This window comes from Hordeum vulgare, chromosome 4H (assembly GCF_904849725.1).
Source record: "Hordeum vulgare subsp. vulgare chromosome 4H, MorexV3_pseudomolecules_assembly, whole genome shotgun sequence".
Classification (NCBI taxonomy): domain Eukaryota; kingdom Viridiplantae; phylum Streptophyta; class Magnoliopsida; order Poales; family Poaceae; genus Hordeum; species Hordeum vulgare.
In genome coordinates, this window is record NC_058521.1 from 439,534,323 (window position 1) to 439,606,411 (window position 72,089).

Here is a 72,089-nt window from a genome sequence, read left to right on the forward strand (position 1 = left end):
GTGTGTTGCACATCTAAGTCATCAGTTTTGCATAAGTGTTAGGATGTGTGCATGTTTTTACAAAATATTTAAAGATTCTAGAATATTTATCTCACACCGCAACTTGAAAAACTTTTCTCATCCAAGGACTTGGTGAAGATATTAGCTAGTTGATCATTAGTCTTCACATGGTCGATGATGATATTGCCCTTGAGGACATGGTCCCGAAGGAAATGATGATGAATCTGGATGTGCTTAGTATTCGAGTGTTGTACTGGGTTGTATGCAATCTTGATTGCACTCTCATTGTCGCAGTAGAGAGGCACGTTCTTCATGTTGATGACGTAGTCCATGAGGGTTTGCTTCATCCATAGGAATTGAGCACAGCATGATCCAGTAGCAATGTACTCAGCTTCGGCAGAAGAGAGAGAAACAAAGTTATGCTTCTTTGAGGACCAGCAGACTAATGATCTTTCGAGGAAATGACAAGTGCCAGAAGTTGACTTGTGATCCACATGGTCACCATCATAGTTAGAATCAGAATATCCCACAAGATGAAGATTTGAGCCCTTGGGGTACCATAATCCTAGTGTTGGTGTGTAAGCTAAGTATTGAAGACTATGCTTCACAGCCTTATGGTGTGATTCCTTCGATTTTGCTTGAAAACGTGCACACATGCAAACACTAAGCATTATATCTGGCCTAGATGCACATAAATACAGTAAAGAGCCAATCATTGAGGGATATACATGTTGATCGAATTCTTTACCATTTTTGTCAGTGCAGAGGTGGCCGTTGGTAGGCATGGGAGTCTTGAGGCCTTTGCATTCATGCATGTCGAATTTCCTCAAAACATCCTTGAAGTATTTCTCCTGTGATATGAAGATGCCATTGCGCTGTTGACGAATTTGAAGACCTAAGAAGAATTTCAGCTCCCCATCATAGACATCTGATATTCTTCACTCATCATGTAAGCAAATTCATCAGTGTAACGTTTGTCAGTACAGCCAAATATGATGTCATCGGCATATATCTGGCACACAAATAGTTCATTATCATAGGATTTTGTGAAAAGAGTTGGATCGAGTGAACCAGGTTTGAACCCTTTCTTCATGAGTAATTCCTTCAATGTATCGTACCACGCCCGAGGGGCTTGCTTGAGACCATAAAGTGCCTTTTTGAGTCCGAAGACTTTGTCTAGATTCTTTGGATCCTCAAAACCTGGGGGCTGAGCAACATATACTTCTTCCTCAAGCTTACCATTGAGGAATGCACTTTTCACATCCATTTGATATAAGGTAATGTTATGATGATTAGCATAAGCAAGTAGTATTCGAATAGCTTCAAGTCTAGCAACAGGTGCAAAAGTTTCATCGAACTCAATTCCTTCAACCTATGTGTAGCCTTGGGCTACAAGTCGTGCCTTATTCCTCACCACTTGACCATCCTCATCTTGCTTATTTCGGAAAATCCACTTGGTGCCGATGATAATGTGCTTGCGAGGATCTGGTCATTTGATGAGATCACATACGTCATTCAGCTTGAATTGAAGAAGTTCGTCTTGCATGGCTTGAATCCACTCAGGTTCCATGAAAGCCTCAGCAACTTTTGAAGGTTATGTGATAGACACAAAATAAGAATGCCCACAAAAGATAACTAAGTGTGAAGCTTTTGAGCGAGTGAGAGGACCTGGCGCGTTGATGTCATCGAGGATTTTGTCAAGTTCTACTTCATCTGCAATCCTCGGGTGAGCTGGTTGAGGATTTCGTATCGGTTGAGGAATTTGTTCTGGAGCAATTTCCTCAGGAGCATCTTCTTGATTTTCATCAGTGCTGGGAATGATTTCTTCAGCAATTTCCTCAGTAGGAACAATGTCTTCAGTAGCTTTGAGCTTTATTGCTTCCTAGGAGACAGCTTATCTGGATAAGGAGGCAATTGCTCTCTTTGCGAGCCATTAGTTTCATCGAACCGCACATCTACAATTTCAAAAACCTTGTTGTGTTAGGTGTTGAAGACTCTGTAGGTGTGCGAGTCCTTTCCGTAACCAAGCATAAAACCCTCATGTGCCTTAGGTGCAAACTTTGAGCTATGGTGAGGATCTCTAATCCAGCATTTTGCACCGAAGACTTTGAAATAACTTACATTGGGTTTCTTGTCAGTGAGGAGTTCATATGAGGTTTTCTTGAGGAATTTGTGAAGATATACCCTGTTGATGATATGGCAAGCAATGTTGATTGCTTCAGGCCAGAAACGACGAGGAGTATGATATTCTTCAAGCATGGTCCGTGCCATTTCAACCAGAGTCATGTTCTTTCTTTCGACGACGCCATTCTCCTCAGGAGTATAAGGAGCAGACAATTCGTGAGTAATACCAAGTTCATCAAGATAATCATCAAGACCTGTGTTTTTTAATTTTGTTCCATTATCACTCCTGATGTGTTTGATCTTGACGCTGAAGTTCGTCGAGGCCCTTGAGGAAAATCTTTTGAAGACTTCCTGCACTTCAGTTTTATACAGAATGATGTGCACCCAAGTGTATCTGGAATAATCATCAACTATGACAAAGCCATATAAAGATGCAGCATTTGTTAGAGTGGCATAATGAGTAGGTCCAAATAGATCCATGTGAAGCAATTCAAATGGACGAGTCGTGTTCATGATGTTGGGGAACGTCGCATGGGAAACAAAAAATTTCCTACGCGCACGAAGACCTATCATGGTGATGTCCATCTACGAGAGGGGATTTCCGATCTACGTATCCTTGTAGATTGCACAGCAGAAGCGTTAGTGAATGCGATTGATGTAGTGGAACGTCCTCACGTCCCTCGATCCGCCCCGCGAACCATCCCACGAACCGTCCCGTGATCCGTCCCACGATTCGCTCCGATCTAGTGCCGAACGGATGGCACCTCCGCGTTCAGCACACGTACAGCTCGACGATGATCTCGGCCTTCTTGATCCAGCAAGAGAGACGGAGAGGTAGATGAGTTCTCCGGCAGCATGACGGCACTCCGGAGGTTGGTGGTGATCTAATCTCAACAGGGCTCCGCCTGAGCTCCACAGAAACGCGATCTAGAGGTAAAACCGTGGAGGTATGTGGTCGGCCTGCCTTGAAAAGTTGTCTCAAATCAGCCCTAATAGCTCCATATATATAGGAGGAGGGGAGGGGAGGCTTGCCTTGAGGCTCAAGGAGCCCCAAGGGCTGCGCCACCAAGGGAGGAGGAGTCCTCCTCCAATCCTAGTCCAACTAGGATTGGAAGGTGGAGTCCTTCTCTCTTTTCCCACCTTTCCTTTTTTTTCCTATCTCTTCCTTTGGTTTTTCTTTCTCTTGCGCAAGACAGCCTTGTGCTGACCCCACCTACTTGGTGCACCACCCCCAAGGTCCTTGGGCCCTACCGGGTGGGTGGTCCCCCCTCCCGGTGAAGATCCGGAACCCATTCGTCATTCCCGGTACATTACCGGTAATGCCCGAAAACCTTCCGGTAACCAAATGAAGTCGTCATATATATCAATCTTCGTTTCCGGACCATTCCGGAAACCCTCGCGACGTCCGTGATCTCATCCGAGACTCCGAACAACATTCGGTAACCAACCATATAACTCAAATACGCATAAAACAACGTCGAACCTTAAGTGTGCAGACCCTGTGGGTTCGAGAACTATGTAGACATGACCCGAGTGACTCCTCGTTCAATATCCAATAGCGGGACCTGGATGCCCATATTGGATCCCACATATTCTACGAAGATCTTATCATTTGAACCTCAGTGCGAAGGATTCATATAATCTCGTATGTCATTCCCTTTGTCCTTCGGTATGTTACTTGCCCGAGATTCGATCGTCGGTATCCGCATACCTATTTCAATCTCGTTTACCGGCAAGTCTCTTTACTCGTTCCGTAATACAAGATCCCGCGACTTACACTAAGTCACATTGCTTGCAAGGCTTGTGTGTGATGTTGTATTACCGAGTGGGCCCCGAGATACCTCTCTGTCACACGGAGTGACAAATCCCAGTCTCGATCCATACTAACTCAACGAACACCTTTGGAGATACCTGTAGAGCATCTTTATAGTCACCCAGTTACGTTGCGACGTTTGATACACACAAAGCATTCCTCCGGTGTCAGTGAGTTATATGATCTCATGGTCATAGGAACAAATACTTGACATGCAGAAAACAGTAGCAACAAAATGACACGATCAACATGCTACATCTATTAGTTTCGGTGTAGTCCATCACATGATTCTCCTAATGATGTGATCCCGTTATCAAGTGACAACACTTGCCTATGGTCAGGAAACCTTGACCAGCTTTGATCAACGAGCTAGTCAACTAGAGGCTTACTAGGGACAGTGTTTTGTTTATGTATCCACACATGCACTGTGTTTCCAATCAATACAATTATAGCATGGATAATAAACGATTATCATGAACAAAGAATTATAATAACAACTCATTATTACTGCCTCTAGGGCATATTTCCAACAGTCTCCCACTTGCACTAGAGTCAATAATCTAGTTCACATCACCATGTGATTCCAACGAATCCAACACCCATATAGTTATGGGGTCTGATCACGTCTTGCTCGTGAGAGAGGTTTTAGTCAACGGTTCTGGAACTTTCAGATCCGTGTGTTCTTTACAAATCTTTATGTCATCTTATAGATGCTGCTACTACGTGCTATTCGGAAATGCTCCAAATATCTACTCTACTATACGAATCCGTTTCACTACTCATAGTTATTCGGATTAGTGTCAAAACTTGCATCGACGTAACCCTTTACGACGAACTATTTAACCACATCCATAATCGAGAAAAATTCCTTAGTCCATTTAGTTACTAAGGATAACTTTGACCGCTGATCAGTGATTCAATCCTGGATCACTCTGTGTAGCTCTTAACAGACTTGCTGCAAGGCACATATCAGGTGTTGTACTCAGCATGGCATACTTTAGAGTCTAGGGCTAAGGCATAGAAGACGACCTTTCTCTATTCTCTTTATTCTGCCGTGATCGGTTTTTGAGTCTTACTTAAATTCACACCTTACAACGCAACCAAGAACTTCTTCTTTGCTGATCTATTTTGAACTCCTTCAAAAACTTGTCAAGGCATGCATCTTGTTGAAACTTCTATTAAGCGCTTTCGATCTATCTCCATAGATCTTTGATGCTCAACGTTCAAGTAGCGCAATCCAGGTATTCCTTTGAAAACTCCTTTCAAACAACCTTGTATGCTTTACAGAAATTCTACATTACTTCTGATCCACAATATGTCAACCACATATACTTATCAGAAATTCTATAGTGCTCCCACTCACTTATTTGGAAATACAAGTTTCTCATAAACCTTGTACAAACCCAAAATCTTTGATCATCTCATCAAAGTGTATATTCCAACTCCGAGATGCTTGCACCAGTCCATTGAAGGATCGCTGGAGCTTGCATACTTGCTTGTATCTTTAATATCGACAAAACCTTCTGGTTGTATCACATACAATGTTTGCTCAAGGAAACCGTCGAGGAAACAATGTTTTGACATCCTATGTGCAATATTTCAAAAATAATGCAACAACTACTAACATAATTCTAACAGACTTTTAGCATCTCTACGAGTGAGAAAGTCTCACCATAGTCAACTGTTTGATCATGTCGGAAACATCTTTGTGACAAGTCGAGCTTTTCTTAATAGTGACTTATCACCATCATCGTCTGTCTTCCTTTTAAAGATGCATCTTTATTCAATAGTCTTACTACCATCAAGTAGTTCTTCCAAAGTCTACACTTTGTTTTCATGGATCCTCTCTCGGATTTCATGGCTTCCAGCCATTTGTCGGAATCCGAGGCCACCATTGCTTTCTTCATAACTCATAGGTTCACTGTTGCTCAACAACATGACCTCCAAGACAGGGTTACCGTACCACTGTGCAGTAGTACGCGATCTTGTCAACCTACGAGGCTTGTAGTAACTTGATCTGATGCTCAATGATCACCATCATCAGCTTTCACTTCAATTGGTGTAGGCGCCACAGGAACAACTTCCTGCGCCCTGCTACACACTGGTTGAAGTGATGGTTCAATAACCTCATCAAGTTCTACCACCCTCCCACTCAATTCTTTCGAGAGAAACCTTTCCTCGAGAAAGGATCCGTTCCTAGAAACAAACACTTTGCTTTCGGATCTGAGATAGGAGATGCACCCAACTGTTTTGGATATCCTATGAAGATGCATTTATCCGCTTTGGGTTCGAGCTTATCAAACTGAAACTTTTTCACATAAGTGTCGAAGCCCCAAACTTTCAAGAAACGACAGTTTAGATTTCTCTAAACCTCAGTCTATACTGTGTCATCTCAACGGAAATACGCGGTGCCCTATTTAAAGTGAATGCGGTTGTCTCTAATGCATAACCCATAAATGATAGTGGTAATTCGATAAGAGACATCACAGCATGCACCATACCAAATAGTGTGTGGCTATGACGTTCAGACACATCATCACACTATGATGTTTCAGGTGGCATGAACTGCAAAACAATTTCCACATTGTCTTAACTACGTACCAAAACTCGTAACTCAGATATTCATTTCTATGATCATATCGTAGACAGTTTATCCTCTTGTTACGACGAACTTCACTCCTGAAACAGAATTGAACCTTTCAATATTTCAGACTTGTGATTCATTAAGTAAATACTCTTGTATCTGCTCAAATCGTCATTGAAGTAAGAACATAATGATATCCACTGCGTGCCTCAGCACCTATTGGACAGCATACATCAAAATGTATCACTTCCAACAAGTTACTTGTCTGGTTTTCATCTCAATGAAAACAAGGCCTTGCTCATGTGGTTATGATTTGCATGTCACTAGTGATTCAAAATCAAGTGAGTATAAAGATCCATCAGCATGGAGCCTCTTCATGCAATTTATACCAACATGACTCAAGCGGGAATGCCCCAAGTAAGTGGTACTATCATCATTACCTCGTATTTTTTGGCACCAATATCATGAACATGTGTGACACTACGATCGAGATTCAATAAACCATTGAAGGTGATTATTCAAGCAAATAGAGTAACCATTATTCTCTTTAAATGAATAATCGTATCGCAATAAACACGATCCAATCATGTTCATGCTTAACGCAAGCACCAAATAACAATTATTTCGGTTTAACACCAATCCCGATGGTAGAGGGAGCGTGCGACGTTTTGATCATATCAATCTTGGAAACACTTCCAACACGTATCGTCACCTCGCCTTTAGCTAGTCTCTGTTTATGCTGTAGCTATCATTTCGTGTTACTAATCACTTAGCAACCGAACCGGTATCCAATACCCTCATGCTACTAGGAGTACTAGTAAAGTACACATCAACATCATGTATATCAAATATACTTCTTTCGACTTTTGCCAGCCTTCTTATCTACCAAGTATCTAGAGTTGCTCTGCCTTAGTGACTGTTCCCCTCATTACAGAAGCACTTAGTCTCGGGTTTGGGTTTAATCTTGGGTCTCTTCATTAGTGCAGCAACTGTTTTTCCGCTTCACGAAGTATCCCTTCTAGCCCTTGCCTTTCTTGAAACTTAGTGGTTTTACAAACCATCAACTATTGATGCTCCTTCTTGATTTCTACTTTTGCAGTGTGAAACATCGTGAGTCGCTCAAGGATCATTGTATCTATCCTTGATATGTCATAGTTCATCACGAAGCTCTCACAGCTTGGTGGCAGTGACTTTGGAGAACTATCACTATCTCATCTAGAAGATTAACTCCCACTTGATTCAAGCGATTGTCGTACTCAGACAATCTGAGCACACGCTCAACGATTGAGCTTTTCTCCTTTACTTTGTGGACAAAGAATCTTGTTGGAGGTCTCGTACCTCTTAACAAGGGCACAAGCATGAAATCACAATTTCATCTCTTTAGAACATCTCTTATGTTCCGTGACGTTTTGAAACGTCTTCGGCGCCTTGCTTCTAAGCCATTAAGTATTTTGTACTGAACTATCGTGTAGTCGTCAGAAACTTGTATGTCGGATGTTCACAACATCTACAGACGACGCTCGAGGTGCAGCACACCGAGTGCTGCATTAAGGACATAAGCCTTCTGCGCAGCAACGAGGACAATCCTTGGTTTTACAGACTCAGTGTGCAAAGTTTACTACTATCAACTTTCAACTAAATTTTCTCTAGGAACATATAAAAACAGTAGAGCTATAGCGCAAGCTACATCGTAATTCGCAAATACCATTAGACTATGTTCATGACAATTAGTTCAATTAATCATATTACTTAAGAACTCCCACTCAAAAAGTACATCTCTCTAGTCATTTGAGTGGTACATGATCCAAATCCACTATCTCAAGTCCGATCATCACGTGAGTCGAGAATAGTTTCAGTGGTAAGCATCTCTATGCTAATCATATGAACTATACGATTAATGCTCGACCTTTCGGTCTCATGTGTTTCGAGGCCATGTCTGCACATGCTAGGCTCATCAAGCTTAACCCGAGTGTTCTGCGTGTGCAACTGTTTTGCACCCGTTGTATGTGAACGTTGAGTCTATCACACCCGATCATCATGTGGTGTCTCGAAACGAAGAACTGTCGCAACGGTGCATAGTCGGGGAGAACACAATTTCGTCTTGAAATTTTAGTGAGAGATCACCTCATAATGCTACCGTCATTCTAAGCAAGATAAGGTGCATAAAGGATTAACATCACATGCAATTCGTAAGTGACATGATATGGCCATCATCATGTGCTTCTTGATCTCCATCACCAAAGCACCGGCACGATCTTCTTGTCACCGCGTCACACCATGATCTCCATCATCATGATCTCCATCAACGTGTCGCCATCGGGGTTGTCGTGCTACTCATGCTATTACTACTAAAGCTACATCCTAGCAAAATAGTAAACGCATCTGCAAGCACAGACGTTAGTTTAAAGACAACCCTATGACTCCTGCCGGTTGCCGTACCATCGACGTGCAAGTCGATATTAACTATTACAACATGATCATCTCATACATCCAATATATCACATCACATCGTTGGCCATATCACAGCACAAGCATACCCTGCAAAAACAAGTTAGACGTCCTCTAATTTGTTGTTGCATGTTTTACGTGGTGAGCATGGGTATCTAGTAGGATTGCATCTTACTTACGCAAACACCACAACGGAGATATATGAATTGCTATTTAACCTCATCCAAGGACCTCCTCGGTCAAATCCAATTCAACTAAAGTTGGAGAAACCGACACTCGCCGGTCATCTTTGAGCAACGGAGTTACTCGTGGCGATGAAACCAGTCTCTCGTAAGCGTACGAGTAATGTCGGTCCGAGCCGCTTCGATCCAACAATACCGCGGAATCAAGAAAAGACTAAGGAGGGCAGCAAAACGCACATCACCGCCCACAAAAAAATTTGTGTTCTACTGGAGATTACATCTACGCATGAACCTAGCTCATGATGCCACTGTTGGGGAACGTCGCATGGGAAACAAAAATTTCCTACGCGCACGAAGACCTATCATGGTGTTGTCCATCTACGAGAGGGGATTTCCGATCTACGTACCCTTGTAGATCGCACAGCAGAAGCGTTAGTGAACGCGGTTGATGTAGTGGAACGTCCTCACGTCCCGCGATCCGCCCCGCGAACCGTCCCACGAACCGTCCTGCGATCCGTCCCACGATCCGCTCCTTTCTAGTGCCGAACGGACGGCACCTCCGCGTTCAGCACACGTACAGCTCGACGACGATCTCGGCCTTCTTGATCCAGCAAGAGAGACGGAGAGGTAGATGAGTTCTCCGGAAGCGTGACGGCGCTCCGGAGGTTGGTGGTGATCTAATATCAGCAGGGCTCCGCCTGAGCTCCGCAGAAACGCGATCTAGAGGTAAAACCGTGGAGGTATGTGGTCGGCCTGCCTTGAAAAGTTGTCTCAAATCAGACCTAATAGCTCCATATATATAGGAGGAGGGGAGGGGAGGCTTGCCTTGAGGCTCAAGGAGCCCCAAGGGCTGCGCCACCAAGGGAGGAGGAGTCCTCCTCCAATCCTAGGCCAACTAGGATTGGAAGGTGGAGTCCTTCTCTCTTTTCCCACCTTTCCTTTTTTTTCCTTTCTCTTCCTTTGGTTTTTCTTTCTCTTGCGCAAGACAGCCTTGTGCTGAGCCCACCTACTTGGTGCGCCACCCCCAAGGTCCTTGGGCCCACCCGGGTGGGTGGTCCCCCCTCCCGGTGAAGATCCAGAACCCATTCGTCATTCCCGGTACATTACCGGTAATGCCCGAAAACCTTCCGGTAACCAAATGAAGTCATCCTATATATCGATCTTCGTTTCTGGACCATTCCGGAAACCCTCGTGACGTCCGTGATCTCATCCGGGACTCCGAACAACATTCTGTAACCAACCATATAACTCAAATACGCATAAAACAACGTCGAACCTTAAGTGTGCAGACCCTGCGGGTTCGAGAACTATGTAGACATGACCCGAGTGACTCCTCGTTCAATATCCAATAGCGGGACCTGGATGCCCATATTGGATCCCACATATTCTACGAAGATCTTATCGTTTGAACCTCAGTGCCAAGGATTCATATAATCCCGTATGTCATTCCCTTTGTCCTTCGGTATGTTACTTGCCCGAGATTCGATCGTCGGTATCCGCATACCTATTTCAATCTCGTTTACCGGCAAGTCTCTTTACTCGTTCCATAATACAAGATCCCGCAACTTACACTAAGTCACATTGCTTGCAAGGCTTGTGTATGATGTTGTATTACCGAGTGGGCCCCGAGATACCTCTCCGTCACACGGAGTGACAAATCCCAGTCTCGATCCATACTAACTCAACGAACACCTTCGGAGATACCTGTAGAGCATCTTTATAGTCACCCAGTTATGTTGCGACGTTTGATGCACACAAAGCATTCCTCCGGTGTCAATGAGTTATATGATCTCATGGTCATAGGAACAAATACTTGACATGCAGAAAACAGAAGCAACAAAATGACACGATCAACATGCTACGTCTATTAGTTTGGGTCTACTCCATCACATGATTCTCCTAATGATGTGATCCCGTTATCAAGTGACAACACTTGCCTATGGTCAGGAAACCTTGACCATCTTTGATCAACGAGCTAGTCAACTAGAGGCTTACTAGGGACAGTGTTTTGTCTATGTATCCACACATGCACTGTGTTTCCAATCAATACAATTATAGCATTGATAATAAACGATTATCATGAACAAAGGAATATAATAACAACTAATTATTACTGCCTCTAGGGCATATTTCCAACACATGATAGTCTTCAAGGGGTGTTTGGATCTGGTCATTTTTCCAGACTCACAAGCACCGCAGAGGTGGTCCTTGAGGAATTTGACTGATTCGATGCCAATGACATGCTTCTTCTTTGCCAGCGTGTGCAAATTTCTCATGCCTGCATGACCAAGTCTTCGATGCCATAGCCACCCTTCTGAGGTTTTTGCTAGTAAGCATGTGGCTGGTTGAGGACCTGTAGATAAATCAAAAATGTACAAATCCCCTCTTCTAACACCTTCGAATACATTGGATCTGTCAGATTCCATGATGACAACACATCTATATTTTCCAAAGATAACAACCATGTCAAGATCACAAAGCATTGATACTGACATGAGGTTAAACCCAAGGGATTCAACAAGCATCACTTTGTCCATGCACCTATCCTTGGAAATAGCCACTTTGCCAAGTCCCAATACCTTGCTTTTACCTTTGTCAGCATCAGTGATTTGCTTCAGGGGTGATGGAGTCAGTGGCATATTCACTAGCAAGCTTTTGTCACCAGTCATGTGGTGTGTGCAACCACTATCAAGAACCCATTCAGTACTCTTGGGTTTGTCATCCTGCAGATGAATTAGTATAGCTTACCATCTCATATGATTCAGACTTGAAGAATATGATATCAATTTCATCAGATAGGAATTTCATCATAAACAGTAATTATGAGGACGTGTGAAATGTTTTTCATTTCATCAATGTTAGCTTGCGTCCTATCAAGTATTTTCTTCAGGTCTCCAGCAAATTTTCCAAATGATGATTTTCATCTGGAGACCTGTCCTGCGGAAGTGATTAGTTCGATTTCTTCACCACCCACATCTGAAGGGGTGGTAAAGAATTCATCATCCTGCGAGCACCATATGAGAAAGGGGGCATTGAAGCTAATGCACTTCTCTTCACAGTAGGGCGGTTAGAGTACTCAAATGAATAGGCAGAGAAATTCTTTGAGGATTTATGAACATAATGATTTGAAGAGTAATACTCATATTCATGTCCCTTGTAATTTCCGTGCATATTAGAAGCATTAGCATGGGTATGAGCATAGTTTTGACCAGTTAAGGATTTTGATCCTCTTGAAGACTTTGGTCCTCCTAAGGAATTTGATATGGGGTTCAGATTCTTCATTGGTGGTCTCATGAGGACATTCACCTGAAGATTTTCAAGGCAACTTTTGGGGACCCAGATTTTCCTCAGGAGTGGTCCATTCCTGCAGTTAGTTCCAACATATTGAGCAAATACTTCACCAGATTGAATTTTGAATAGTTTATAGTTGGAGTAAAATGACTCATCTGAGGAATAGGATAATTCACATGCAAAGCATGCTAGATTGGATGGATCAAGAGGAGGCCCTTTAGCAACAACCCATGAGATTTTGGGATACTGCTCAGGTTTCCAGTATGATCCATTAGCATTCAATTTCCTCTCAAAGGCAATTCCTTCTTTCCTCGGGTTCCTGTTCAGAATCTACTTTTTGAACACATCGCAAAGGGTTTGGTGCCCTTTGAGACTTTTGTACATGCCTGTCACATACAATTCCTTCAGCCCTGCATTTTCATCGGTGACATTTGTGGTTTCCTCAAGTGAGCAATTTGATACCACATGAGCAGTTGAAGAATTTGTAGCAATAGAAGCATTTGGTGATTCTGGTGAAGAATTAGCAATTTCACGTTCGATGCATTTAAGACATGGAGGAATGAATTCAACCTGAGTGGCACTGATCTGTTGAGCGAGTAATGAATCCTTTTCCATACGAAGATCATCATGAGAAATCCTCAGCTTCTCAAGATCATGTTTGCTTTGAAGAAATTGATAGGGAAGTTTCTCATGATCAACGAGGAGTTTTCCATGACGATCTTGAAGATTATCAAATCTAGACCGAAGACTTTTCATATCTTCAGTGAGGATTTGGGTAAGATTCATTTCATCATTCAATAGGTCATCGCTTCTATCTAGCAGTTTCTGAAGCTTTTCGAGGGCACTTTGTTGTTTGGTTGCAATCATAGCAAGTTTACTATAACTGGGTTTTTATAATCATCAGGTTCATAGCCACTTGAATCATAGGAGGAAGCATCATTCGGTACCTTTGAACCTTTTTCCATGAAGCAATAGGTTGGAGCGAAGTCATCAGCATAGTCATCAGTGTGGATGGTGTTGTCATTTTCTTCAAGGTTGAAGATTGACTTGCTGACGAATGTGGTTGCTAGTGCAAGACTAGCCTCTCAAGATTCTGAGTCTTCTTCAGAGCCCTCCTCTTCATCACATTCCTCCGATTCTGCCTCAGGATCCATGTCCTTGCCAATAAGTGTCTGAGCGTTTCTGAAACTAGTCTTCTTGTGCGATAAGGACTTTGAGGATGAGGATTTTGAAGATTTCTTCTTTTTCTTCGAGTCATCAGAACTTTCATCCTTGTATTTCTTATTCTTTGATACATTCACCCAACAAGGATAGTCAGTAATATAGTGACCTGATTTCTTGCATTTGTGCCAGGTCCTTTTCTTGTAGTCCTCACATGAAGATTCTGATTTCCTCATATCTCTTCTTAAAGATTTACCAAACTGGCCACGTCTTGTAAACTTTTGGAATTTCCTCACAGGCATTGCTAGCTCCTGTCCAAGTTCTTCAGGATCACCAATGCTGCAATCTGGGTCTTCTTCTTTAGATGAGGAAATTTCTTTGGCCTTCAGTGCACGAGGTCTAGAGTAGCTTGGTCCATATAGATCTCTCTTTTCTTCCTATTGGAATTCATGAGTATTAAGTCTTTCGAGTATATTAGCAGGATCAAGCATCTTGTAGTCTGGTCTTTCTTGAATCATCAGAACCAAAGTATCAAATGATGAATCCAAAGATCTTAGCAGTTTCTTCACAACTTCATGGTCAGTAATGTCTTGAGCTCCCAGTGCTTGCAGTTCATTTGATATGTCAGTGAGGCGATCAAAGGTATCTTGGCAGCTTTCATTGTCAAGCCTCTTGAAGCGATTGAAGAGATTGCGAAGAACATCAACACGGGAGGTACGCTGAGTCGATACTCCTTCATTTACTTTGGACAACCTTTCCCAGATTAGTTTTGCTGAGCCCAAAGCACTTACTCTGCCATACTGACCTTGTCTTAGATGGCCACAAATGATATTCTTTGCTTGAGAATCAAGTTGCTTGAATTTCTTCACATCAGCGACAGAGACAGTAGCAGTGATGAGAGGAACACCATGTTCCACAATATACCAGAGATCATTGTCAATAGCTTGTAGATGCATCTGCATCTTGGTCTTCCAGAAGGGAAAGTCCTTTCCTTCGAAAGTAGGACATCCTGAAGTAACCTTGATCATGCCTGCAGTTGACATAACTAAAACTCAAGGTGGTTAAACCAAAATCACACAAACCAAGGGAGTACCTTGCTCTGATACCAATTGAAAGTGCGTTATATCGACTAGAGGGGGAGTGAATAGGAGATTTTTAGAATTTCATCACTGAGGAAATTCCTTTTGGTGAAATTCCTCACTGATGACTAACTTGCAGCAAAAACATCAAAGGATCAGGGGTGCAAAGTATCACTACAGCAGTTTTCAAGATGAAGAATATGAAAAACAATTTGCACAGTACGCACGCATAGAGAAAGGAGGTGAGGATTAACTCGCGTGAAGAATTTGAGGTTGAGGAATTTCAGAGAAAGTCTTCAGCAAATTCTTCAAACTATGAGAATGAAAATCTTCAACATACAATATTGAGGAATTGAAAGAGTTGAAGAAATAGAACCCGTATCACAGTGAAGACAGTGGTTGATGACCCAGTTCCAACTGTTGTGACAGTTGTACGTCTGGTTTGGAGCGGCTTGGTATTGAAACTAAAAGACACACAGTCCCGGGACACACAGTCCCTACCGTATTCTCCTTGAGCTAAGGACACATAGTCCTCGCCCGACACTCGTGGTAAGTCTTCAGGGCAGACTACCAAACCCTCACAAACTAGGTCACCCGGCGATCCACAATTGACTGTTGGTTTGCTCTAGACCATGACACCTAACCGTCTGGAGGACGCACAGTCCTCAAAGGTAAAAGGCTTTAGTCCCACACAGGAACAAATTCTTCAGTGATGCTCAATCACTTGGTTTTTGGTTTGTGGTTTGGTGTTTGGGGTATTTCCTCACTGATGATTTACTCTCGAAGACTCTGAGGAATTTGGGTTGCTCTAAATGACAAGTGTCAGTTTCTCAAGGAGCAGCCAACCAGCTAATGGTTGTGGGGCGGCTATTTATAGCCTGGGAGTATCCCGACATGATTTGACATTATTGACCTTAAATAATATGACCGTTGGTGTGGATAGAATCGGTGATGTGGCGCGTATTGCAGCAACGGTTGGGACCCTCAACTGTGAGAGTCCTCATGTCTCTCATATTCCTCACTTGAGGCTTTTGGTAAGATTAGGCTTGGGTTGAGCATCATGAGGAAATTCATTCCAAAGTGTTACCTTGACCCCCTTTAACAGTACGGTGTTCCTATGACTCAATAGTGAAGAAAAACGAAATAGAAAAAATAAATCTTCACGCTTCAAAGTCTTCGAATCGTTTTTCTTCAGGACACACCGAATTCCTCATCTTCAATATCTTCATGAGGAATATCATTTTCATCTCAATTTCTTCGCGATCAAAGTCTTCAGTAGAAGACCAATTTCTTCAACCGACGCTATACATTTTTAGGGGTCGATATTCATTGAATATTTCAAACTCCTCACCGACTTATAGATCTTTTGTACACTCATGAACACATTAGATACTTAACCTATAAGTCTTCAAACCACCAAAATCACTAAGGGGCACTAGATGCAATTACAGCCAGAGTTAGGTATGATAGCACTTAGCTATATGATCATGTCAGTTGCCACTGTGGACGCCCATGAGCTATAAAAGGAGGCCCGAGGCAACCTAGCAAAGGATTCGGACACTTGGAGATTCGACACTTGGTAGATTATGTCCCCACGGGATTAGAACCAAGTGTAAGTGTGCGTATGTGATAGCTCTCTCTGGCAACCCTTGTCGGGGCAGAGCTCCGTGCAAACTTCGTCTTACCAAATCAATCCACTAAAGTAGGAGTAGGGTTTTAAGCTTCACAGCGGCCCGAACCTGGGTAAAATCCCCGAGTCTCATCATTGTGGTGCCTCGTAGTCTCTGCTCTTTGTGCCATATGGCCTCCCCGCCGAACCATAAAGGGGGCAAAGGTCCCATAGGTGTTGTGTGCGCATCATGTTCTGACACCTTCAGAAGGGATCTATGATCAAGTAGATAGAAGTTGTCGAGCTCGAAGAGTACAAGAAGACGAGGGATGCCCCGAAACTTCTTAGGTCAAAGAAGCCAACTATGGAGTCCACTTTCCAGTCGGCCTCTTAGATGAAACAAGTCCATATCCATCCGTCGCATCTGAGTGCGGCAGCAATGAACATCTCCACATCACTCGGCGAGAAAGATGAAGACAAGTTCATCTAGTTCCTCCATGGGAACTGGGACATCTTTGCATGGAAGCTGTCTGACATGCCATTTTTTCCCAAGGAGCCGGATCAGCCTTGACTCTGTGTCGACCCGAAGGTCAAGCCCATCAAGGAGCATATGTGTGTGACCCTATGTTAGTACCACTTTGCTATGTTAACAATTTATGAAAATTTGGACCAACTAAAACTTTTTGTGTGCTTGTGCATGTTTGAATCGTTTGCTATTTGATTGTTTGCTTGATTGTGTTTTAATTCACCAAAACTCTTCTTCTCTCAAAAACTCATGTCCTTGACCCAAACTTTTTCCCAATGATCATGCCATATGTATAGGACGTAAAACTATTTTTATAAAATATTATTTTGACCAAAAATCATTTATTCAATTTATGTTTTCAAACCCCCCTGAGTTGAGGTTTGTACTACAACACCTCAAATAAGGGTGAATATTTTCCCCAAAGACTTTATTTGTAACCTACTATATGTAGGACTTTCCAAAACCACAAAATATTGTTTTTAAAGATTATTTTTTATATTTAATTTGAAGGCTTTTTCTTAAGGCTAGAAATGGTTTTTTATAGAATAAAATTATGTTAAGGCTTTCAAAATATTTGGGAAAATTTAGGGAAACTTAGTGGGCATGTATTTTTAAAATATAAGAGTTTCAACACATGGTCGCGTTGAAAGTATTGGAAAAAATCCCTCCAAAACCCTTTCAACCTATTTCGAGTATTTGAAATATTTCTATAGTAAATGTTCTCAAATAAATCTAGGAAAATTATAGCATGTCACATATGCCATATGTGATGATCTTTCCAAGTTTCATCCTAATACCAATCATTTTGATTGGCCAAAACATCCCAAAACCCTCTCTGTCCACACCCAAACTTGAGCAACTTTACATTGTCAAGTTTATCCATTTTCTCCCAAACTTTGTGGGCATGCTCTAAACCTCAAATGATGCCACCACACCAAGCGGTGCATTAAGGGGAATAGTTATGCATGACTAGATCTAAGAAATCAATTTCTACGCATTTCTAGGGTTTCCCAAGTTTGCATTAGCAACTTTCTTAAAATGAGCTGAAAATTGGTGATCAAGCTTATTTAGTCCCATCATTTGATACTATTAAGTATCATAGCTAGTAGATAGATTTACCTTGTTGAAACAATCATGAAACACCTTCTGGTCATTTCTAAAATTTATTGTTTTCACCTCTCAACTTATTCTCCTTGCTCTCATCTTTTTACCACAAGACTCGCAAGCCCCTCCACACCTCCAGTAAGTTTCCTAGTGGCCAACTCCATGAATGAGGGGGTCGGAATCCCACTTGCACCCCCTGGACAACCCATTTGTCTTGTCACTCTCTCTGTCTCCAACTCATGACAGTTTCCATAGCATCCAAGGCTCCTCCCCATTTGATAAAGACCCCTATAACTACTAGATAGAACTGGGCACGCTAGAGTGCGCAAAAGTCCTACCATGTCGGCCAAAATCATGCTATGGAGAATGCTACAGGATGGCCGAGGTTTGACCTCGCACCCTGCCAATGCCATGGCGACCTCGGGCCTTCCCCTCGCACTAGTCTAGGCACCTTGGCATCCACAACACGCTGGACTGCTGACGCCCTCCTTTCTCTCCCTCTAATAGCTCCTTACACGTGTGCCATGGCAACCCCGCTCAACCAACCAGCAGCCTTACATACGCAAGCATCAGAGTGTTTCCATGTTCCATCTCTTCCCTCCCCTGGTCGTAGACCACGCCCAATAACGCCTCCAGACATGCCCCCGCGAGCCCCCGTGCCCACTGGCAATCGCCACGGCCTCCCCGACACATGGGCACATAGTGAAACATGGGCAGGCTATAAATAACCACCAAGAGACCATCTCCCACCTCTATTGGATCCCTCTCCCTCCCAATCGAACCCCCGAACCACCATCTCCTCCCCTAAGCCATCCGAGCTCAAGATTGACCGGAGCTCCACCGCGTCGAGACCACCGTTGATCTCCCGGTATGGCCACTCTCCGGCCCTCATTCTTGTTCCCTCGGCCCCCCCTTCCTATCGTGACACGATCACATCTCTCTCCCTCTCTGATTGCAGCATGTAGCATTGACTAGGAGTTCGCTCGAGGCTGTCCCACTACGGTCACCTCGTCACTAGTGACTAAGGCCACCCTGGCGACCACCCCGACCACCATCTGAATGGTGGGAGAACGAGGAGTCCATTCTTGCCCCCAGCTTCCCTCGCCGTGGAAGGAGTCGATACCGGTGAGCTCTCCTCCCCTCTAGCCAGAGGTTGACGACGGCCTAGCAATGACACCCGCTCGTCAGCCTCTCAACTCTCTCGTGCTCTCTCTCTCTCTATCTCATGGTTGGGGCCTGCGTGTCGGGTTTAAACCCAGGCTGGCGTGCGCGTCTAGCGCACCTGGGTTGGCTAGCCTCTGGGCCTGTCCAGCTACACGTCAATCTGGCCCATGGCACCGTGCCAGTTTTCTTTTCTTTTATGACATTTTCTTCCAAAAAATCCTTAGGCTAAAATAAATGTCCAAATCCAGAAATTCCAATTTCTAAAATCTTGTAAAAATACCACCTATTTAATGATGCCACTTGTGTCGTAGCTATGGAGAGTTTCATTGCTCTTCTGGACGCAGTGATGCAGCAAAGTCAGGCTACCCGGGCGCTTGTGCATGCCCTCGAATGTCTTGACGAACACTCGGGTTAGGTCCTCCCAACTATGGATGCTGATGACAAGTAGTTGGTTTAGCCACACCCTCACAGTCCCCAAGGGAAGATGCTTCATGGCGACGTAGTCGTCACCGCCGCCAATCTCGACAGCCACTCGGTAATCTTCGAGCCAAGTCTCCGCCTTTGATTCACCGTTGAACTTGCTGATCCATGTCACCAACCTGTAGTTAGAGGGAATCTCAGCTTCACGTATGTGCCAGCAGAAGCACTCGAGGCAGGAGACCACTTGGCCACTTGAGCATTCTCTACCAGTCCTATTTTTTTCTACCAAACTCTGAGTGATAATGGACCTAGCATTAAACTCGGAAGCTCGGCGATTGTCCACTCCAAAGACCCCGCGCCCATTAGGGCTCCGCTTACAGTCATCGTAGTACAGCCGCATGCTGTCATTCGACCTTTGACCGAGTAAACCAGCCCTCGAATGGGGCGTCCGACTAAGGACATGATCGTCAAGCCTCCGATATCCATGTTGGCCTCTCTAGAGAGGGGGATTTCTTCGGTGCCCTTGGGGTGCCACTGGGCTATGAGCCGACTGCATTATGTCCACCCACACAGAAGTGTTGTCTATGCAGTGGTGCGACTGTGACACCATGGAAATTTGTTGCAAGGCCGTCTTCAGCAGAGTATGGATCTGTCGAATGCCTTCCCCAGCCATCGAGTCAGACGGCTGAATAGAATCAATGATCCGAGTGGCCATGTCTAAGTTTTGCAGCGGTGTGCGCATCACTTGGATGTTGTGCGGGCGATTACTAGGAAACAATCGCTTGTGGTTGCGGTTTGAACTGGGTTGTTCCCTTGTCATGCGGTCCTCGAGTGACTGCTGGAGTCGCTCACGCTCGGCCAGAGTGGTCTGGCGCATGGCCTCCAAGGCCATCTCCTCCGGGGTAGTCCCCGTGATGGGGGTGAGCATAACTTGATTGTTCCTACACCTGATCTCTTCTCGTTGCTCCCAACTGAGGGGTTGAGGGACATAGGCATCGACTTTGATGTGGTCGCGGCTGCCTCCATATTGCCCTCGGGAATTTCCCATGAAGTACCCATCAGGTCTTCCCTTGGTCGTTCAGCCATCAGAATCTCTATAGCATTTCTGCTGCTCTCGCAATCGGACTCATGAAGGACTCGTCCCCCGACGAAGGGAACAATATGAGGGTGGGATCGTCGGAGTCGAGCATGGCAACGTGCCTAGCCGTGGCCTGGAATGCAACGGCGTGCTTCATCCAATGCTACAGCCGTGAGAGCCTGGAGCGCTTGCAACGGGCTGCAACGGGACGTGGGGGTGCTGAACGATATGACGCCAACGACTGTCGGAGGAGGATTCTATGCATTACTGTACTGAAATGCTCCACATCGCGGGTGGGCAGCGCATCTATTTCTAGTGGCACTTCCTGTAGCCATGTCGAGTCGTCAGCGGTGAAGTTGAGGGAACCAAGGAGGATCTTGCCATTGAGTGTCATCATGATGAACAAAAAAGTTGAATTTCCACCTGGGCCCGCAATTTGCTAGATGCGCAACACCATGGTCGGCGCCAACTATCGAGGGAACGAACGTGCCAATAGTACCAGGGGTACGTATGAGGGGGTGGAGTCTAGCTACGGCGCATGTATAACACTCGGATGTAAGAGTTATGGCCCCACTCGGGAGTGGTAAAGACCCTACGTCTCGAGCTCGGAGGCTTAGTGTTGCTTATGGGGGGTGTCACTACATGGGATGCTTAACCCTTGTCCACGAGCACCGGGGTTACTTATATAGGTTTCGCCAGGCCCATGATTCCCCGCTGATTTGCGTTGGTTTGCCTCCATGCATAAAGGGTCATGTAGCACAGCGACGACAAGTATTTCCCTCAGTTTTGAAACCAAGGTATCAATCCAATAGGAAGATCCACAAGACTATGTAAGCGGTACCTACACACAAATAACAAATCCTCGCAAACAACACGTGTAGGGGTTGTCAATCCTTTGTGCGTAAAGTAAAAGGATAGATTGATAGATGCAAATAAAGTGATGGCAATTAAAATGCAGCAAGGTATTTTTGTGTTTTTTGATAACATAGATTTGAAAATAAAAGAGCAAATGAAATGGAAACGAGAATAGAAAAATAGAGATTGCAAATAGATGATGTGAAATAGAACTTGGGTCGTAGGTTTCACGAGTGGCTTCTCCCGAGAAAATAGCAAACGGTGGGTAGACAAATTACTGTTGGGCATTTGATAGAAGAGCAAATAATTATGACGATATCCAAGACAATGATCATGTATATAGGCATCATGTCCAAGATAAGTAGACCGACTTCTTCATGCGTCTGCTTCTATTACTCCATATATCGAACGTTATCCACCATGCATCTAGCGTATTAAGTTCATGGAGAAATGGAGTAATGCTTTAAGAACGATGACGTGATGTAGACAAGATCTATTCATGTAGAAATATACCCCCATTGTTTTATCCTTAATAGCAACAATACATGTGTGTCATGTCTCCTTCTCTCACTGAGATTGAGCACCACAAGATCAAACCCATCACAAAGAACATCTTCCCATTGCAAGATACAAGATCAAGTTGGCTAGACAAAAACCAAATATCGGATCCCAACAAACACACCGGAAAACATTGAGTTACATCAAATGCATCTCCAGGAGACCATTGCATTGAGAAGCAAAACAAGAGAGAAAGCCATCTAGCTACTGCCTACGGACCTGTAGGTCTGATATGAACTACTGACGCATCATCGGAGGAGCGCCAATGAGAATGATCAACCCCTCTGTGATCGTGTTCCTCTTCGGAATGGGTACTAGATTGGATTTCATGGCTTCTGGAACTTGCGGCGGCTGAAACGATTTTCTGTCGAGTCCTCTAGGTTTTCTAGAATATTAGGGTAATTATAGAGCTCAGAGGCAGTGGAGGAGGTGCCCAAGGCCCCCACTAGCGACCAGGCTGCGCCAAGGGCCCTCGGCATGCCCTAGTGCCTAGTGGGACGCATGGGCCTCCTGTGGTGATCATCCTTGGTCCCCAAGTTTCCTTATGATCCAAAATAATTCCCCAAAAAGTTTCGTGGCATTTGGACTTCATCTGGTATTGATTTTCTGCGAAGGAACAAACAGCAAAAAGCAGCAACTCGCACTGGGCACTATGTCAGTAGGTTAGTCCCAAAAAAGGTATAAAGTTGCTATAAAATGATAATAAAACATCCAAGAATGATAATATAATAGCATGGAACAATCCAAAATTCTAGATACGTTGAAGATGTACCAGCATCCCCAAGCTTAATTCCCACTCGTCCTCGAGTACGTAAATGATAAAAAACAGAATTATTTCTATCGAATGTTGCTTAACATGTTCATCATATTCTTTTTCTTTTTAGCATGGACATATGGATTTGTAGATGAAGCAAAGCAATAGTCTATAATTTTACATGAGAACTTCAATAATCAAGCATATCAACAAGCAACTAAGTCTTTCAAAATATCAACGCTAAAGAACGTTATCCCTGGACCATCATGCTCCATCATTGATCCATTCATGCAACACACCCAAATATTAGCTACATCCAATTCTCAAGTATGATAATAATGTTCCTTATTTGGTGCTTTATAATAGAAGATGGAGACTCAAATTCAAAAATAAAAATTGCATAAAGTAAATACATAGGCCCTTTGCAGAGGGAAGCACGGATTTGTAGAGGTGCCAGAGCTCAAAGTGAAAAATTTAGATATAAAATATTTTGGGTGGTATGCTTTTCGTGTCAACAAAAACCACTAAGAGTTTCGAATATCTCGCATGCTAAACAAATCATAGGCGGTTCCCAAACTGAAATCAAGTGTGTTCCTTTTTACATGATACTTTTCACATTGCACAGCTAGCTGCATCCACGGGTACCGTCCATACCAACACTTTCCAAGGAATTTATTATTTGACAATATAAAATAAATTTTCTTTGTATTTTGGGACTAGGCATCCCTATTACCACCATACTCTCATGCAATGACAAGTGAATAAACACTCATCTTGAGAATAACCTATTTAAAACGGAAGACATCGGCGACCGCTCCCCGCTTCATGAGCGGTACGGGCACACAAAATAGAAATTTATTTTGAACATTAGAGTTGGCACTCGCAAATTTACTTAGAATGATGTTGAAATACCGCATATATGTAGGGATGATGGATTCATTTGGCACAACTCTGGGTTTAGGATTTGGATGCACAACCAGTATTCCCGCCTAGTACAAGTGGAGGCTAGCAAATAGATTGACAAGCGCCCAACCAAGGAACGAAAACCATCATTTGCGAACATTAAACATAACTAACACCGAATAATGCAGCACAAGTAGGATGTAATTTCATAGCATAATTATTGACATCATGTGCATGCATAGGTAAACACAAACCTTAACACCAATATTCCTACTAAAGCATAATTACTCATCAACATAACTCACATATCACTATCTTCATACCACAAAACTATTGCAAAGAATCAAGTTTAATATCCAATGATCGTCATGAAAGTTTTTATTATATATCCCCTCGACATCTATTAGTTTGGGACTAATTTCAACTAAAGCAAATTGTTGTTGCAAATAACAAGGTCACAAACAAATATAAGTGAAGAACGAGAGCACATGTTTCTGTAAAATTTTCAACTCTCGAAATAATATAAGTGAAGCAAGAGAGGATTTCTTTAAAATCTCTACAAACTCCCCAAAAAAGACCAGTGAACCATGAGAGAAAATTCATTCAAAATAACAGCACCACCATGCTCAAAAAAATATAAGTGAAGCACTAGAGCAATTCCATGGCTCTAAAAAAATTAAGTGAAGCATGAAGAGAGCGATTCTAACAAACACTACAAGAAATATGTCAACTGACGACCCTCAATATTGGTCACCGAATGGTCACTGATTTTCATTTGTGACCTTTTTAGGACCAAAAACAAACGGTCGAAAGTTGAGGGTCTCTAATGAACTATAACGACATTTTTGCTAGATTGGTCGTAGGATTTTACGACCAAACGAAAGCATTGAAATTATTTTGGTCACTAGCAATCTGCCCACGTCACGTCGGCTCTGACATGGCAAGCTGACGTGGCATAGAATCAGCCCGGTCCAATTCGTTGTTTTAAATGGGCCGAGCCCGATAATCCAGCCCATTTAATGTTTTTTTCTCTTTATTTTGCTTAGCTGCATGGGCTTGACCCAATAATCCCCAACATTTTAGCCTTTTTTATTTTGGGTCGTGGCCTTTTACTTTCTATTTATTTTCTTTTTTGGCCATTTTATTTTTATACTGGTCCCACTAGTCACATTGGTCCCACATGTCATGCTGATCTCATAATTCATATCAACACCATAAATTTTGTAATTTGTCAAACAATTTGTGAGGTTTCCATTTCATAGGTATACAAATCACATACAAAATCAATATTTTGAACAGATCACAGAACAAATAAAATTCGTCCAAAAAACACTAAATTAGTCTATTACAATCTTTACACTACTACAACTCAAATATGCCTACTACAGTCTACTATTACAATACATGATATGCGGCTCTTTGCATATAGGCTTCACGACTTCACGCTTGGCTTCACATTTCACCTATGCAAAAAATAAGAACAAAATAGTAGCCAACGAGGAAACAAAATGGTACTCCCTCCGTCTGGAATTATTTGTCGCACAAATTGATAAAAAAAGGATGTACCTAGAACTAAAATACATCTAGATACATCCATCCCTATGACAAGTATTTCCGAACGGAGGAAGTATAATATGTACAGGTTGACGGTACTAATCGATGAGAACCTTTTGGAAGAAGACGCTAAAGCTAAGGATGAAACCTAATTAATCATGTTATTGTAGAAAACACAACACGTAAATAGTATGACTAACACTAATCAACATGTGTTTATGGAGTAACTAAAATATTCTCACTAGCTAGCAGTAAAAATATATTTGAAGGTGCAGGCCTTTAAAACTGTTTGGACCCGACAAAGAAAATGACATACTGTGACAACTACAGGGGGAGCATTGATTTTCAATAATTGCACAGCAGCAACTACAGTAAATTGAACATATCCTGCTTCAGCAATACGGAATACCCCCCATGCCAAAATTCAGAAGAAAAAACACTCTAGCAAGGCATGACCAACACTTGTTGGTACTTCCAGTAATATGCGTTTTCCGGATCATGGTTCCATTTCACATACTCTATATTTCTAGCAGGGGTGTAGATTTTGAGTTTTTGTGCTCCCGGCGTCCAAAACCTCCTGGTTTCACAGTGCAAGACTGAAAGCTTAAAAAGTTTCAGAAAAAGGCAAAGGCAACTGAACCTACAACCACAAGATAACATTCAGGAATTTTGTTACCCGGGATTATCTGCCGGCGCCTGCATCTGCGCTTCGGCGGCGGCTCACAAATTTTCTTACCCCACATAACATCACAAATTTATCTGAAGGAGAAAAATTATGTTACCCCACATACTAACATCACAAATTTGCATGAAAGCATTTCACCAAATTTTGCTAGATAACAGTCATTCTATTTTTAGTACTTTCGATGTCTTAACATCCTGGTCTCCTTACGCCTTTTTAGTTATTCACAGGCTAAATATTGGACTATACTATTCAGATAACGCTGAGTATGAAATCACACTTCAGATAGTTGTTCTTTTGACAATGATCTGAAACCATAGTGCTTGTTCAAGGAAAAAATGGGAACATAAAACTATCTAGGCCATTATAATTTGCAACACGTGGTAGGATTGGCATGTCTTACCTCGCTGTCGCTTGCTTCGCTAGAGTCAATATGCGAGTAGAATGAAAGCGGCGAGTCGGACTGGGCCTCCTCAAGCATCTCATGGAGGCACCTGCTGTCAGAGCTCCCCTTGGCATCTTCATGAAACTCCTGATCGGCGCAGCTGAGAAAATCCTTCAGCTCGGCGAAGCCACCATGACCGCCGAAGTTGGAGACGGAGGCCGCGCTCTTCTCCTCATGCCCGATCCATTGGGTTGTCGTCTCCTGCAGAAATGTCAAGTCCACCACTTCAGCTCCAAAATGCAGGTCACTCCCCAACTCATCTGCACATTCCCTGAACTGCATTATACAGAGACATGTGTGCTGAAGTACATGACTTGCCTCAGAGACACTTCTCCATCTTGGAATCACAGAGCCCGCGGATTTTCCCAGCTGAAAGCACCTGTCCATGGATGTATGTGTGTTACTGCTATGGAGTATAGAGAACAGAAGCTGTTCTGAAGCATATATCTCTCCCTAATAATAAAGCAAATACGGTTTCTGATCGTCCGTCTTGAAAATTACCCCTAAAGTTAGCATAAATTATCCACCATGCCACCGGTAAGTAATAGAAAATGTTTCATAAAACGAAAAATCTTGGACTGGGCCGCCCATCTAAAAAAGTCATATATTACGCTCTGCACGCTGGGAGAATATCCAACACACCGTATGGGCCGGCCCATGCACAGGCGTCTGCTTTTAGTTCCGTTTATTTATTTATTTTCAGTTCCGTTTTATTTTTTATTTTAAATAATTTAGAACTTCAAATAATATTTAAAATTTTAATAAACTGAAAATTATAAATCAACATATTTAAAAAATTAAAATGTTTGTGACTTCAAAAACTGCTTGGAGTTTTGTAAAAAATGCTCGCATATACAATAAAATGTTTGCAATTTTAGAAAAAATGTTTGTACAATAAGAAAAGTCCATGATCTCAAATACAATTCCATGTATTAAAAATTATTAAAGACATTTAACAAAATGCTTTCTAATTCAAAATATGTTAATGCATTTAAAAAATGTCCTAAAATTTTAAAAATAGCTAATGCCTGTTTTGACAGTTTCTTTTTTTTATTTAAAATTTTCCGTTCCATTTTTGTTTATTTATAATTTAAATAATTTAGAATTACAAAAACTTTTGCGTACTAAAAAATAGGAATTTTGAATTAAAATGCTAACGATTTTTTATTTTGAATTAAAAATAGGATTCAAAAAAAGCGCCGTATTTTTATATTTTTTTTTGCAAATTCCAAAACAATGTCCATGAATTTAATAAATATATTACTGATTTATAGAAATGTTTGTTTATTCAGAAAAACTTCATGCATTTCGAAAAATGTTTGTGAATTTAAATAAAATCCTCCAACATCAAAAATTATGTTCGTCTTTCTTGAATTGGTCGCCAATTCAAAAGAAAATATTTAAACCCGTTCGAAATATAAAAAATATTCACGATTTTTAGTAAATGTTTGTAAATTGTAAAAAATGTTCTCGATTTTAAAATTGTTCTCATATTTGTAAAATTGTTCACGAAAGATCTAATGTATGTAGTTAAATATTAATGCTTCTAAGTCTATGTGATAATATACCTGTATGAATTTTGAAGAATTAACTGTTGGATGGATAGAATTATTATTGTATGTTTTCTAAAAAAAATCTTGAAATTCAGAATAAATCTTTGAGTTACCAAGATTTTTTACAACCATGATATATATTTTTTGAAAATGTAAAGATTGCTTCAACTTGTGAATAAATTTAAAAGAAGAAACATTTTCTTTCATTTGTACACAAAATTTCTAAATCAAGCGATGATATGTGAACATAAGTGGTCACCATCATTGAAGATTATGTTTTTTTTCTTCCGTGGCAACACACGGGCCATTTTGCTAGTATATATATATATATATATATATATATATATATATATATATATATATATATGTCAGTGTAGTGCAGCACCACTGAAGATGGTGTTTCTAGAATAGATGGTGTTAAGTTTTGTAGGCATGCGGCTGGTGTGGGTCAGGACGGTTTAGTGTGCATGCTTGTCTCAAGCTGCTAGTGGAGAATCTTTGCTTTGCTTCAGAAACTCGTCAGGGATTTTGGAGATGGCATGCCGGTAAAAAAGGTGTGTCAGTCAGGTTCCTTTTTAGAATCCGTTTTGCTAAAAGGATTAAGCCTTGTGCTGATCTCTCCCTCCGCGGAGTTGCAATCGAGCTTCCCCGGAGTCATCGATGCTGCGTCGAAGCTCCATCAAGACTGCAATGGAGCTTCAATGGAACGTCAGGGTCTACAATGGAGCACCGTCGGGCTCGTCACGGCTGTAATGGAGCTCCGCCGGAGCTTCAATGGAGCATGCCACGGGAGCGCCGTCGGGTCGTTGGAGCTCGTCACGGCTGCAATGGAGCTTCGGCGGAGCTTCAATGGAGCATGCCACATGAGGGCCGTCGGGTCGTTGGAGCTCGCTACGGCTGCAATGGAGTTTCACCGGAGCTTCATTGGAGCATGCCATGGGAGCGTCGTCGGGTCGTTGGAGCTCGCTGCGGCTGCAATGAAGCTTTCACCGAAGCTGCAATGGAGAGCCACCAGGGCCGTTGGTGTTTGTTGTGGATGCAATGAAGCTTTCACCGGAGCAACAATGGTGTATCGCCAGGGCTCGGAGGTTTTTTTCACGCTTCGGTGCAGGGGGGAGCTTCCCGTAGGGGTGGTGCTGCCGCAAGCGCGAGCAGCGTTTTTGCAAGGCGGGAACGACGCTGGGACCGAGCCTGGTGCCCCGCAGCCTCAATCGTGCGATTTGAAAAGTCCCAATCGTGCGGTTAACGACCCGGCTGATCCCACACAGGGATCAGCCGGCTGATTCGTAGCATCGCCCATGTCAGTAACATACCCGTTGTGTCATGCTTGCAGTGGGTACTTGCCACCGGAGTTTATACATCATAGAATAATCTCCAATAAACTGGACATATTCAGCCTGGGTGTTGTGGTTATAAAGATAATTGCAGGACCTACAGGCTACTCCAGAAGTGATGAAATGACCTCCGATCAATTCACTAAGATTGTAAGAATTGCGTCTACTAATTAAGATAGACTGTATATTGTCACTGGTACTTGTCTGTTTTCTTCTATGTATCTAATACACTAACGTTCGGTGTGTTCTGAATTGCCAGGTGCATGGGAATTGGAGGAATAGGCTACAATCAGCGGCGTCAGGGGATTTGTTGGAGTCGTATTCTCAACAAGTGAAGATATGTGCGCGCGGGCGGGAGGCCACGGAGGATTCACAGAGGAGCAGTGGAGGCGGGCGCGGGTGCTTACCAGCGGAGGCGAGGAGCAGAGCCGCGCGGGCGCTGGCGTCGGACCAGGGCGCGGTCCCCGTGCCCAGAGGAGAGGAGGGCGGCTGCAGCCCGCGGCGGGGACGGACCGGCGCTCTCGTGTCGCCGCCGTTGCCGCTCGCTCGCTAGTGCTGCTGCTGCTCGCCTCGGGGGCCAGCACGTCGACGAGGGCGTTGGAGTGGCGGTGCAGGGCGACGGAGGCGGAGGGCTTGAGCAGATCGCGGTTGATGGTGCTGAGGATGCGCACGTAGTAGTTGCTGCCGGTGGTGGAGCCGATGATGCCGTTGTTGCCGTCGACCATCTCCATGAACTGGCCGATGACGAGCGGCACCGACTGCATCCGCTTGACCTCCTCCTACGCGCGCAGCAGCTCGCGCTTCAGGTTCTTCTGCTCGTCCTTGACGTACTCCTCCTGGATCTCGACGAACTCCATGTGGCGCTGCAGCGACTTGAGGCGGCCGTAGAGGTCAAGCTCTGGAGAGAGTGGGTGCTGGGGCGGCCGAGGGTGGCGAGCTCGGCGACGCCATAGGATCGGATCTGGGAGGGAGGGAAGTGTTGTCTCTATAAACCTGCACCTGTTTAGCTGTCAGTTTCATTTAGAGAAAATAAAGCAGCTGCTCGACGAGCCTGTTCGTGCATTAGCTGATCCGTTGTTTTTTCGCTAGGCTAGTTAGTCAGCTTCCTTGCCAAGTTAGTTAGATAGTTTCAGCCGCCATGCGCGCGTCGTGGGATGTGACGAGCTCAAGGGAGCGTGGCGGCGTCGTGAGAAGTGGCGAGCGGGCATGGGATGGCATGCCGAGAAGCTCGGATCACGACCCGATTTTCCTTGTATTCAGCAGCATAAATAACGAATAAGAAGAACAGAAAAGTTGTAAGTTTTTCGCAACGCAAACCACCTCTCTCTTTATCCGAATTCAGAGCAAAGTTGCTATCGCCGGCTGACAATTGGCATCAGAGCTAGCGTTCGGGAACGCCATGGCCGGCAGCAACAAGGACGGAGAGGCAGTGGAGAAGGGGGGCGCAAGTCGCCAACGAGGTCGCGGTCGCCAACACCGTCGACGCGACCACGCGGAAGGAGCGTGATTCGGAGGGGCGGCAACGAGGTCGTCGTCCACGAGCGCGTGATCCGCGACGCCGGCGCAAGCTCCCACATCGTCTACCCCACACTGACGTCGACAAACTACATCGAGTGGGCGCAGGTGATGAAAATCAACCTGCGCGCGCAAGGCCTCTGGGAGGCCATGTCCGACATGGGAGAGCCGGGAGAACGCGAGGACATGGCGGCCCTGTCGGCATTGATCCGAGCAGTGCCACCGGAGCTGGTACCTATCCTCGCCTCCAAGGCCACCTCCGCCGAGGCGTGGGAGGCTGTCAAACTGATGAAGATGGGGGTGCACCGCGCGCGGAACGCGACGGCACAGCGCCTCCGCACGGAGTTCGAAGCGCTCGCGTTCAAGGACGGCGAGACGCTCGACAGCTTCGCCATCCGCGCCACGAACGTCGCCAACAATCTGCGATCCCTGGGAGACAAAGTGGAGGAAATAAAAATCGTCGAAAAAATCCTCAATGCAGTTCCCCCTAAATACTCGCAGATAGCCTGCTTGATCGAGACGCTACTCGACCTCGAGGAGCTGTCTATGGAGGAGTTGATCGGCCGTCTCACCTCTGCTGAAAAGCGGTACGGGGCGGCTCATCGGAGGGAATGGGATCCCAACTCCTCCTCACGGAGGAAGAATGGATCACGCGCGGGAAGAAGATGAAGGAGCAGGGCTCCAACTCCGGCGGCGGGAGCGGCAAGAAGGGTCGGGGCAAGCAGCAGAACGGCAAGGGTAGCTCAGACCATGATATGTCGCAGGTCAAGTGCTACAACTGCAACAAGTATGCAAGGCACATCTCACGAGATTGCAAGGAGCCACGGCGAGAAGGCAAAGGACAGCAGCAGCAGCCACGTGCGCAAGCACATCTCGTCCCGGCTGGCGAAGAGGAGAAAGCCGCCCTCCTCATCCGCACCTGCAACATCAGCGACGACGATGGACCGTCACTGATGATGGCGCAAGTGAACGCGCCAACGACGCAGCCGGACGGGGACAGCATGCATGATGAACAGGCGGTCGAGCACGCCCTCCTCGCCAACGATCCGCGCCGCGACGACGCCTGGTTCCTCGACACAGGGGCGAGCAACCACATGACGGGGCATCTCTCTGCCTTCTCGGACCTGGACACCACCGTCACGGGCACGGTGAAGTTCGGGGACGGATCGCTGGTGGAGATAAAGGGCCGCGGGACCGTGCTCTTCGCCTGTGCCAACGGTGAACACCTCGCCCTGGCCGACGTCTACCACATCCCTCGCCTTCGCAGCAGCATCACCAGTCTTGGGCAGCTCGAGGAAAGCGGCTGCAAGATCACGATCCGCGGCGAGTATCTGAAGCTCCATGATCGGCGCGAGCGCCTCCTCGTCACGGTGCCCAGGGCGCGGAATCGGCTGTACATCGTCACGCTCGTCATCGCCAAGACGGTCTGCCTCGCAGCAGTTCGCGGTGACGAATCCTGGAGGTGGCACGAGCGCTACAGCCACCTCAACTTCAACGCACTCCAGAAGCTCGCGCAGCGTGACATGGTGCGCGGGCTGCCCACGATCGACCACGTAGGGCAGTTGTGCGACGGCTGTCTCGCTGGGAAGCAACGCCGTGCTTCTTTCCCACAGCACGCGAGGAAGCACGCCACGGGCCTGCTCGACCTAGTGCACGGCGACCTATGCGGGCCGATCACGCCAGCGACACCAGGAAGGCGTCACTATTTCCTCCTGCTGGTCGACGATCTAAGCCGCCATATGTGGCTCACGCTCCTGACGACGAAGGACCAGGCGGCAACGGCCATCAAGCAGTTCAAGGCCGGCACGGAGGTGGAAATAGGGCGCAAACTACGCCTGCTACGCACGGATCGAGGGGGAGAGTTCACGGTGGCCACGTTCGCGGCATAATACGCAGATGAGGGCGTGGGACGGCAGCTCACGGCGCCGTACTCACCCCAACAAAACGGTGTTGTAGAGCGCCGCAACCAGACGATCATCGCCACCGCACGAAGCATGATGAAAGCCATGGTGGTACCGGCCATATTCTCGGGGGAGGCGGTGTCCACCGCCGTCTACCTGCTGAACCGCTCGCCCACGAAGAGCATCGACGGCAGGACGCCGTTTGAGGTATGGCACGGATACAAGCCCGATGTAAGCTACCTGCGTGTATTCGGCTATGTGGTGCATGTCAAGACCACGAAGCCGCACCTGTCGAAGCTTGAGGACAGGAGCAAACCGATGGTATTCTTCGGCTACGAGCCCGGGACGGCGGCGTACCGTGTCTTCGATCCTGTCGGAAATCGTGTGCACGTTACACGCGATGTCGTCTTCGATGAAGGAACCCACTGGGACTGGGAGGACACGGCGGGGGCACAGGAGGCTGCCCCGTTCCACGTCGAGCTTTTCTCCTACCCGGTCACGAACAACTTCCCTGCAGGATCGGGCACGACGGGTGAAATCCCTGCTCCTGAACCAGCTACGCCCGCACCAACACCGAACACCTTCGCTGACGACGGCGCGTCAGCGGGACGCCCCTCGCCACCACCAAGCGCCAGCACCATCGCGGGAGCGACAGACAATCCTGCGCCACGACCAGCAATGACTCCTACTGCTCCGCCCCCACTGCACCCCATGCTCACGCGGGCACGCGACGGCATTGTACAGCCTAACAGACTGTATGATGACTTTGTTTTGGCAGCGGAGGCGGACGCATACGATCTAAGTGAGCTGTGTCTCGCCGTTGCAGAGGAGCCTGTCAGCGTGGACGCAGCGCTCTCAGAGGAGTGCTGGAGCAGGGCCATGGACGACGAGCTGGGGTCTATTCGCGGCAACAGCACGTGGGAGTTTGCCACACTCCCGTGCGGTCACCGTGCGATAGGCCTCAAATGGGTCTTCAAGGTCAAGAAGGACCCAGACGGCAACGTGATCAAGCACAAGGCGCACCTCGTTGCCAAGGGCTATGTCCAACGACACGGGGTGGACTTTGACGAGGTCTTTGCACCGGTAGCAAGGATGGAGACTGTGCGGCTGCTGCTCGCGGTGGCTGCCCACTGTGAGTGGCGGGTGCACCACATGGACGTGAAGTCCGCGTTCCTCAACGGCGACCTCACGGAGGAGGTCTATGTGCACCAGCCACCAGGTTACGTCAGCGTCGGCAACGAAAACAAGGTACTGCGGCTGCGCAAAGCACTCTATGGTCTTCATCAGGCACCCTCGGCATGGAACACAAAGCTGGACGACTCCCTCGTCTCACTTGGCTTCGAGAGGAGCCCGCTTGAGCACGCCGTGTACAAGAGGAGCAATGACAAGGCAACGCTCATCTTCGGCGTCTACGTCGACGACCTGATCATCACGGGCACCTGTGAGGAGGAGATTGCAGCGTCCAAGGAACAGACGCACCACTTGTTCGACATGAGCGATCTCGGCCTGCTAAGCTACTACCTCGGGCTGGAAGTGAAGTAGGAGGCAGGTGAGATCACAATTTGTCAAGGCTCCTATGCAGTGAAGATCCTTGAAGCGGCAGGGATGACTGGGTGCAATCCTTGCCACACCCCGATGGAATCACGCCTGAAGCTGTGCAAAGGGAATCCTGCTGACGCCGTCGACGCCACGCGCTACCGGAGCATCGTCGGGAGTCTCCGGTACCTCTGCAACACCAGGCCCGACATCACTCACGTCGTTGGGATGGTGAGCAGGTACATGGAGGCTCCCACAATGGCACACTGGGCGGCCGTGAAACATCTTCTGCGCTACATCAATGGAACGACATGATTCGGATGCTGCTATCTGAAGGGGAGGACACCAGATCCTGTTTTGACAGGGTTCAGTGACAGCGATCACGCCGGTGACCTCGACGATCGGAAGAGTACAACTGGGTACGTTTTCTTCCTCAATTCAGGCATCATCACATGGACGTCGCAGAAGCAGAAGCTCGTCGCGCTCTCGTCCTGCAAGGCGGAGTACATTGTGGCGGCAACAGCAGCGTGTCAGGGGGTATGGCTGAGTCGACTCCTCGGCGAGCTGATCGGCAAACCCCCGTCAACGGTGAAGCTGCGGATAGACAGCATGTCTGCAATCGAGCTCTGCAAGAACCCAGTTCATCACGAGCGGAGCAAACACATCGACACTCGCTATCACTACATTCGTGAGAAGGTGAGTGAAGGCAAGGTGGACGTAGAGCACATCAGAACTAACGGCCAGCTTGCCGACATTCTTACCAAGGCACTAGGGCGCACAAGGTTCGTAGAGATGAGGCTCAAGCTTGGAGTCATGGAGTTCTCATCAGGGTGTTAGGTTTAAGGGGGGATTTGTTGTCTCTATAAACCTGCACCTGTTTAGCTGTCAGTTTAAGTTTCAGTTAGAGAAAATAAAGCACCTGCTGGACGAGCATGTTCGTGCAGTAGCGGATCTGTTCTTTTCGCTAGGCTAGTTAGTCAGCTTGCTTGCCAAGTTAGTTAGATAGTTTCAGCCGCCATGCGCGCGTCGTGGGATGGCACGAGCTCAAGTGAGCATGGCGGCGTCATGGGAAGTGGCGAGTAGGCATGGGATGGCATGCCGAGAAGCTCGGATCATGACCCGATTTCCCTTGTATTCAGCAACATAAATAACGAAGAAGAAGAATAGAAAAGTTGCAAGTTTTTCGCAACGCAAACCACCTCTCTCTCTATCCGAATTCAGAGCAAAGTTGCCGTCATCGGCTGACAGGAAGGAGGTAGGGGTGGGGGTTTGGGGCGGCTGCGGACTGGGGATGAGGGAAGAGTGTGTGGCTGCGCAGGGGTGGTCGGTGGGTGGAAAAATGTGGAGAGGACAAAACTAGGGTTTCAGCTGGGGAGGCGAGGGCTACCGTTGGATCCGGGATCATCCGACGGTCTTTGTTGCATGATCCATATGACATACCCATTGACCAATCAAAACACGGTATGACATTGAGACCATTTGAATTGGTCATAAGAGCAACTCCAACCACGGGACTCCCACGAAAGCGAGTCAAATGATTAATCTTATGGCCGAATTCATGTCATAGTTTGTTAAAATGACATCATATTGCGTACAAGGGTGCATCTTGGAATTGCAAACAATGTTGGCTACGGAAGTTTTCATTTTCATTGGACGAAAAAATCATTTTCCATTTTTCGAGTGCCCAAAATGAGTTTTTTTGTGAAGGACATATAATATATTTGTTGTAAAATTGGACCAAATCATTTTTCTAAAATACTAGGCCATATTTAATGTACAATTGACCAAATGTTTGGGTGTCAAAACAATGTTTCTTCAGGAGGTTTCATTTTCCTTGTATGAAAAATTCATTTTCCATTTTTCAAGTGCCCGAAATGAGTTTTTTGTGAAGGACCTACCATATATTTGTTTCAAAATTGTACCAAATCATTTAAAAAAATACTAGGACATATTTAATGCACAATTGACCAAATGTTTGGGTGTCAAAAGATTTTATCCAGCTCTCGTGAAAAAGACAAATTGTCACCGATTCAGCACGAAGCGGGTCAAATTTGAACTAGAGGTGCCTCATAGTTTTCTCATAATTATTTCCTAAAATAATTTTTAGGTAAAGAAGTATCTGTTTAATCAGAGATCCAACAAAAGTTTGGCAAGATTCAACCCCTAGCTATGAACGGTCATGCGTGACGTTTTGACCGTATTTTGAAACGGGCATAACAAATTAAAAAAAACAAAAAATGCAAAACCTTCGCGTTGTGTCATAATATGTGATCAAGTTACCATAAAAAATAATAATCTTGTAATACAGTGATTATTTAAAAAAAGTGTTCTAAAAAATGGGCTATCGTGTGTGAAGATTCATGGTTTTCAAGCCAAATGATCAATCTTATGGCCACATTCATGGCATAGTTTGTTGAAACGATCTAATATTACGCACAAGGGTGCATATTGGAATGGCAAACAATGTTAATTAAGGAAGTTTTCATTTTTTTGTATTAAAAATTCATTTTCCATTTTTCAAGTGCTCGAAATGAGTTTTTTTGTAAAGGACCTACCATATATTTGTTTTAAAATTGTACCAAATCATTTTTTAAAAATACTAGGACATATTTAATGCACAATTGACCAAATGTTTTGGTGTCAAAATATTTTATCCACCTCTCGTGAAAAAGAAAAATTGTCGCCGATTTAGTAGGAAGCGGATCAAATTTGAACTAGAGGTGCCTCATAGTTTTCTCATGATTTTTTCCTAAAATTATTTTTAGGTAAAGAAGTATCTGTTTAATCAGAGATCCAACAAAAATTTGACAAGATTCAACCCCTAGCTATGAACGGTCATGCCTGACGTTTCAACCGCATTTTGAAACGGGCATAACAAATAAAAAAATCAAAAAAATGCAAAACCTTCGCGTTATGTCATAATATGTGACCTAGTTACCAAGAAAAATAAGAAACTTGTAATACGATGATTATTTTGAAAAAGTGTTCTCAGAAATGGGCTATCGTGTGTGAAGATTCATGGGCTTTCAAGTCAAATGATCAATCTTATGGCCACATTCATGGCATAGTTTATTGAAACGATCTAATATTATGCGCAAGGGTGCATATTGGAATGGCAAACAATGTTGATTAAGGAAGTTTTCATTTTCCTTGTATGAAAAATTCATTTTCCATTTTTCAAGTCCCCAAAATGAGTTTTTTTGTGAAGGACATACCATATATTTGTTTCAAAATTGTACCAAATCATTTTTCTAAAATACTAGGCCATATTTAATGTACAATAGACAAAATGGATGGGGTGTTAAAATCTTTTATCCACCTCTAATGAAAAAGACAAATTGTCGCCGATTCAGAAGGAAGCGGGTCAAATTTGAACTGCAACTGCATTATAATCTGCTATTTATTTTTCTCAAAAATCATTTATAGGTACATAAGTATCTATTTAATAAGAATTACATGGTGTGGTGACTTGATGCCGAGGTTTGGATGGTGGTCGAGGGCCCCAACTCCAGAGCGCGTGAACTTGCATGCGAGCCACGTGGTCACCGCGTTACCGTTGCGTTGCCACACATTCTGGGTGGAGTAGCCATGTCTGGTGGGTTAGACACTCCCTCGGTAGGTGTCAGGAAGAAGAATACAATAAAAGAATCTCACGAGGAGACCGAACTAAGCTCAAACGTGAATTAGCAGCCAAGTGTTTGATTAGCGGTGCGGGTAATGCACATAGACAATGGGCCTAAATTTTGGCTGAGGATGATCATCTACTAAGGAGACTCTCTTGCCAAATTTTTAGCTCAAATGGATGAACCTAGGTGACACTTGCTTTGCAAAGTACCACACTGTGCAGAAATATGGATGTTGAAGGTCGGATCAAATGAATCAATGGATTGAGCTAAAATTTGGTGTATGATGTTAATTAGGGCATATGAAGGCACTGTAAAAAATTTATACCATTTGGACATGCCAAAGTGACAATTCCTTCACAAAGTGCTATTCTGAAGAGAATAGGAAAATGAATGTTGCTGAATTATTTTCGAACTATGGAAGGAAGGATTTTCACATATTTGAGGAATATATGATCCAAAGTATTTATGAGAATTTTTTGAGAATTTTTGGAATGCCAGAATAGTAGGTTGCTTCACAAACTAGGCAAAAAATAACACATGGACATGACACGTAGGCAAAACTGATGATGTGGCACCTAGTCATAGCTATGACCATCTATATTGGTCGTAACTAGCTACAAATTAGGCAGCAAAACAGGGGTATCGGCTTTACGACCTTTTCCAGTAAGGAAGTTACGACCTTTCTGATGAGAAAGGTCGTTAGTTTTTGGGGTTAGGACCCCACCGGACAGCTTACGACCAATTGATCTCAAATGGTCGTAGATTTACGACCAATTCTGTGAGTGTCACTGACAGAAGGTCGTTAGTTGACATATTTCTTGTAGTGAAATCATAGCATAATTTGGATCTCTCATATGGGTGTGTACAGAAAGGTTTATTATGACAAACTAACCAGCAAAGCAAGTAAAGACTCACATAATACAATACGCTCCAAGCAAAACTCATGATATGTGACGAATAAAAATATTGCTCCAAGAAAAATTACCGATGGTTGTTAGAAGAAAGAGGGGATGCCTTTCGTGGCATCCCCAATCTTAGTTGCTTGGTACTATTTGGTTATTACCTTGGGGTGCCATGGGGCATCCCCAAGATTATGCTTTTATCACTCCTTATTCCTTCATCCATCGTGATCTCACGCAAAACTTGAAAACTTCAATCATATAAAACTCAACAAAACCTTCTTCAATTTAGGTACTATTGAAAACCAATTCCAATTTTATTTTTGCATTATACCTACTATATCCTAACTTTACCATGGCTTATACCCCCGATACAAACCATAGAATCATCAAAATAAGCATACAACCAAAAGAAAACAGAATATGTCAAAAACAGAACAGTTTGTAAAGATTCGAATTTTACTCATACTTCTCGAACTCTGAAAATTCTGTAAAATTAGGACAACTTAGCGAATTGGTATATTAATCTTAGTAAAAATATTCACACACTTTCATCCCTTTTGTGATTTTCTAAAATTCTTCTACTGGACGCAAAAGTTTGTGTTTTCCAACAAGATCAAAGCAGTTATCACCCAATATGATCCTAAAGGCTTTACTTGGCACAAAAACTAACTAAAACATAAAAAAACAATCATAATAGTAGCATAATTGTGCAAACACTCAAGAATATAAGGCAAAAGTGAAAAATAAAATCTATTCATTGGGTTGCCTCCCAACAAGCTCTTTCTTTATAGCCATCAAGATAGGCTAGAGATTTTATTGATGCTCACAAGAAAGATAGTATTTGAAACACAAAGAGAGCATCATGTAGCATAAGAAAAACATATTTAACTCTAACATACTTCCTATGCATAGGCATTTCATAAGAGAAGAATTTAACAAGAAAAGAAATATCTAACATATGCATGGAAGACAAAAGAAACAATAGCAATCTCAACATGAAGGAAGGTAATTTGGTGTATTGAATATTACTATACCAATATTTCCATGTCTCATAATAACTGCATGTAGTATCATATTCAAATTCAACAATATATCTATCACATAGAATATTATCTTCATGGACGACATGTGTAAAAGTCTTATAATCTTCCGAGGTAGTGGGATTAACATCATCTAAAGTCATGACCACGCTCCGAACCCACTTTCACTACTAGGAAAAGGCTTGCTAGTGGCGCACCTGTTTTGGCTACTAATGGCGCACTATAGGTGCGCCACTAGCATCACGCCATTAGATTTTTTTACTAATGGCGCACCAGGCAGTGCGTCATTAGTATAGCTCATGGTGCGCCATTAGTATGCCTCCCAGGTGCGCCATTAGTATGCCTCCCAGGTGCGCCATTAGTATGCCTCCCATGTGGGCCATTAGTATGCCTCCCAGGTGCGCCATTAGTATGCCTCCCAGGTGTGCCATTAGTATAGCTCATGGTGCGCCACAGGTTATACTACCAGCTCTAAAAATATTCAATTATTATCCTCACACCCACAAGAAGGTTCAAGATAAACACATATTACACCATAATGAAAATATGTTTATAAACATGCACATACATTGAACGCAAGTTGACAAACAAATTAACCTAGAGGAAGCATAGTTTTGACCATCTTAACAATCATCTAGAACACACAAGTCACAAGAAGATAAGGACTATTGGGTACTATGAGAGACTTCACATGGTCCAGAACACACAAGTTTGTATCTACATGCACAAAGTGCAAGCTCCAAAACACTCGAAACACCAAATGGTCTACAAGACAATAAGGTCCATGATTACAGGTTGGTTGGTCCATAAACGCTAGAGAGTCATCATGTCCATGTGCATCAATTGGTTGAGTACCTAAAAACATTTTGCACAAATTTGTCAAGAAAGTGGAACCAAATCAAGTTGTTAAAATCTCATATGCGTATTAAAAATATTCGATCAAAAGATTATCATGGTATCATAGTTAACAATATAGTTTCTATAAAAGTTATAATCATCTCACATGCTATTATATAGAACTATGTTCCAGTGCTTGTAGTTTTATCAACAATGAATGCATTGAGCATCTTAAACAAAGATTGTCATGATATCATAGTTAACAATATCGTTTCTATGTGGTTATTTTCACACGTTGACACACATTTGTCTTCTACTAATAAGAAACTAACATTTATTATCATGAAGTTAAGGAGTGTGTGCTCATCGTAGTAATCATATAAGTATGATGGCACCAACACATTCTGATGTAGGTGCAGTCATCATGACCTTCCACATAATTAAGGACAGAAACATCTATCTAAATAAATGACAAGAGTACAAAACAAAAGACAGATGAAATTAAGTTGATTAGCTTGTAGAATCAGGGATAGTGGTGAGCTTAGGCAGCTTTGAAATATGATTTTTTAGAATAAATTAAGTTGTGTATAATTGTATATACCACCTGAAAAATGATGCCTTTAGTATAAACCATGGAAGCCAGATTTCATAAGACATTGCTTCGGCCGAGTTTGGCATTGTATTTTTTTTCAAAATCACACTACTCTAAAATCACAGGATTATAATGATGATTTTAATCAACCACCACATACACTGGTATCTCGGAGGAAAAAAAATTAGTCGGCAATTATTTTTTATCTACAAAATCAGAACTTAAACTTTGTTGTTGCTTCAATAAAAACTTGCATATTCAGTTTTAATTCGCGAAAGATGGGTTTCATCTCTCTGTTCTGTTTCTAAAAGTGAATGGCACAACTAATCACAAACCTCCTACAATCTGACCAGTATATGATTTTCATCAACCACCAAATGAGTCATACTAAGCTATCATATGCGTATTCTCAAGATACAGTAGCAGGTGAACAAATATTCAGTGTTAATGAGCGTGATATATCACAGAAATTGCCATTGCTTTGCTTGGCAAATGATTTGGACAAACATAAAGTAAAAATGAACAATGTGCAAGTTTCTCCTACCGGCATTCACCCCATTGATATCCTCTGTGAGAATGAGATCAAGCGATGCATCAAAATCACTATGCCCAATCACCGAGAACAAAATCTCTTCCTTCAGAAAAACAATCAGGAGAAAAAGAACTTATGTTAACTAAGTAAATAAGCAACTCAGAGGACCTCAAAATATTCTTGTAAACTTAGTGCTTAGAACAAGATTCCATAAGGCTTACCAACGAAATGTCACGGTTAGTAACCAGAGTGTAATTTGTCTTCTTCTCAAAGTGTTTCTTTCAGCATATGCCAACTCTGAATAATTTAGAAATAACAAGATTATCAAATTTGAGAATGTTCAAGAGAAAATGTGCAATACTTGCTAGGCAAACTCATAATTATGGATTATCAGGTGAAAAAAACCAATTCACATAGCTAAACAACTGTTTTGGTCGTTAGATAAACAATCAGATAATCAGCTCGAAAATAGGCAGTACAGAGTAACAAGTTGAACTGTTTACATTTTATAGAACTTCCAGAGAACAAACTCATTATGTATACAAGTAAAAGCACTCCATGTATAGATTCACCGTTTCAACATAACAGAGGTAGCGACTTTGATGATGATCAGATTAAGCAAAACTATCATTTCAGAATTCACATTAGCAAAGATCAAACAAAATCATATGACAGCTCTATCAACTCCTTCTTAACAGTTGGGACGAACAACATCAAGATCAAACTCAAGAATAAGTAGGTCCATGAGTTCACCATCAATCATATTCGTAACACATCATACGCATCTCACATGTTACACTAAAAATGGAAATTATGCAGATATATGGCCTAAGTGATATAAAGATCCAGGACAGTTATACTTGAGCACTAACAGGAAACATGGTGTCATTTTGAAGAACAGATCAGTATTCAAGTCCCCCACAAACCACAATCCTAGTCAGACATAGCATTGTCCTTTATACAAATTACCAAACACCGGAAAATGGTGACAAGACTCAATTGTTTCGAGAACCAGAATTCACCATAACCAGTGTAGGTTCGTACTAGCAAAAATAATCATAATAAATCCTTTCACACATAATTGAATGGTATTTTAGCTCTGCACCTAAAGCCTTTAAGCATAGAATTTAACTTCACGAGCAACACTGAGTACAAATTAGAGATTTGTTTACATAGATTCCATTTTTTTAATTATTTGATCCTTTCATTTTTATTCTTGATTGAAGGTAACCGATCCTGATGATCGGTCTCATACATTGTATGACTACATGATTCGCCAGAATCCTTCGGTGGGTACAATGATGGAATTGTCATATAATTCCGTTGTGGGAATGAGTGATCATGAGAGCTTCATATGATTGAAATTAAACATACTGAAGTATTAAGCTCCTATTCTCACATTGCAAGAGTGGCCGATGCAGGAACAGACTTTGCAGCTTTTGTCCAGTACATTGGAGTCCCTTCACTTGACATATCTTATGGACTATGTATGTGTGCTCATTATTTTATCGGGTAATCATGCAGTGGCGAGCATCTGGTTTATCGGGTAATCATGTACTGGCGAGCATCTCGTGTCTGACTGCCTTGAGACTTGCAGATGATGAGATCAGATCATTCCCTTCAATTATGTCTCCTACGGGTCCAAACAGGAGGTATCTTTTCTTCTGGAAAGTGAGATATGCAACTTTTAGACACACAGGGTAGTTCCCTCATTTAGTTTCATCAAGGAAACTAAAACAGAATCATGATATAGACTCGCTTCTTATTGATTGGTACACAGGTTTTCATGAAATTATCATTAAGTGTGGTGTGTAGAAGTAGCTCCAAGAATTACAAGGGTGCAAGGGCCTTATTTCTTATGGAATTGTATTTTGTTATTCATATGTGGATTATTGACTTGCCAAATCATTGACCTCCTATAGTATGATTAGATCAATATAAAGAGTGTGGATTCTATTTTTTTAACAAACTCCCAAATGAAACCATTGTCCAGTGTTTATATTGGTTGGTGGTAACATCTACCTTATAGTTAGGTGGCTATTTGATCAAAATAGAAACTCTCAAGTCCGTAGATGACCTACAAACACAGAGGAACGTCTCAAAAGGCGCACCACACGTGCGCCCCTCCCCCTAGTCTAGTTTAAATGGACGCTACACAAGGATGATCTCAAGGTTTCGCATAGTGGAAACAAATGCTGAGATGCTGAATGCCCTGATCAAGTGTCATAAAAGAGGAACCATAAGTGTGCAAGCAATCAGCTAGCAACTTGACCATAGTCCTTGAAATTTTTCTTATGCAAATGTCACATGCTAAGGTATCTGTAAAGTACTTATCATAAATCAATAAACACTCAGTTGGCCAGCTGAGTCTACATCCGAAGGGTCAATCCAGAAGCTTGGATGGAAAATAAAAAAATAAAAAAGAGAAGAGAAAGGAGTACCGCGAGAGACGCTCTTTCAGATGTTCATGCCTTTTGAGAACACCCAACACTGCAAAATAAAAGGGCAAGTACGGGTAAGACAGTAAGTAAGTAGGGCAAGCTACTTCGTAGAATCGATAACACGTGGGTAAGAGGCAGATGATTCCTTGAGGGTACAAGATAATAATAGCTACAACTACTGAAGATAAAGGTCATTACGCCGTGTACACGTGGTCTCGAGTTTCGCATCGTCGTCTCTTGAATAAGTCTGCAAAAGTTCATGGAAGGGAAGGGGAGAGGCAATTAACACATATGCCGAAGATTTTACAATACCAATCCATCTGTAGATGATATGGTATACCAGTTCCGATAACGAGTGCTGCCGACGCCTCAGCTGCTGCCCGTGCTGGAAAATGTAATAATGGGATTAAACTGAAAGAACTGTGAAATTTGAGTTCCTGATGGATTTATCCGGCTAGACTAGACACGGTAAATGCAGCAGTAGCAACAAGCATCGTTGAGTAACGGGAGGGAGGTGGGTTTTCGGCCGGTCGTACGCACCTCCGTGGGGGAGCTCAGGGCCAGCGTGACGGAGAGGTCCATCCGGCCCGATGCCGGCCAGGGGCGGCGGATCTCGACAGCCGCACCAACGGCCGGGGCGGAGGCAGCAGGGGCGGCGCGACGGGGTAGAACGGGGACGGCGGTGGCGTCCACGCGCGCGAGGCGCGGTGGGGATGAGCTGTCGGCGGTGGCGCGGCGGCGGCGCTAGGGTGGACCCGCAGGAGGGATTTTAGGACGGCGATTTTGCGGATTACTAGGGCTTGGAGGCCGCGTTGTGGTCCACACACCCGTGGGAGAGATGGATGGCCGCCGGGGTGAAGACGACCGCCGGAGGTCGAGGTGGGGAATCCGCCGCTGGGCGTCGCCGGTTAGGGGTGAGCGCCGCCGGCGCTAGGAGCACAGGAGATCGATGACGACGGCCAAAGGAGGGCGGATCTGGGCGTGCCATGGCCGCCGACTAGGTGGAACTCCCTCCCTCCTCCCTCTTTTTGCTATTTTGCGGTCGCGATAGGAGCAGAGAGATAACTTTTTTTGCAAAACTACTTATGATGCACCACCTAAAAATGCGTGGTTACTAATGATGCACCAGCTGGTGGTGCGCCATTAGTAGTTTTGCAAAAAAAAATTATAGTAGTGGCGCACTGGGTGAGTGGTGCGCCAAGTAATGGCGCACCGTGCCCCGGTGCGTCATTAGTACTTTTGGAAAAATAAAAAAAAGTTTATTAGTAGTGGCGCACCGTGTGCGTGGTGCGCCATTAGTGTCCATCACACTAATGGCGCACCTGCACATGGTGTGCCACTGCTATATAGTTGTGGCACACCACTTGTCTGGTGCGCCATTAGTGTCTATATTATCTATAGCCCTTTTCCTAGTAGTGTTTTATCAAAAATATCACGAGATGGATAATTCTCCAAAATAGTGGGATCATTATTACCTAAACTTCTCACTCTTCCAAAGACACTTTAAATACTATTTCTGACATTATTATCAATATCACATTCATCACGAGGATTAAATAAAATTTCAAGATAATAAAAGCATCACCCCAATCATGATCATTACATTGAGTAGTGGACTTGACATGTCATCCCCAATCATGTAGTTTTGCATATTATTAACACGATTGACATTAATATAATTTGTAATAACATCATTGCAATCATGCTTTTCATTCAAGGAGATATCATGAATCACTTTATAAATTTCTTATTTTAATACTTCATCACAATATTCAGATTCACCATTTTCAAGCAAAACTTCACAAAAATAATCAAGAGCACTCAACACACTACCAATTGGTTCAAGATAATTAGATCTTATGTAAAGATTTGCAAGTGGATGAGGATCCATATGTCTTTGATTTTCCTATTTATTATTCTGTTTTCGAGTGTTGACATGATGGCAGTAGAGGCAAGCAAGCAAGAAAAGGGCAAATGGAAAGAATGCAAATAAAAAGGCAAATATTTCAATGAAGTGAGGGAGAGGAAAACGAGAGGAAAATGGAAAATAATGTAATTGCAAGGAGATGACAGATTATGTGTGGGAACCTACTAGATCTTGACTTGAACCTCCCGACAACGGCGCTAGAAATCTTGACTCCACACTGATTTGCGTTGGTCTCCCTCCAAGCTTAAAGGGTGATGTAGCATGCGACGACAAGTATTTTCCTCAGCTAAGAAACCGTTGTATCAATCTAGTAGGAAGATCCACAAGACCATGTAAGAGGTACGTGCACACAAGTACCAAATCCTCGTAACCCAACGCGTGAAGGGATTATTATTCCCTCGTGGGTAAAGTAAAAGGATAGATTGATAGATGCAAATAAAGTGATGGCGAAAAAAACACAACAATGTATTTCTGGGTTTTTCAATAATACAAATCTAAAAATCAAATAGGAAATAAAACGGAAACGCGAATAGCAAAATAGAGATTGCAAATAGATGATGTGAAGTAGACCTGGCGCCCATAGGTTTCACTAGTGGATTCTCTCGAGAAAATAGCAAACGGTGGGTATACAAATTACTGTTGGGCAATTGATAGAGGAGAAAATAATTATGAAGATATCCAAGACAATGATCATGTATATAGGCATCACGTGCAAGACAAGTAGACTAACTTCTGCCTGCATCTACTTCTATTACTCCATACTTCGACCGCTATCTAGCATGCAACTAGTGTATTAAGTTCATGGAGAAACGGAGTAATTCTTTAAGAATGATGGCATGATGTAGACAAGATCTATTGATGCAGGAATAGACCCCATTGTTTTATCCTTAATAGCAACGATACATGCATGTCATGTCTTCTTCTGACACTGAGATTGAGCACCACAAGATCGAACCCATCACAAAGCACCTCTTCCCATTACAAGATAAAAGATCTTGTTAGCTAGAAAAAACCAAATATTGGATCCCAAGGCTATAATAATCAAGAATGGATATAATTTCATACATCTGATCTAAACTCACAATTCATCGGATCCCAAAAAGCACACCACAAAATATTGAGTTACATCAAATGGATCTCCAAGAGACGATTGAGTTGAGAAGAAAAATGAGAGAGGAAGCAATCTAGATACTACCTACGGACCCGCAAGTCTGATATGAACTACTCACGTATCATCAGAGGAGCACCAATGAGGATGATGAACCCCTCCGTGGTTGTGTTCCTCTCCTGAAAGGGCTCTAGATTGGATTTCGTGGATTTTGGAACTTGTGGCAGCTGAAACTAATTTTCGTCGAATACTCTAGGGTTTCTGGAATATTGGGGTATCCATAGCGCTAACATGTGGTGGCGGAGGTGCCCGAGGCCCCCACTAGCCACCAGGTCGCTCTAGGGGCCCTGGGCATGCCCTGATGCCTAGTGGACCGCTTGGGCCTCCTCTGGTGATCATCCTTGGTCCCCTAGTTTCCTTCTGGACCAAATTAATTCTCCAAAAAGTTTTGTGGCATTTGGACTTCCTATGGTATTGATTTTTTGCGAAGGAAAAAACAACAACTAGCACTGGGAACTATGTCGATAGGTTATACCCAAAAAATGATTTAAAGTTGCTATAAACTGATCATAAAATATCCAAGAATGATAATATAATAGCATGGAACAATAAAAAATTATAGATATGTTGGAGACGTATCATGCCACGGCGTTCCATTACAAGGGCATTAGATGACTAGAACTACGAAAGTTACTAGTAACAACAACTCTAACTGTGGCGTTACTCGTAACGCTAGTCTTCACTATGCTTTATGCGAGATGTTAAGTCTCTTAGCCATTCTAGTCCTTTCGTCGTCCATGCTTGACCTGGTCCGAGTGCTGGTACACGTCCTACTGACTTTAGGGTGGCCGAGTGACTCGACACGTCCGATTATAACTTAAGTTGCGTCGGTAGACCTGGGACTTCAATGACTGTGTGGGACCATAGGTGGGTCTTGGATGACAGGTTATGACCCTACCCTTAGTAGGTAACCCCATCACTCAGCTCTGAGTGAACACTTCTCTTGCTCCAGATGCACGCTCTTGGACTTCTCGGTCTTCGGGCTGATCCTGAGGTCCCGCACCTCCTTCTCCACGGCATTGTACCGTGCTCCGAGCTCGCAGATACCCTGCGAGCGAGAAACAAATAGACACAAACAATGACAATCAGAAAAGATGGAAAAAACCATTTGGTCGGTCGAATGAAACAAGAATAAAGACTCTAAGACACCCGCCGACTGCAAGAATAGATGACAAACTCACGGACTACACCTAGTGGGTGCGCTTAGCGTGCCCCCACTCGAAGGATAGATGCACCACCACCGCATCCTCTTCAACAAGTAACACTCGGCTACTTTCACAAGCTGAGCAACAGGTTGTACGTCATGGTGGTCAATGCTGAGAAGCTCTCGTCCATGGACCATCACTGCATCCTCTTTGACAAGTACCATTCGGCTACATCCACAAGCTCAACAACATGTTCTACATAATAAAGACTCTAAGATTGCCATTGCCTGCAACAGTCGACGGCAGTCTTGGCGACTACACCCAATGGGTGGGCTCAGGGCTCCCCCACCGGAACTGACGAACGCCTAGTGGGTATGTCATGTGCAACCCACTCGAGATCAAAAATAAGAAACAATACTACATGTGGATCGTAACTTGCGCCAGAAGTTGGTACTTATGAGAGTATTTACTTTGACGTTCGGCTTCAAACTCTTGGAGGAATCATATGCCTCCTTGAGTGGGCTGCTCATCAGCTCCAGTTGAATCAAGGCCTCCTTCCCCATGCCCACGTGATGCAACATGAAGAGGTTGGCTGCTGGAGAGTCCAGCATAGGGCCCGATGCACTGGCTCCGAGTGCCGCTCTCGTCCTTCGGGTAGTACCTCAAATCGGAGTTGGAGCTTTTGTTGGATAGCTCCTGGTCACTTGGGGAGGATAAGCATCCTTGTTTACGATGTCCGCGTCGATGAAAAGGGTTTGGCGAGTCAGCCTTGTCGTCTCTGTCCGGCTCGATCACCTCACGCGCCCTGCATGCACTCAAGAACACTCGGGCATTGCAAGCCCAGAAAATACATGACAATCCAATGAAATCCAAACAAGTTCACAAATTAACTTTTAAGGATGCAGTGTCTGCCTCTGCTTGGCCTTTCTCTGGAGCCTTGGGATCAAGCGAAGCAATTGATGTATGAGCACTGCATCAAAAGTCATTCAAAAGATCAAACCATTCAGACAACTCTCTAAATTATCAGCTCGAAGTGAAAAAGGAACACACATCAAAAGATCAAAAGTCATTCAAAAGCACTTACGCTGATGCGACAGACACATCCACCTTGATCCATGGTACGACCGCCTTCTGGGTTTTGGCCACCAAAATCTTGGGTTGCTTGGCCGCCTTCTCAGGTGACCCAGTAGGTTCATCCCATCCATGCTCGGAGTTGCGATTCCTAAGTGGTGTTGCCGACGGCTTGGGGTCGCTCTACCCCTTGACACCGCTGGTGTGAGGCCTCGGGTCTTGGCACACCTTGGAGCGCTTCTTAGTCGGGACATTTTCCATCGGTGAGGACTCGACCTCTTCCCCGTCCACGGGGTCGTCGTCGTCCTAATCGGTCTCATCATCATCGTCATCGTCATCTCCATCTCCCGAGTCCTCGTGGTGCTCGGTGTCGCTCGCCATATCAACGGGTGCATGGTCAGCGATCGACACCACTCTCACCATCTCCGTGAAGGTCTGCCGAGTGAAAACAAAAAATTCAAGCAGGAAAAGAATAACCAACATCAAGATCACCCAAGTAAAGAATACTCAAGACTACCTCAATTGGCAAGTTCTCCTTGTCGAAGGGGACTATCACCCTGGTTCCCCGAGATTTGTCGCGCACTGAGGTGATGGCCATGAACTTCGCCTCCAACGCCATCGCATCAACCTCCTTCGGGTGATCCCGTGTGGGGTCACTCGGCCTCTCCTACATCCACATGGGATGAGCCCTTCCTGCAAAGGCTGGATCGTCCTCTAAAGGAAGAACTCTAAAAGGTCCATCCCATTGAGACCCTTCCTCACTATGGTCACCACAACCATCACTAGGATTTCTACATCAGTCTCCTCCTCCTTGGAGACGGTCAAGAAGGAGGGTATGTCCCTCGTTTGGCAAAGTACGAAGGGAAGCCCGACTGATCGCCGAGGCCTGCGACATCCTTACAATAGAACCAAGAGTCCGGCCAGCCCTTCACCTAGTTGGGGAATGATATGACGGTAAATTGACATTCCCCCTATGTTTTATTTCAAGGCCTCCGCCAAGCTCGTTCACATTGGTTTTCTCCCCTCTTAGGAAGGCCTTCCTCACAGTCATCGTGTCACACGTGAAGAGGTGCTTAAAGAGCCCCCAGTGTGAATGACACCTGATGTAGTTTTTGTAAAGGGAAATGAAAGCGGCCAAATAGGAAATGGCATTGGGGGGAGATGATTATGCTACGCTCCAAAATAGGCAAGAATGGCTGGGGAAAATGGATGCAGAGGCAAATAAAAACCTCGATCGATGTGGGTCATGAGGACAACCAGCTCGTCCCCTTGCAGCGACGGCTCGAGCTCGCTGGTCTCCAGTAGCCGCCAGCTCCCGGCAGCCAAGAAACCTTGGCTCTCCAGCTCCAACACGCGACCCTCTGTGACCCGCGAGGCTGTCCAATCGCCCTGGATCTGCCCACTCGGAGCGCCGAGGCACAAGGAGGACCTGTGTGAGCCCTTCTTCGCTCTCTCGGCCTACACCGTGGTGCTCCTCGTCATCCTTGGCCACTTGGAGAACGAACATATGGAGGGATTCAATGTATAGATTTAGCAGAGTGGTAAAGGAGACGAAAGGGGGGAAGTGAGATCCAATACTCTCGCTCCCTCTACACCCACTTCTTTATACCTCAATCTAATGTGTCTCCAGCCATCAATCACCAAGCGAGGCGAGATCTACGAAATCCCGCAAACAATGCCTCTGAGGCATGTGGCGGAAATCCTGGCGCATTAATCAAGGCAACACGCCACCACTTTCCCCACTAACGTGTCTCTCCCACGTTTCAAATCCACGATAATCCCACGACAATTTGGCCCGAATGGTCTCCGTGCCACTTGCCGAAAACAACGCATTTGGTCCGTCGTATACCCCCTGTGGGTCCTGGTTCACTTGGACGGATCCGAACAAGATCTAAAGAGTTCCCGTGGAACGCAAGAAGGATGAGTCCTCACTCTTATGGGATCACTCAGAGCTCCTAGCATGCATACACCCGAGTTAACATGATATATCCTCGAGAGACAACCAACTGCCACCAGGTGGTGCATAGCTTCCAAGCTATTCCGATCATTTGGAAATCTTCAATCCTGAATCTGTTGAGGCTTCATCTTCGGAACGAGTGAAAAAGCACTGATCTACTTTCAAGATGCCCCGAAGGTATTGGAGACACCCCCGAACCGTCTTTCACTCAACCAATTAAACCTCAACCAATTCGGGTGCTAACGATGGGTTCACCTATTAGTGGTAGGTCATGGACACCTAGGGCCCCTCACGACCACTAGAGTCTTAGGAGAATAGATGCATTCCAATGCATACACGGGACCCAGTCGGACCCATGGCATATCTGGGACGTCTTCCTGTCAGCCAGCCAGGCATGGACACTCGGACAGAAACAAGCATGGACGACGTGGTAGCTTCAACGGCCGAGGGACTTAAAACCATACATGAAGTGCCATAAAGACTAGTGTTATCTATGACATGCCTAGTTAAAGCAACGGTTTCTAGTAACACCTATAGTTACTCTCATTTAATGCCCTTGTAATGACACTCGACGGGTCCTCACGAAATCTATATAGGCCACCCCCGAGCTTTGTGCAAGGGTTCTGCATTCCTTGTAATCATACACCCACAGAGAAAACACGAACCTCCTCGGATGATACATAAGGTCTTTACCTCCTCCGAGAGGGGCCAGAACTTACTAAATCCGAATGACACTTGTGCCGTAGATAGGTTCCACCACTCATTCGTGCCGCTAGTACTCATCGTCAAGACAATTCCATCAACATGCCCTGATGGCTTGGGACCACCTCGTGGCTTTGTTTAGCTTGATTCCAACACCGAGGTAACAGGGCTTGATGACACCCTGTGGCTTTGTTTAGATTGATTCCAACACCTAGTATTAAACCGTCACCTTGAGTTCGTGGGCCATAGGGGTCCTATACCACACGACACAGATAAATCATCGGTGATGCTTCCGTCCAATCACACATACCAGGCAAAAATAGAGCATGTGTGGTTGGGAGGATGATCACAAATAGACATATTGCAGAACTCGTGTGAGATGTGCCTAGCATCCCAGAAAGGGAAACCCAAAGACACGTCTCCATTCGTATTGCACATCAGACACATTTCCCGCAAAACATCATTTGTGAAAGGGTTTTCCATCACACACGATAGTTATAATTATGTTGATTACATTATTGGATACATCACTCATGGTGCCTAGAAGAAACTATTTTGCATTAGGATGTCAATCACACACACTTGTTATGTGAAAACGTTTGTGATAGGGCGGCCTAACACACATAGTTATCTATGGGAGTGGTGTGTGATTGTTCACTAGTCCAACATGCCAACTTTCTTGAAACAGTGTGGGTTTGTTGAGGTCATCGCTCATGGTGTTGTCTTAGAAACCGTCTCCAATAGGAACCCTAATAATCAAAATAAATTCCCTGATATTTATAATCCATTTAGTAATGAAATTAACATTTCATATCAAGCACACAATATATTTCTTATTCATATTATGACAACCAGGATTTCATAATTGAATTACATCAGGGTACAACATCATATGGGCATATACTACCTACCTACCTACCATATTAAGACAAAGTTTCAAACGCAACATCTAAAACCATTGGAAATTAAGTATCATCATAGACGGAAAAAAGACAAATGAATATCGTTTGGAAAATTATTGAAGCGGAAGGCGAATATTGAGCCTTCAATGATGTGGAAGGTCCTCGCAACTTTAGGCCAGTGCATGTGGATGATTGCCCGCCCAACCTTTGTCCTCTTGAGGAAGACTTCAAGATTATACTGTGGGTGATGTATGAATACATTCCTCGCCTCTTGACCGTATAGGTTGTTTGAGACGTAGTCATCGGCGAACTACCTTGCAAAGGACTGAAAACAAACATATGCATAAATATATTTTCTAAAATTTGAAATGGCACAAAGGGAAAAGGACAAGGTGAAAGAGATGGTACCATCCCACAGTTCACTCATGTCTTCTTCATTGTGTAGACAAACATCTTGTTGTTTTTCGTAGGTAGTTTCTTTATCTTTACAATCTTCTTGAGTTTCTTGATTTGACTGATATTCAAGGACACCTCACTTCCTCACATGCAAAAAGGGTCGAACATTGGGTCTAAACCACTTACAGCGGGACCTACATGTACAAGAACTTATTATTAAAACATTAATATTAGAATGGTTCTTGCAATTGCACAATAATGTGTTATTAGCCAAAGGTCCATGGATGTGCAAACCTCGATGGTAAACTTCAGTGTCTCCCATGTTTCCCCTGCAACATATTTAAGATAGATATTGATCAGGTTATAAGTGATATTTGGCATACTATCAGTGAAATATGTTCTTGAAAAATGAACACATTGCAAATCGAAAAAGATTTATTTTAGCCACATGGAAAAGCGAGTTATCTAAACCAAGCGTGCTAAGAACTAGGAAATATAGCAATTGTATATGTTTCACATGTATTTAGTACATATAAATTTGGTTTATCTCTCACATGCATAACAATACAAAATTGTACCAACAACAATTGAACATCGCATTGCAGAATTGAACTAACTAGTTAAATGATCACCAAAACAAATGAACGAAACAGTTAACTAAGCACCACATTGCACAATAGAACATACTAGAAGGTTAGATTGCAAGTAGCATTACATTGGATATTTCACTGGAATTTCTAAATGGAAGGCAGGAGCAACACATGCAACATGTAAACCAAACATGCAACATAGTTAGGTGAACACAGGTCCTTCGTGATAAGGCTAAGAAAAACAATGTATTCCTCATCGCCGGAGATATCGATGACGATGGGCTCCTTCAACTTGGAAGAGGGTGAGGCCTCCACACCGTGGGTGCACCCATCGTAGTGGTGAGTGGCCTGATCTTGCCCCGACACCAACATGTCGACTCTGGAGGTGAGCTAAGCACGAGCACACTAATGAAACTCATTGTATTCTTCATGAAACTCACTGGTGGTGCCCTCAAGAAAAGACCATGAGTAGTCGTTTATAGCAGCAAACCGCGTGGTGACGGTCTCTAATGAGGCATCGACGGTGGCCTCAATGGCGAGGTGCTCCTCAAAGTTCTGGGGTCGGCATGCATGGCATCCATCGTTGCCTCATCCACGCGTGCAACTGTGATTTGCTTCTCCGCTGCCACATGTTCCTTGAGATCTTAGCTATACCGCTTGCACCATGGCTTTTGGCGGCAATTATTTGGAGGATGGGGCGATGATTTTGGTGGAAGTGTCGTGCAGGCGGTCAGGCCATGTGGTATGGAGGAAGAGGGGGTGGTAGAGAAGCGGTAATTGGGAGATGTCGATTACCTAGCTAGATGGAAGAGGCCGAACAACAGGAAGGTGCGCTACCGGAGAGGAGGCGACGTTTCAAGCAAGTAGTGAAGGTTTAAACTAGGAAAGGAGTGAGGGAAATGGGGAAATGTGGCTTTTTATTGGTACCATGGGGGTGAGGGAGGTAGATACTTACGCAGTATCCCAAAATTTTCATTCGACACTCCAAAAAACTGGCGCGAGATGTTTTATTGGACAGAGTCCCTTATTAAGAACTGTGTGATATCTAAACATCACAAATGAAGCATGTGCTATGCCTCACGCGTAATGAGCTTGAACATGCAAATTATCCAGAACAATTTGTGATATCTTCACATCACAAACAAAGCATGTGCTATACCCCATGGGTGATGAGCTTGAACGTGCAATTTTTTGTCTCCAAGCTTCCGACAAAAGATCAGATAATACATTGCAGAGTATTGATGCCAAACAAATTTTCAATTTCATTTTCGATTGGAAGGATGAATGGGGATATGGCAGAAAATTTTGGTCCAAATTTCCCTACTTAAAGTGGTCACCCACGTCGCCGCATAATTTAACATCAATTTCTAATTTGGGTACTACACAGAAGAGCCTACACTACAGTCCACACTTAATTATCTAGCAATTAAACATAGCTGGTTGACCTAAACATTAATCTAACAAAAGACCAGCGCTCAAAACAATGACTAATATTCCACCTCACGCTCGTCGATCTTTGACGCATCCTCCATGACGAGCTCGCGCTCGACGACCTCTAGGGGAAGGGGATCCATGTCATCCATCATCATATACTTCAGAAGCATCTCACAGTCTGCGTCCGCCATCTCTTTAGAAAAGGCCTCCACAAGACGGATGTGGATGGCCACAGTCCACGCATTCGCTGCCTCCATCTCGGGTAGGGAGGCTGATGACGAATGGATGCCTGCCCGAGTGCTCTGGGCAATTGCTAACTCTTCATACGTAGGTTGCCGACCGGTGTCGGAGAAGGCCGATGCTATTTGTGCAGTCCGACACGAGCTGGGCGTGGGCAGACGCCATGAGGGCCATGGAGGTTGTCGAGTAACAAACAACTGTTGTTCCATTCTCACCATTTGCTAACCCGGTCACAGATGTTGCTACCGCCATCTCAGATGCAACAACTTCCTTTTTGGCGGATGCAGTCACCCTTCGCTAGATTGCGGCCACAATCATGGATGTTGTGAGCGTGTTCATGGCTAATGTTGCTATGGTCGGGCCGGAGTGGGTCGTCGAAGTTGCCTTCACGATGCGGATCCACGTCCCTATATTTCATCAGCGACGTTTGAACAGTACAGTGGTCTTGGGAAGCAAGTGTGACTAAGTGGTGGATGCGCCGGCGGTGGACTGTAGCCGATGAAGATTCCTACATAAGCCATATATGAGGATTGGCCCAGGATATTCTATACCACATCATGCACGTTTCATTATGATGATCTGTTTGCGATGTATTTGATTTTGATATTATTTTGAAACTAAAAATGAGGTTACATCGGCAATTATTGGAATTTGGACTACAATAGCATTTATCTGTAGTGTAAGTGCAACTATATAAGTTTGTGCTAAATATGGAATTATTTGGGGTTGTTAGTCCTTTTAAAATACGTAAATAGTTTTTTAGACATTTCATGTGCATATATAGTTCAAATATGAACTGCACTTAAGCACATATCAGAGTGCACCTGATTGGGTTAAAAATCATATATGTATCACATGATACATGTTTTGGTCCCATGCAAGAAATGGAAATAAATTTCAAACATCTTTGTGTTTTGGCTCAGCCGTAGACATTGAAATCTGTGTTTTCAATTTCACTAAATCCAAATATCATCAGAAATTCATGGAACAGTGCATGGTGTCATGTCATGGTTCATGTGTGTTGTGGTACAAAAATTGCCCAATTTGGGACAAGGTTTCGCACAAACCTCTTACAAGCTGAAGATTCTCACAAGAAGACATGAGGTTCTGATATGGAATGTTCACCTTTTATATGTGAAACAACAGCCAATGTCTCTTCTCGCCTTGACTTTATTTCTAAAGTCACCATAGAGCAACATTACTGTCGTGCTACACTGTGGAAATTTCCAAGGTTCGTTTGGTGATCAGCCACAAGTATAGGCGATCGCAATAGTTTTCGAGGGTAGAGTATTCAACCCAAATTTATTGATTCGACACAAGGGGAGCCAAAGAATATTCTCGAGTATTAGCAGTTGAGTTGTCAATTTAACCACACATGAAAGACTTAATATCTACAACAAAGTATTTAGTAGCAAAGTTGTCGGATTTCGGGCTCCACAAAACCCTAAGGATTCGAACACACGGGCGTGTGCGGCAATCTCTCTCGGCTCGACCTTACGTAGTCCGCTACTCGATGGAAACGGCGAAGAACTCACTCGATGGTGAGGGGAACACATAACACAACAGTTTACCCAGGTTCGGGCCGCTACGAAGCGTCAAACCCTACTCCTGCTTTTGGTGAATTGCCTCTCACGGAGGTTGATGGATGAACTCGTACAGTGCTCTCGAGCCTACGGAGGCTAAGCGGCTAGGTGTGTTGTTCTAGGGTTTCGATCATCCCCCCTTTGCCAACTATCCTACCCTATGTATTTATCGTGGAGGCCCGGGTCCTCTTCCCTTATCGTTGGCGGGAAGGGATCCCACAATGCCAGTTTCAATGGGAGACAAGGGAACATGCTTCCCCTACCAAAAGTGGTCTTCACCTTTAAAGCAACTACCACCGCCGCACAGGTGGGAGCAGGGATGACGCTCGTCCTGCCGGCGGGCGTCCGTGGTCTTGTTGCACCGGAAGGGAAACCTTTGGAGGATGCCTTTGGGACCCTGATACGTTCCTTCCTCTTTTGCACCAAAGGGGAAATTGCCCCGTCCTGCCATCTACTGCTCGCCTGTTCTTCCATGGCATCATCCTTGACTCCCGAGGCCCGGTCTTGCCTTGGAATATCCTCCGCTCCGGAGGGGTCGTGAGGAGGCCCCCCATGGGTCTTGACGTCTCTCCTCCTCGCGAGGCTTGGCCCCTCTCGAGGGCCTTGTTCGGGGTGGTGCTGTTCCTTGTTGATCTTGCATTGATGAAGTGGGCCAGCCCTCGGTCACACGCAGGCAGGTGTGGGTACCCCCATTCCCAGAACGCTGATAGTAGCCCGCGGGCCCAAGGCGCGCCTGGGTTGGCTTCTCGGCGAAGCCTTGAAGACACCTGAACCGTCACAGGACCCATTTGCATGTGGGTCAGGCGACCCACATGTCTAGAAGCTACGCGACGATGCTCTCGCTCCTCGAGGCGCGCGGGTGGTGCCAGACCACGATGATGCGATTCCCAAGAGTCGCACAGGCCATCATGTTGCTCATTGAATGTGACCACACCCAACGTCCCTTGTGAATGTGACCGATTGGTGGACAGGTGAGGCGACGTGGGCGGCAGCGCTTCCGTCGGCCCACCTCGCAGCCCTCGTGGGGCGTGCGACGCCCACGCTCCCGCGATGGTTGCTGGCTAGGGCTCGCCTATAAATTCGCCCAGCCCCTGCGGGGAGGGGCACCACAACCTCGAGCTCCCTCTCTGCTTCATCCCTCTGCCGCGAGGGAACTTCTTCCCTTCCTTCGCTCTTCGTCTTCATGGCGTCCCCTGGAGATTGTTCTGGTCGGGGAAGGTGTGCGACGCCCCCTGCGCCTTCGTCCGCCCCCAAAGGTAGTGGCCGGGGCCTTTCAGGGCCTACGCTCGTCCGCCACCGCTGGGTGATGGCTCGCGAGTAAGTCCTTCATAGTGCTTCCTTTGCTTGTTGCTTCATCTGTTGTCCTTGGGTTCATTGTCCATCTTCTTCAGCATGCCCTCCTTCAAGAAGTCGAAGTTTGGCGTGTTCCAAGAGGAGGTGCAAGAGCTTCAGGCTCAGCTTTAGAGCGCCCATGTTGCTCTCAATGCCGCTCACCAAGGCGAGACCGAGGCCAAGGAGGAGCTAGCATCGCTGCAGCAGCAGGTCCGGGAGGTGGCGGACGCCATGCAAGTTGCTCATGACGAGGCGTCGTATGCACGGCTGATGGCGTCCTAGCGTGCCGTGCAGTTCGCCGGCATCGCCGACCGAGCGACCGCCGTGACTCGCCGGTTCGCGGGGAGGGCCCCGGTGCTGCCCAACGTGAGGAGCGATGGGGGCTACCTCGTCTTCTTCCAAGAGGTCGTGGATGCTCCTGGGCCTTTCCCTGACGCTCGTCTTCTCCAACCTACACCACCTCGCCCCGGAGCTCGACCTCCGGCGCGTAGTCGAACCGGTGCCTCTTGAGTCTCGCCGTCTTCTCCAGGATGAGGTCCACCCGCATGTGGACGCCATGGTTGGGAGGTACGTTGATGATGAGATGATGTATATACTTCTCGCACCTTGTTGGTTACCCCAAGTGGAAGGTTGAGATGTAGTCAGGAACAAGTTTTCCCTCACACGGCAACTGTAAGGTTTATCAAACCAGGAGGACTCCTAGGCTCAACAAGTAGGTGTCTTCCACCCTGGCGCTAGCAGAAGACGTGGACCTGCACACACAACAAATAACTTTTCTCCCAATGAGTACAAAGAGGTTCTCAATCTCTCCGGCCTTGTAGTTTGCAAAGGATAAAAACACAAGCGGCAAACGTATAGTGATTGCAACAAAAGACGATAAATGATGGAGGTGTGAACAATGATGATGATATGGACCGCAGTCACATGATGTTCACTAGTGATGTCTCTCTCCCAAAAGACGATAAACAACTATGCTTGGGTAAACAAATCACAGTTGGGCAATTGACGGAATTATGAATGCACCGCAATGCTAATTATGCTACGTGATAGTTAAAGGTTCAATAGTAATGGGCACTACGCCAAGACAAGTAGACCGTTTATTCATCAGCATCTACTTACTAATCATCCACCTTGAGATATATATCCAGAACATCTCGCCGGTATTAAGTTGCGAGCCACACCCAAAGTGTAAACTCAAAGCAACGGACAACTGCATTAATGAACTATATGTAAGGTAAACAATCCTTGCAACCGTGGTCACAAGCACCGTTGTTTTCTCCCTGGTGGCAACAGTACATCCCCTAGTCTCATGTTTCTGTCACTCAAGCTAGACATCGAGAGGCATGAACCCACGATCATGCATAACACTCCCTCTTGGAGTTACAATCTTCTACTCGGTGAATATGCATGAATAACTAAGGAACATAATATAAAAGGATAATCAAATATATAACTCAGAACAATCTGAACATAATCACATAATCCATCGGATCCCAACAAACTGAGCATAGCCATAGCAAGAGAATTACATAGATGCCTTGATCATGTAGGGCATCTCACAAGGACTAACCATTGAAGCACAAGATTGGAAACAAGACATCACATAGCTACTGGTCATGGACTCATGGTCCAAGGAGGACTACTCACGGCACGTCCAGGAAGCGTCCATGGCGGTGGAGAAGCTCCCGGAGGTCAATCCACCCTCCGACAGGGTGCCGGGAAGAGGTCTCCTGACACTCCCGATCTCGGAAGCGCTGCAGCGGCGAAACGATGGAGAAATTCACGATTCTGGAAATTGTGGAAGGGTTTCCTCCCGGGACTCTAAAATAGGCCAAAGGAGGGCACCAGAGGAGGTGGGGCCCACCCAAGCGGATTTCTGGCGCGACCTAGGGCCTGGCCGTGCCAGCACGTCGCGTGGACAGCCCTTGTCCCCCCTCTGGCCCATCTTCGGTGATTTGGAAGTTTTCGTTTCGCTGATTTTTTATATATTTTTCTTGGAATTTTTCGGGCTTCGGAAAATTGGGTAAAAGCCCCTGCAAAATAGACATCAGCAGGTAGAAATTGGCACTGGGTGCACTGAGTTAGTATGTTAGTCCAAATATGTGTAAAATTATGTAAAGGTGTAGTAAAACATATAACAATGTCACCCAAAATATCATGGAACAAGCAGAAATTATAGATACGTTTGGGACATATCAACATCCCCAAGCTTAATTTCCACTCGTCCTTGAGTAGATAAATTATAACACAATAATTTATGTGGTGACATGCTAACACGCATATAAGAACTTCAAAGTAAAGCAAGTAAGATATGAAATTCAAGTCAAGACAATAACAAGCAAGAGTTTATATCTAGTATTGAGATTAGCAAAGAACATAAAGGTGTAAGAGCTCTCGCTGTCCGTGACTCGAATGTCTCCAAATGTTGTTTGCGTGAAAGAAGTGGGAGATGGGTTGAGATCATAAAATCTTTTTTAATTGAGAACTCAATCTACTAAACTTCACACTTAGTCTCCTTCAGAATCTTATTTTGACTCATCCCGAGACCACTAGTCATGCACAAGTCAAAATGATCTTCTCCCTTTCGACTTTGAGCACTCATGCAATGGATGAGCGTAAGCAAGATATGTTAACACTTAGGATGGCAAATAGAATAATGATGGGGAAGGAATACAAAAAGGTGTGAAAGGATCACATCAATGAGGACAACCATAGGCGAGAGAAAGCCAAATGATAGATATGATATGAGGAGTAGGGATTGCCATGTAACAGATGCACATATGAGCTAATGTAAGCTCTCCAATGGAACTAGTGGGGGTGCATCCAAGTTGTTTTCTCATGAAGACCTAGAGCTCATTTGAGGAGGATCATCATTGGAATATGCATACCAAGTTCTATAGTGTAAGGGTCCCCACATAGTTATGCATGAATGATAATCTCTATGTAGTACCAATATAGCAATGGAGTACGAGTGTGGATCTTCAAAAGGAATAGTAGTGTTGCCCCCTTCTCTCTTTTTATTTTATTTTTATTTTTTGTGGCCTCTTTGGCTCTTTCTTTTTATCTCTCATTTGTCCTATTTAGGATCTTTTGTTTGTCCTCTTTGGGATCTTTTCCTCACTTAAGGGCAACACTCTATGTTTTACATGAATAAAAAGAAGATCATCACACTTTATAAGAAGTACTCAACATAAAGACAAGTGAAAACTATCATGATGTATGCAAATGTATGCCTCTGCCAGCGTAGCAGGATATGCAATGATACTAGCGCATCATGTAGCAACAATTGGAGCAAGGCCCAACTATCATGCGGCTCTACGATCAAGCAAAAGCATGTATGCCATGAAGATCAAGTCATGAGATGGTGGATGTTGCATGGCAATGTATCTCGGAAAGGCTATGGAAATGCCTTAATAGGTAGGTATGGTGGCTGTTTTGAGGAAAGATATAATGAGGCTTATGTATGACCGAGCGTATCATGTCATGGGTTTGGACCGGCGGAGTTTGCACCAACTCTCAATGTGAGAAAGGGCAATGCACGGTACCGAAGAGACTAGCTAAATATGGATGGTGGAAGTGCCAACAATCGAATAATCACATTAGTCCAAAGAACTCATACACTTATTATCGGTAACTCTTTATCTAGTTAGGAAATTCACAAAGAGACAAGTACCCCGAGGAGGAGTGTTTGGGGGTTTGGTTATCCTTGCGCATCCACGACTCATGGTAACGTGAGGGTACTCTATATATTCCAACCCCTCTAGAGGTTAGCGATCAATTTAGTAGCTAGAGTTCTCAACTAATTTTAGTTTTTGAAAAACACACGGATTTCCCAAAATACAACACCTATCACTAATAGGCTCAAGCTCTTGGCACCAATAGTCCAAACATTACTCAAATCAATACCTCAAAACAATTGCAAGTTACTACTATACTTAAATAGCAATCTTAATTACCTACTCATGCAAGACACACAACTGAGTGTAACGAGCCAACTCTCTAAACAAGATAAGCATGATAACTCAAGAGAGTTCCAAAAGCAACCTAAATAAAAGCTCTTAAAAAGATCAGCATGAAAACTAAGAGCTAAGCATGACAGTAGCTATGGAAAGATAGAGAACACACAAAAAGGATAAGCATGAAAACCTATGTTGTGTTCTAGAGTGAAATGGAGCGTGTTTCTCTCCCAAACAAGGTAGGCTAGGTTCCGACTTGTTTCGAACAACAAGGAAAACTAAAACAAACTAAAAAGCAAATAGTGGGACGCTTCAAGCATAGCACATGACATATGAAGTGATAAAAATATAGCATGGAGATGGACGAACTAATGATTGTTGATAGAGAAGGGGATGCACGGGGGCATCCCCAAGCTTAGACGCTTGAGTCTCCTTGAATATTTCTTGGGGTGCATGGGGGCATCCCCAAGCTTGAGCGCTTGATACTCCTGTATCTTCTTTCATCATCTCCCATCACATACTTGAAAACTCCCTGCTGGAAATAAAGATCTTCATGAAAATATACTGCTTCTCATGATTGCCAAAAGGTTTTTGCAAATAAAAATTACGCTCAGGGTTTGCAAAACTATGGAAATGCAAAACATGACAGAATCTGTGAAAAACAGAACAACATGTAGTAAATAATTTATTCGGGGCACTTCTACAACTCAAATAAAAAAACTCAGGACAGATGATAGAAAGGCAATTATATAGAGCATGCTGTCAAAACAATTCAGGTCAAAAAGATGATCTGGCGACTTTTGGCGAATTTTTCTGTCAAGCAGACAAAATCTGTTTCTGGACAGCATGTCACAATTTTTGAACTTTATTGCAATCGGAGGCTATAACTTGGCACAAAGCTTAAAAATAAAGATACAATGATGTTTCTATAGTAGTAAAAAGCATCAAGACCACTAAAACACAAATTAAAAACAAATTGGGTTGCCTCCCAACAAGCGCTTTCTTTTATGCCTTTGAGCTAGGCATAATGCAAGAAGATCAAGTGTTATCAACTCCAAAAGAATAACTTGTCTGAGTAACGGACTCATAAGGTAATTTAATATTATTTCTAGGGAAGTATTCCATTCCCTTTTTAAGAGGAAATTGTAATTTAATAATTCCCTCTTTCATGTCAATGATAGCACCAACGGTGCGGAGAAAAGGACATCCCAAAATAATTGGACATGAAGGATCACATTCAATGTCCATAATAAGAAAATCAACGAGCACGTAATAATCACATCATCAGTTCTCCCTAAAGGTTTCTTTATGGAAGAATCAACAAGACGAACACCAAAAAAACATGGATCATAAGGTTTCCAACGAAAATAAAGAGATATTATTCAATTTAATTTTGACCATAGGATCCCAACCATCTTCTAGTTTTCTAGGAATAGAAGTCTCTAGCTTGAGATTCTCCTCCCTAGCTTTGATAAGAGCATTGGTAATATGCTCGGTGAAGGGAATATTGAGTGTACTAGTGTGGGGGGATTTAGCCATTCTTTGCAAAAAGGTGATGACTTCGGAAAGACTACAATTGTCAAAATCAATAATATTGCTATTAAGTAAAATTGTAGTGTCATCCTATATGTTTGATTTCTATTATAAGAGTTTGGACGTCTTCCCGATGCAACCATGCCAAGGGCATAATTCTCCATAATGACTAGTATAGTCACAAGGTTCACTTGTAAAAAGACCCTTAGTGGTAACTGGAGCAATAGAAGAGAAGGTATAATCATTGTTTTTGATTAGTGAAGTCACCCAACTTGGTGTTCTCAGTGGAACCCATGGGAACAAGCAAGAACAAAGCAACTAATTTTTTTGTGGTTTTTGGTATAAGCCTCTAAAGCAAAAACTAGAAAGCAAACTAACAAGACTAAAAAGCAAAAGTAAAGGATAACATGCAACTCCCCTATCTTGAAGACTGGAGTCCCCGGCAACGGCGCCAGAAAACATTGCTTGATGACGAGATGATGTATATACTTCTCGCACCTCGTTGGTTACCACAAGTGGAAGGTTGAGATGTAATCAGCATCAAGTTTTCCCTCACACGGGAACTGTAAGGTTTATTGAACTAGGAGGACTCCTAGGCTCAACAAGTAGGTGTATTCCACCCTAGCGCTAGCAGAAGACGTGGACCTGCACACACAACAAATAACTTTGCTCCCAACGAGTACAGAGAGGTTGTCAATCTCTCCGGCCTTGTAGTTTGCAAAGGATCAAAACACAAGAGGGAAACTTATAGTGATTGCAACGGAAAAGTAAATGAAAGCGGTAAATGATGGAGGTGTGAATAATGATGATGATATGGACCGGAGTCACATAATGTTCACTAGTGATGTCTCTCTCCCGAAAGATGATAAACAACTATGCTTGGGTAAACAAATCACAGTTGGGCAATTGACAGAATTATGAACGCACCCTCTTACTAATGTCTCTCTCCCAATGCTAATTATGCTACTTGATAGTTAGAGGTTCAATAGTAATGGGTGCTACTAGGACAACAGACCTTCCCTGGTACGGCGCCAGGAATCCTGCTACTACGGCTACGCCTTTAGGGACTTCCTTGGAAAATATGCAAAGGATTTCCCCGCGGCCTTGGGGCCTTGCGTTGGTGTTCCCTTGAATAGGAAAGGGTGATGTAGCACAGCGGAGGTAAGTATTTCCCTCAGTTTTGAGAACCAAGGTATCAAACCAGTGGAAGATCTCTTAAACTCACAAGTACCTACACAAACACAAAGAGCTTGCACCCAACGCTATGAAGGGGTTGTCAATCCCTTATAGATTGTTTGCAAAGTGAGAACTGAAAGCAAAGAGTAAACATTGCAAAGTAAAAGTGAAAGTGGAAACGATAGTTGTGAATAGACCCGGGGGCCGTAGTGTTCACTAGTGGCTTCTCTCATGAAAGCAAGTAGACGGTGGGTGAACGAATTACTATCGAGCAATTGATAGAACCGCGCAAAGTTGTGACGTTATCTAAGGCAATGGTTATATCTATAGGCATCACGTCCAAAACAAGTAGACCGATACTTTCTCCATGTACTACTATTACTCCACACGTCGACCGCTACCCAGCATGCATCTAGTGTATTAAGTCCGAAAGAACAGAGTAACGCCTTAAGCAAGATGACATGATGTAGATGGACAATCTCATATCTACGATAAAAGCCCATCTTGTTACCCTTGATGGCAACAACATGATGCGTGCCTTGCTGCCCCTTCTGTCACTGGGAAAGGTCACCACACGGTATGAACCCAAAACCAAGCACTTCTCCCATTGCAAGAATCATAGATCTAGTTGGCCAAACAAAACCCAAGACTCGGAGAGACTTACAAGGATATCAAATCATGCAAATAAGAAATCAGCAAAGACTCAAATATAATTCATAGATAATCTGATCACAAATCCACAATTCATCGGATCTCGACAAACACACCGCCAAAGAGGATTACATCGGATAGATCTCCATGAAGATCATGGAGAACTTTGTATTGAAGATCCAAGAGAGAGAAGAAGCCATCTAGCTACTAACTACGGCCCGTAGGTCTAAAGTAGACTACTCACGAGTCATTGGAGAGGCGATGATGTTGATGTAGAAGCCCTCCAACTCCAAAGTCCCCTCCGGCAGGGCACCGGGAAGGGTGTCCAGATGAGATCTCGCAGAAACAGAAGCTTGCGGCGGCGGAAAAGTGTTTTCGTGGATGCCTTGATTTTTTTGGATTTTTAGGGAATTTATAGGCCAAATACCTAGGGCAGGGGAGCGCCAGGGGGGCCACAAGCTTGGTTTCCGCGGCCTCCCCCTGGCCGCGGCAACAGGGCTGGTGGGCCCCCTGTGGGCCCACTGCCTTGGCCCTCAAGCCTCCCGATCTTCTTCCATTCTGGGAAAATTTATTTCGGGGATTTTATTCCGTTTGGACTCTGTTCCAAAATCAGATCTGAAAAGAGTGAAAAACACAGAAAAAACAGGAACTGGCACTTGGCACTGGATTAATAAGTTAGTCCCAAAAAAAGATGTAAAAGGTAAACAAAACATCCAAAGTTGACAAGATAACAACGTGAAACCATCAAAAATTATAGATACGTTTGAGACGTATCAATGGGCAGTACACCAAGACAAGTAGACCATTTATTCATCAGCATCTACTTACTAATGATCCACCTTGAGATATATATCCATAATATCTCACTGGTATTAAGTTGCGAGCCCCACCCAAAGTGTAAACTCAAAGCAACGGACAACTGCATTAACAAACTATGCGTAAGGTAAACAATCCTTGCAACCATGGTCACAAGCACCATTGTTTTCTCCCTTGTGGAAACAGTACATCCCCTAGTCTCATGTTTCTTTCACTCAAGCTAGACATCGAGGGGCATGAACCCACAATCATGCATAATGCTCCCTCTTGGAGTTATAATCTACTAATCGACCAAAGGAATAAATAGCAACGGAGAACATGCATGAATCCCTAAGGAACATAATATAAAAGGATAATCAAATATATAACTCATAACAATCTGAATATAATCTTATAATCCATCAGATCCCAACAAACCGAGCATAGCAATAGCAAAAGAATTACATAGATGCCTTGATCATCTAGGGCATCTCACAAGGACTAACCATTGAAGCACAAGATTGGAGAGAAGACATCACATAGCTACTGGTCATGGACTCATGGTAAAAGGAGGACTACTCACGGCACGTCCGAGAAGCGTCCATGGCGGTGGAGAATCTCCCGGAGGTCAATCCTCCCTCCGGCAGGGTGCCCGAAGAGGTTTCCTCATGCTCCCGATCTCAAAAGCGCTGCCTCAGCGGAACGATGGAGAAATTCCCGATTCTGGAAGTTGTGGAAGGGTTTCTTCTCAGGACTCTAAATATAGCCCAAAGGAGGGCATCGGAGGAAGTGGGCCCACCCAGTCGGCCTCCTAGCGCGGCCTAGGGCCTGGTCGCACTAGCAGGTCACCTGGTCAGCCCTTGGCCCCCTCTGGCCCATCTTCGGTGATCTCGAAGTTTCCGTTTCACTGATTTTTTATATATTTTTCCTGGAATTTTTCAGGCTTCAGAAAATTGGGTAAAAGCCCCTGCAATATAGACATCAGCAGACAGAAACTGGCACTGGGTGCACTGAGTTAGTAGGTTAGTCCAAATATGTGTAAAATGATATGGAAGTGTAGCAAAACATATAACAATGTCACCCAAAAGATCATGGAACAAGCAGAAATTATAAATACGTTTCAAACGTATCATACGTCTAGGCGTCCGCCTCAAGCAAAGAGGGTGCCCCGGACGCCGGGTCAGCCGGCGCCGCGGGTGACATCAGCAGCCCCTCCCTTAGTGCGCCAAGCTTCTGTTTGCGTGCTCCTGTAACAGTGGACCAAGAACTCTGCCCTGATGGGTGTTAAGATTTTGTTGTTATTACCTTTGTTGCTCTCCTATTTTCCTTTGCTCCTGAGGTGATGGCTTGCATGTTGGTGGTCGTTGTAGCTAGGCTGCAAAGCTTAGGGCCCGTTGTTGCCGCTGTCGTGGCTTGGGACGGCTAGGGAAGCACGAGCTTCTGGGAGTTCTACCCTCCTGAGTCACCTCTCATGTCGCCGCGTGCTTGGGTGTTGGACTCGCTCCTTGCTGCCATCGAATCCGTAGGCCCTGCATCCTTTGCTAGTGCGCATGCTTTAATTCTTCGTTAGTTTGTTGTAGGCGAGAGGGTCCAGGTCAGGGCCTGTGAGGCACTTAGCTTGCGGATTTGCGTCGGCCCCTCGCTTAGTTCCTCTAGTGCAACTCTTGTTTCGTAAGCGGGACGAGGTGAAGACCGTTTCGGCACTCTATGTCTGCAGGTCCCGATCCCACACATTTCCCTACCGCCGTGAGGTTCAACCCTTTACCAAGGTTCTCCCTCATGGAGCAAAGCCCCGGCACCCTGTGGGCGGAGTGGCTTTGTGACCAGTAAGGCTCCTGAGGCGCACTGCTCAAGAGCCCCCTTTGACACTCAAGCCGCTCTGCGTCGTCAAGCCCCGGCCTTGACGGCCGGTAAGGCTCCTGAGGCGTGCCCAGGAACCCCCCCTTTCTAGCGCTCGAGCGATTCGTATCTCGTTCCTTAGGTCATCGCCCCAAGAGGCCCTGAGGCCTCCCGAGACTCTTTGTGGTGGTATCGAGTTTTGGTCCGGACGCTCCGAGCGGAGGTTGACCACTGAAAAACATTGCCCCTAAGGTGGCATGTCCTTGCATTCGTGCTCCTTGACTCATAGGGGCGGCGTGGAGCGGTTGTCTCAAAACACGTCCTGCGAGTAGGAGGTTTCAAAGCGAGTGAAATAAGAAACGCCACAGAAGGTTTTCGACCCTTTTTATTTTTCAAACGTCGGGCATTGAGGCTGGAAAAAGCAAATTAAAAATCAGCCAGTTCAAAATCAGCGGAAGACAGTTCGAATCCAAGAGAAAGCAAGCAAGTGTCGCGTCCGGCATTTAAAGCTGGCATAGTCATTGGCAGACTATATGGGTTTCCGTGCTAGCTGCGAGCATGGTCATTGGCAGGCCATGCTGATTGCCTTCGTCTTTGTACCCAGCGCGGAGCTAAGTTCTTCCACTAGGTGTGGGGTGGACCCCTTCCGCGTCCTCGGGCGGCCCTGAGTGTATACAACCTCGACTCGTCATTACGTGGGAGTATCACGGTGGGGGTGTATATGGGAGTTCGCCAGGATGCTTTGTCCTCGCGAGTGTCCCTACCCCGAGGCATCGGGCCTAAGCTTCTAGAGTCATTGGTGGACTATGTTGTACCCAGCGTGGAGCATAGGTCTTACACTAGGTGTGGGGTGGACCCCTTCCGTGTCCTCGGGGGGCCCTGGGCGTATACAGTCTCGGCTCTTTATTACGTGAGAGTGTCACGGGATGAAGTAGGTTCTGGATAGATTGAAGGACGATGCAGAGGTGTGACGGGTTGATACAGATCTTGCGCGCTCGTGCACCTTCCCGGGAGGCCTATTAAGGGCTTTTTATGACTCTACGTTGACAGGTCCTAGTCCTGCACATTTCCCTACCATCGCGAGGCGCCTCACGAGGCAAGGCCCCGACATCCCTCGATACTGACCAAGCCTGGACGACACCAGGGTGGTCAAGTGGCTTTGTGACCCTCCTGAGGCGTGATGCTCAGGAGCCCCTTTAAAGTTCGAGCGGCTCTACGTCACTAAGATCCAGTCTCGCACATTTCCCAACCGCCATTGCGTGTGACCGATTAAACGGATGTAGCTATGGGGTCAAGCCCTGCCACCCATGATAACGACCGAATGTCCGTGGACGATATCAAGGGCGGAAGGTGGCCTTATGACCGGTAAGGCCTTGAGGCCTGATGCTCAGGAGCCTCTCTTTGACGCTCAAGCAACTCTACGTAGCTAGGACCCAGTCCTGCACATTTCCTGACCGCCGCTGCTTGCGACCGAATGGACGATCTCAAGGACGGCAGGTGGCCTTGTGACCAGTAAGGCTCCTGGAGCGCCATGCTCTGGAGCCCCCTTAGAAGCTCAAGCGACTCTGATTTTATCCTGTCGACCGCGGTCCTGAGGGGCCGTGGGGCTCCCGAGTTCCCGCGTTGGGGAGATGCGTTGTGGCCGGTGCCCCCGAGCGAGGAAGGTGGATCGCCGAAGGACGCAAGCAAGGCAGCGTGTCAGGTCGCCAAGTGGATGCAATGGGAATTGGAAAAGATACGACTTGCAGGAGTACGCCTCGAGAAGTTGAAGTCCTTGCGGTTAGCATGCACTTCTTAAGGCAGTAAATCCAAAAAATTACCTCGAATAGCCCCCTTGCGCTTGAGGAGCACCTCATGAGGCTTGGCCCCCGACACCCACGCCTGCTTCGTGGTCGTCGCGGGTAATCCGTGTCGCTTGTGTCTCGTCACGGTATTCGACTCATCCTCATGAGGCTCGTGAGTTTGGCCTCACGTAGTCCTTCCGTGGGAGGGCGGTTGGTGCCGCGCCCCGCGGCTTGAGGGTGCCCCCCTGCCCGAGCCTCTTGGGCTCGGCTCAAGGAGGAGCCCCCAACCATTCCTCACTCCTGAGGTGGATAGACGACCTCGAGGGACGCCTGAAGCTCTTCCTTGTCGGGAGGATGAGGCAGTGCCGCATACTCTGGCACGTACGGCTCCATGTAGGCGCTTTCCCGTCCCCCACGGTCGGCCATCAGTGCGACGGTGGCGGCCCCTCTTGGTGGTGGACGGGGATCCTCCCCACCGTACTGCTCATAGATCTTCCTGCGATAAGCCTCCACGCGAAGTCGCTTGTTCCTGTTGCCACCATTGGCTGGTCCTGGCACCACCCGGTGCTGATTCCCTCCTTGGTGTCCTGCCATGTCTCCGTTGTCGTAGTTCATCCGCGCCATCGCCTCCGCCCTCTGCTCGCTGCATCGGAGGGAGTGCTCCTGTTTGGCTGCCCCGAGCTGTCGAGGGCCGACCTGGTCTCGATGATGCGTGATAGCGTGTGCGTCAGTCGTCCCGCCGTTCTCCTCGCGTCCCTAGTGGTTGTCGGCGTGGTGCCCTTCACGACCGGTCGCTGGGGTCTGGAGAAAGTGGAGGGCAGCGCGGAGCACGTCTCTCTTGGCCCCGGCCACGGCAGGAGGGGCCCTGAAGCTTGCAGGCTTGTGTGCCGGCATGCGGTGCGAACCCCCGGCACCCGACGCCTATGGCCTTGAAGATGCACCAGGCTGGATGGTCTTCTAGGCGATGGCGATTAGCTCCATGATGTGGTCCTCCCAGGCGGCGAAGCCCCCTGGTGTCAGTCGTTGGCAGAGCATCTCTCTTGCCATCCACAATGTGTCGTGGGCGCTGAGGTCTCCCAAGTTGATGTGACACACTACGAGTGCGTGGGCCACCGCACAGCCCCCATGCGCCTAGGTGGCATGGGTGGCTGCCACGATGGAGACGATGTTTAGGGCGTGGGATGAGCCGCCTGGTCCCGCAACGCCGGCATGCGAACTTCCAGCCGCCGTGACGTGGAGGTCGGAGACCAGCTCGACGAGGCTCGGAGAAGCTGGTTGGTTGCCGACCATCGGTGTAGCGGCGTGGGAAGGAGGAATCTAGGGGAAAGCCTTCACACGCCCCCTACCTGGCATGCCAAATGTTGGATTTGGGGCTCCGCAAAACCCTCAGGATTCGAACACAGGGGCGTGTGTGGCGATCTCTCTCGGCTCGACCTTACCTAGCCCGCTACTCGACAGAAATAATGAAGAACTCACTCGATGGTGAGGAGAACAAAGAACACAACAGTTTACCCAGGTTCGGGCCGCTGCGAAGCGTAAAATCCTACTCCTGCTTTTGGTGGATTGCCTCTCACAGAAGTTGATGGATGAACTCGTATAGTGCTCTCGAGCCTCTGGAGGCTAAGTGGCTAGGTGTGTTGTTCTAGGGTTTTGATCATCCCCCCTTTGCCAAGTTTCCTACCCTCTCTATTTATCATGGAAGCCCGGGTCCTCTTCCCTTATCGTTGGCGGGAAGGGATCCCACAACAGCCAGTTTTGGTGGGAC

At 45.1% G+C, this 72,089-nt stretch overlaps 1 protein-coding gene and 1 long non-coding RNA gene across 3 annotated transcripts; both read right to left on the minus strand.

Annotated features, from left to right (window-relative positions):
• Positions 1-24,880: 24,880 nt before the first annotated feature.
• LOC123450596 (probable pathogenesis-related protein ARB_02861) lies at positions 24,881-30,078 on the minus strand. The gene is made up of 5 exons (XM_045127766.1): positions 30,074-30,078; positions 29,629-30,021; positions 26,653-26,713; positions 26,293-26,535; positions 24,881-25,966 (listed from the first exon to the last, which is right to left on the minus strand). The coding sequence occupies exons 1-5, from the start codon at positions 30,076-30,078 to the stop codon at positions 25,955-25,957; spliced, it is 714 nt and encodes a 237-aa protein (XP_044983701.1). The 3' UTR covers positions 24,881-25,954.
• A 10,255-nt stretch (positions 30,079-40,333) lies between these two features.
• LOC123448858 lies at positions 40,334-44,453 on the minus strand. Of its 2 annotated transcripts, XR_006631935.1 has the most exons (6): positions 44,342-44,453; positions 44,144-44,192; positions 43,102-43,366; positions 41,924-41,999; positions 41,715-41,805; positions 40,334-40,596 (listed from the first exon to the last, which is right to left on the minus strand). It is a non-coding gene; the product is annotated as an uncharacterized LOC123448858 (long non-coding RNA). The 2 variants fall into 2 exon arrangements; XR_006631936.1 differs by lacking the exon at positions 43,102-43,366 and having other exon boundaries at positions 44,342-44,444.
• Between the last annotated feature and the right edge of the window lie 27,636 nt (positions 44,454-72,089).

What these genes read in the sequence shown, in the direction of transcription:
- LOC123450596 (XM_045127766.1), bottom strand. An exon ending in TCTGCTCCTCGCCTCCGCTG is followed by an intron (nt 26,714 to 29,628) that starts GTAAGCACCCGC and finishes ATCCATGGACAG; the next exon opens with GTGCTTTCAGCTGGGAAAAT. An exon ending in GATGGAGAAGTGTCTCTGAG is followed by an intron (nt 26,536 to 26,652) that starts GCAAGTCATGTA and finishes ACATTTCTGCAG; the next exon opens with GAGACGACAACCCAATGGAT.